Source organism: Apteryx mantelli, chromosome 21, assembly GCF_036417845.1.
Source record: "Apteryx mantelli isolate bAptMan1 chromosome 21, bAptMan1.hap1, whole genome shotgun sequence".
NCBI classification, from domain to species: Eukaryota; Metazoa; Chordata; class Aves; order Apterygiformes; family Apterygidae; genus Apteryx; species Apteryx mantelli.
The window spans coordinates 3,320,288-3,392,376 of NC_089998.1; the positions used below are offsets into that span (position 1 = coordinate 3,320,288).

The 72,089-nt window shown below is 42.6% G+C and overlaps 2 protein-coding genes across 2 annotated transcripts; both read right to left on the minus strand.

Moving 5' to 3' along the window:
- Positions 1-5,777: 5,777 nt before the first annotated feature.
- Positions 5,778-12,794, minus strand: LHX3 (LIM homeobox 3). The gene is made up of 6 exons (XM_067309040.1): positions 12,725-12,794; positions 9,090-9,261; positions 8,691-8,893; positions 8,327-8,478; positions 8,011-8,182; positions 5,778-6,196 (listed from the first exon to the last, which is right to left on the minus strand). Exons 1-6 carry the CDS (start codon positions 12,792-12,794, stop codon positions 5,778-5,780), a joined length of 1,188 nt encoding a protein of 395 aa, XP_067165141.1.
- Positions 12,795-17,290: 4,496 nt separating this feature from the next.
- On the minus strand, positions 17,291-45,392 carry QSOX2 (quiescin sulfhydryl oxidase 2). The gene is made up of 12 exons (XM_067308914.1): positions 45,152-45,392; positions 40,476-40,576; positions 39,048-39,096; positions 37,751-37,859; positions 37,481-37,571; positions 34,860-35,005; positions 33,656-33,799; positions 31,278-31,407; positions 28,314-28,436; positions 26,568-26,718; positions 22,093-22,281; positions 17,291-19,469 (listed from the first exon to the last, which is right to left on the minus strand). The coding sequence occupies exons 1-12, from the start codon at positions 45,390-45,392 to the stop codon at positions 18,919-18,921; spliced, it is 2,025 nt and encodes a 674-aa protein (XP_067165015.1). The 3' UTR covers positions 17,291-18,918.
- Positions 45,393-72,089: the final 26,697 nt, after the last annotated feature.

A 72,089-nucleotide genomic window follows, 5' to 3' on the forward strand; every position in this document is an offset into this window, starting at 1 on the left:
GCCACACACGCACCAGGCAGCCCCGGAGAGAAGAATCAGCCCCGGTGTTTTTGCAAGTGAGAGGATGTTGTTTTGTGCTACAATTTCATTTAAGAGCAAGGAAAAAAAAAAAGGCACTGCATGATTTATTTTAAAGCATCCAAGCTGCTGCAAACTGCAATGCTTTGGGAGCATATTTATATATACGGGAAACAGAAGATTGTCTCCAAAGTCATTTGCATTCATCCCCCTCCCTCCCTCAGGCAGTTAAGTATCTTTTAAAGGACTTATCCTGGAGAAGGCTTGAGTACCCGCAACTTTCTGTGGAAATCAGAGACTTCTCGATGCACCTGACCGAGCTGGTTTTAACTCTCAAAACATATTGTTCTGCCCGCTCCCCCCTTCTCCCAACACCTCCAGCGTTGATTTATTTTCCCTATTCCCAGAAGATTTTTACTTTTTTTTGCAGGAACAGCGTCGATTCAGCATCTCCCCGACCTGCTCCAGGCCGAGCGCTCGCTGCGACCCGGCGCCGGCGCCGGCGGCCTCCCAGCTGGAGCGGGGGCGGCGGGTGCCGGGGCCTCGCCGGCCACATGGCAAGTCCCTCCGCCTCGCGAGCCGGCAGCTGACGGAGTCTCTGCCGTTGGGGTCCCCGCGGGAGTATAACACAACCGCAGCAGGTCCCGGCTATTCTCTGCAGCCCGGCGTGTTGTTGCTTCATTAAACGCCAAATTGTTACATTAATTCTAACTGCCCTGTAGAGATGTAGCTGTCAGGAATGATTTACTCGCCTCCAGCTGACTCGCCGGCTTTTCGCAGCCTCCTGCGGGAGAGCGGAGAGCGCGGGCGGCACGGCCCGGCACCCGCGGCCCGGCTGGGCGGCAGCGAGCGGCTCCCACCTCGCCGCGGACAAGGAGACGCTCTGCCGACCGCAGGGGAAAAACAACCAGGGAGCTAACAAAAAAAAAAATCGCGGCGGGGTGTTTTTAGCAGTTTACGCTTCAGGTGGCCAAAACTGCCTGTTAAAAGGCGGCATCGCTGCGGGAACGTCTAGTGAGCCGCGGCTGTGCCGACTCGCGGTGCTCCCGCGGGCAATGCGGCCGCCACCGCGGCAGAGCTCAGTGTCGGAAAACACCTCCGGTTCGCGGTGACCGAGGAGCCAGTTGCGACCTCTCCTCTGGGCGCAAAGCAGGAGTCTCGGTGCTTTGGGCACAGCGCATTGGCCGGGCCGTCAGCTGGGGGCAAAGGGCACCTGGGTCTTCCTCTCCATCGGACGCGCTTCCCGCGAGAGCGCCGCTGTCTCCGGGCCCCGAAGAGCAGCGAGGTGCCCGTCCCCCCCATGGCACCGGCAGCCCCGCGCTGGCCTGTGCCAGGCCTCTGCCACCCGTTTAGTAGCTACTCCCCAAATCTTCCTTCAAAACGCCAAGAGGACAAACCGTCTTGAGAGTCAACCGGCCATTTCTGCTTAAAAGCCAAGGACGGACCATTTGAACGGCGAGGACGCGGCTCGGGCTTTCTCTCCACAAAGCACATACTTTCCTGGCACTACGCTCACACAAGTACGTACCTACATGTGTCCCGTGAGAGAAATAACGTGCAGAAACTGATTTTGTCCTAGCACGAACAAGTTCATTTAAATCTCGAAACCTTGCATTTTTGGCTGTTAAATTGTTTTTCGTCCCGGGTTACGAGATGCCGAGCACAAAAGCAGTGCTTTCTGCATCCCGGACCGACGTCTTCCTCAGGCTCTGCTCCCCATCCACCGCACCCCGGTGCCAACAGGGTGCGACACGTGCACGTGTCCGGCCGGTGTGAAACGCACGCCTGCCTAGGCATGAAATAAAGCTGTCGGAAAGAAAAAAGCGAATTTGGACACCTTTGCTTTTCTCCAGCGTATTTTTGCTAGTTTGGTTTTCTTGTCAGGGCCCCATTTACTGCTGGCATTTACCCTGCCGGCACCTCGCTCCCCGCCGGCCGGGCTGCTCCCGCCCGGGTCCGCGGGCGTCGGGTTACCGCCGGCTCCCTGGACCGGCAGCCGGCTGCAGGGAACGGGGGGGAGAGCGACACCCCCGGAGAGGCCGCCACGCTCGCCTGCAAACCGAGCAGCGCAGCCCCCTCTTCCTCCCACTGTTTGGGTTCACGAGCTGCCGGTCAGCTGCAAACTAGTAGTTTTATTTGCTTCTATCAAATTGATTTGCTTCTTAACAGGAAGAAAGCATTTATATTAATGGAATCTCTGAGCCCGGGCTCTGAAGGGACGGGCTGAAACGCAATCCCTGCATCTTATATCAGGGCGTGCGGGGAGCTCTCCGCCCTCCGGACTGTGGCCCGCGCCGGGAACTTTCAGCCTGTTTTGCCTTTCAGAGCGAAACACAAAGGAGAAGGAAGAAATTTGCATTTCTCGCTTTCTTAAATTCAGTAATCCACCGGGAATTCCCAGGGGCAGTGGGACAAAAGTGACAGTTATTTTCTGTGAGGGAACTTATGCAAAAAAAAAAAATCTATAATATACTTATTCAGTAACTACAATTTCTAGACAGTGATTCTATAAAAACATTATTATCCTAAAGGAAGCTGCATTTCTTTATTTCTGTTTTTATTTCCTTCTTTTTCGGTCAGTCTCTTTCAGGAAAATATTATGTATGCTTGAACTGCCAAAATGTGTTGATGCAAAACAATCAGCCAGATTTGGTGTGTTTCTAGATCACAGAGCAGGAGGACGGAAAACGAAGAATTCCTCTCGCTTCCGTTTGGGTGATCTCTTGTGATCTCCTTTCTCAAGTCCCACAGTTGCTAAATTACTGCACAAAAACGCCCTCGCGCTGTGCCTGCGGGCCAGCAGCAACAGTTGGCTCTTTATTACTCAGCTCTGGAGCAGGAAGAAATTGCAGCTCGTCCAGAGCCGAGCGAGGCAAATCCCTGCCGCGGCTGCAGGGGACAGAATTGCACCGGCTGAAAAATCACCCTGGAGCAGAGGCATGGGGCTGGGGGGGGGGGGGGGGGGTCGCACGCGTCGCCCCCCGGCCCACGCTGGCACGGCATTTCTACACCGAAAGCCCTGTGATTTCATGCAGGAGGGTTTCTCTCTGCCCTGCTGTAGCTGTTTTCCTGGGTGTCCTGAGAAGATAAAGAGTTTCTCCGGTTAGTGGATACTGCAGCACTAAGGCTGCGTGTACGCACCCGTTTTGCTTCGGGGTTTATCCCTATATCCCGGGAACAGCCGTACACACAGAGAGCTGCGCCTGCTGGAAGCAGTTTTCCGAGGCTACAGCGGTGATGGGCATCTGCGGAGCTCGCGGGCGCCGCCGTCACCGCTCGGCCCAGGCGCTTTGCTGGCAGCCCACCGCGAGCAGCAGCTCGGCATGTTTTTCCTTTGCGAACGAAATGCACGTGGAACGGGAAGGGGCCGAGCTGGGGAGATGCTTGTGCGGCACTGGTGTTTAACACGCAACTTGAAAACCGAAATCCTCCTGCAAACATTGTCAGTACCTGCTCGAAATCCTCCTGCAAACATTGTCAGTACCTGCTCGCTTCTGGAGACGTTGCTGTCCCCCCCTCGCCGAGCAAAGGCCGGGTTCGGGCGCAGGGGCGCCGAACGGGCCCTAGCAGCGGTCACACGTCCCCCCGCAGCTGCAACGCAGCAACGGGCGTCACCCTGCGGACAAACCGCTGCGGTCGTTTAGAAAAGGTGCGGAACAAAAGCCTGGCTTTTCCAGGCATCGCCGCCTGACATCTGGTGCCCCCCGGGGCAGCAGGCGTCCCGCGGGGCGCTGGGAGCCTCCGGGGAAAGCACGGCCTTTCCCGCGGGATCCCCCGCCGTCGCCGGGCTCCCGCAGCTGCCTCCCCGTCCGAGGCTGCTGTGGGCTGAAATTCAAACGCTTTGGAGATGTTCAGCATGCTGAAGGCCCTGGTGCGAATCTTCCCCAGCTTCCCGGGGGAGTCAGAGGCTCAAATCCCATAGGCTTTTTTAAAAAAAAAAAAAAATCTCCCATCCAATTCTTAAACTGGAGACTTCGATAAGCAGTGATTGATTCTGCTCGGAGGAGCGTGAGCACAGATATTTGTATATGAGAATTATGTGTGGGTGTGCGCGCCTCTCGCCTGTGCGTGTGTACACACGCTAATGGGATGCATATGTCGGGTCAAGCTTAATCCCCTGAGGTTTTTTTATGATTTCTCTTTGAAATTTTCCAATATATGACTTCTACTGTTTCGTGTGCACACCTTTCAGTACAAAACCAGACAGTATCAGAATATGTTATTTTCGATTACTTTGTCACCACAAATTTCTCCCTTACGTATTTCTACCTTTGCAATGAATGCTGAAAAATAATCGTGACCCATCAAAAATAGCTCGTCTGTGATCAAAGATTGTGCACATGCCGCGCAGCGCTGCCTGGGTCTCCCAAGACTGCCAGCCTCCCGGGCTGTCGTTTTTTGCTTCTACTTATCAAAGCATTTCTACACCGGTGGGATTGCTCCTGTATTTAAAGGGCAGCGTGCACTCAACACTTTGTTGAATCACGGCTTTTTGAGGGCTTCTACTTTTCCTTTCAGGCATTGTATTTACCTATACCGATGCTTTTGGTGTGAATTTAGCAAAAGACTATTTAAAGTTTAGCTGACAAATTTATTTGTAGTCGCGAAGTATTTGATCATCAGAGAGAAAGCGAGAATATAAATAAAAGACACTGGACATTCACATAATCTACAGTTAATTCAATAGTTTTTACAGGTAACAGTATACACATTGCCTTGCCTTTCCTCACAATCAGCTCGCACCACGTCTGCAGAAATACACAAATGCCTCGAACAGAGAAGTGGCGTCGGAGAGCGTGCGTTCGCGCGGACACACTCCCGGCGGTGCGGGAAGAGCAGCGTGAAACCAGCCCAAACCACCTGCTGAGAGACCTTCCGAGAAGGTATTTGGCAACGAGACATCGGGGTGGTTTTGAGACGCTTTGCAGTAAAACTGTTGTGAGGGAATCAATAAAGAAAAGCAGAAGTTTCACAACCCAGAGCCACTAGTGTTCCTGGGTCAAGAAAAAGCACCCCTTGACCCTGTGAGAAAAGTGTGGTTATTTGGTAATAAATACATCTATTCACGGCTTAATGCTTATGTGGAAGAATAAAACTAGCAATCTACAAATTAAAAGATGAGAAGCAGAATTAACATGTCATCTTCACCTTACAAAGGAAAAGGGGTGTTGATAAATGATTGGCATATTAAAGAGATTCCATTTTAGAAAAGTTAATGTAAATTCAAAATAAAACAAAACATACCGCATCGGTGCACTTTTTAAAAAATCTGCTGGAAGAACAGAGAAGTTTTCTACCATGGATTTCTGAAGTGATTCACTATTAACATTTCTCCTATAGAAATATAGACATTGTCACACCTTTTACCGTGGATGAGGACTTTATTTTCTCTTAAAAAGGTTTCGGTGTGGATAAGTGATGAAGCAAGTCCTTGCTTTGAAGAATGCACTGACAACAGAAAGCAAAATACCTTATATCAAATCTGTAAAGCACAAGTCTTGGTGTTGAGTACAGACACAGTAATCAGTTCCCTTTGGACGCTCCTTCGGCTAATCAGTGTGACGCGGCTCCCTTTGCGCACCGTCCCTTGCCGGCCCGCCGCGGGGTCGCCCTCCGAACGCGCGTCCGCTCTCCCCGTGTCGTTGCGCTTTCCTTCCCCGCTTGGCAGTCGCAGGCTGTCCGTCCTTTATTTCCAAAGCAGATGGCGCTTAACAGCACCGAGTCCTTTCCCTTCGCATTGCACCGTGCCGGACCCTGTATCAAAACTGAGCATGGTCGACTTCGTCTAGCCAAGAGGCCGGGCTGGCGGGGAAATCCGGATACCCCCCGCTGCTGCCGGTGGAGAGGTCGGAGCTGGGTCCGTTCCCAGCCAGCACTCTCATGGACTGGGGCACCCCCTGTCCGCCCTGTCCCATGATGCCCAAGCCGGTGTCTGGGTAAACCAAGCTGGAGATTAAAGGCTGGTGGCCTGGCAGGGCCTGCAAGGAAGCTGGTGACTGGGGTATCCCGTAGGGGCTGTTGGACCGCAGGTCGTGGTACTGGTCCTGAGCCGGGAGGCCGCTGTGATCCAGAGTGAAGCTCCCGTTGCTCCCGGCCGGCCTCCCCAGAGCCGGGGACGCTTCGCTGAGGTTGCTGTAAATCCCGTTGGAATGGTTCATTTCTGACATAGACGGCTCGTCTGGAAGGGAAAGCGACTGGTTTTACTGGGAGAGCAAAGTGCCATGGCTGGCAGCGGCCGGAGGGGAGCTCCTGCGAGCTCTCAGCAGAAATAGGTTGGGTGGATAGGAGCCGAACGGCCACGCACTTGCCACTTGTAATTCCTTATTATTCCTGTTCTTGTTAACAGATCTTCATAGAAAGCCATGGGATTATTATTTTTCTGAGTAGGAATGTCTAATTCATTTTGGATTTTAAAAATGTGCATGAGAAGTAGATATTAAAATATAAGATTGTGATTTTAAAAAAGTCCTTTAAAGGGGAATGGGGTTTAAATTCTTTCCACCTTTTCTCTATATTTCTGTTTGGCTTTGAGGTTTATCTTGATTTTTGACATCATTTTTAGGAGCTACCTGAGTGCTCACTGATGCAAGAAAAACTCTCTATTGCTCAGAAAAAACTATTAAATCTCAGCATATTTGGCTGCTCAGAAACAGGCTAATGAAATATATTCATACAACTTAAAAACACTTTTGAAATAATGAAAAATATTTTTTAGTTACCAGCGAAAAATTGTTTGCATTCATTACGGGCTTTATGGAAACTGAGAGCCGTTCTGTTGCCTAGGATACAAACCTGTTTGTGGGATCAAGCTATCAATAATTGTTTAACATTTTTAGTTATTATTTATGGTATATTCATATTTAATGAGGCTGATGCCCAGTGTGTATAAACAGACTTGGAAATCAAATAGTTTTTAAGAATACAGGAGAGAAGCTGAAATGCAAAACTGTGTGTATATATACATATATGCACTCTATACACATATCTGTGTAAATATGTACACACTGTTTTGCATTTCAGCTTCTCTCTTGTATACCTAAAAATGATACAAACACTTGGACACACACCGAGCTGGACACTGCAGTAACACAGGCAGAAGCCGCCTGTCCCCGGGGAGCAGCTCCGGGCCGCCGCTGGGGCAGTGCAGGATGCAGCCCGGATGCTGCCGGCGCCCCGGGCCGAGCTGCAGGCACCGACCTCCCCGCGCAGAGCCGCGTCCTGCGCCTGCAGCAAGCCGGCCCCAGGTCTGCAGAGGGTGGGCAGAGGCTGAACAGCTGAGAGCTGGCACAGGGACTTTCCTGGGCTGCTCAGCAGACATCTCTGCTCCAAAAAACAGGAGTCCCCATTACAGAAACCTCCTAACACAAACCTCTCTCTCTTTTACAGAGAGGGAACGCTTTCCCACAAAGCTGGGAAGGGTGTCCTAACTAATAACTGTGCAAATAAAATCATCCCTAAATAGGGTGAAAATATTTTTTACATACTTTTTGCCATAGAAACATTCAGTGCAGTGATTCTGGACTCTCTGGGTTTTGTATTTTTACAAGTCCCTTGAAAAGACCGTATATGAGGTACTCCTTTAAGACCCACAGCGCGTGCCCAGCTAATTCCTAAGGGACTCTCTCCCTGCTTTTCCTTGGCTGTTTCGGACTCATCGCAGCCCTCGCTGAGGAAGATGGGAGCTTTCCTCTCCAGTTTCTCAGCACCAGCTGTCCCTCGCGGCCGTGGCTCGGTGACTCCCCCAACAGCCCCGTGGGGACCAGGCGGTTGAGCGCAGCCCAGACCCCTGAAATCCCACAGCTCTGCACGTCTCCTCCCACCCCATTCCTCCCAGGCTGGGCTCTTGTTTTCACTCATTATGTTATGGCTGGAAATCGTTAAAGTAGCACTAAGGGGGTGAAATGAGCCTAGACAGAGACCAGGGTGTTTGCATGGAACGTAAAGACCACACGCAGCAATACCCCACCTGGGATCAGGGCTCTGGGGACTGACCTGTGAAGGAGACCTCAGCGTCACTGTCAGGCCCTTCCTCCTGGATGCTGTCCTTGTCGGACTTGGAGGTCCCCCGGGATCGCTTCATGTTCCTGAAGTACTGGCCCCACCGCTGCCTCCCGGCATCTTTCTTCAACCTCTTCTCCTTGGCCCTCCGGTTCTGGAACCAGACCTGCAAGCAGGGCACATCGGGGAGCTCCCTCTCTGCGGGGCTGGCTCCTTCCCTTGGGGCTAGCACTTGCCACTTTATCCTACCAACTCTCCACCTCCCACCCTTGGGGCCCTGGGCTGCCCCCCGAAGGGAGCCCCGTCTCACCTGCACCACCCGCATGTCCAACCCAGTCTCTGAGGAGAGCTGCTCCCGGACGTGACGCGCCGGCTTGGGCGAGTTGTTGTAGGCATTTTTGAGGGTCTCCAGCTGCTTGGCGGTGATGGTGGTGCGGGGTCTCTTTGCCGTGGACTCTGCCTCTGCCAACACAGTGCGAGTTACCAGTGCAGGAGCTGTCTGCGAGCCAGTGTCCCCAGGGACGTGGGAGCTCCCTTTTCCCTCCCCAATGGCAGATGCTCCTTGCATCCCTCCCACCCTGCTGGACCAGACTGCTGGATGAGAAGGTCCTGGAGGGCGGGGGGCTCTCGCCTCTCTCCCAGGGCACCCTCAGTGAGGGACGGGGCAGGGGTACCTCTCTGCTTGGCCGTCTCGTAGTCCGCCTTGCAGACCAGCCTGCTGTCCTCCATGAGGTAGAACTCGTCGCCGGTGGCCAGCTGCCGCTTGCAGACGATGCAGGCGAAGCAGTGCAGGTGGTACACGAAGTCCTGGGCCCGGCGCACCACCTGGGTCGGGGGGATGCCCTGCTGGCAGGCGGCACACTTCGTCCCGAAGCGCCTGGGCGAGGACAAGCGGCGGCCGCTGAGCGGGCGCGCACCTTGCGCGGGGCCTCGGCGCGCAGCCCGCCCGCCCCCGGCCGCGGCTCGGCAGCTGTCCGTGGTGCTGAAGCGGCCCGGCCGCGCCCCCCCCCCCGGCGCTGTCCGCGGTGCTGAGACCCCGCCGCCCCGGCCCCGCCGCCCCCGGCCCCACGCACTTGAAGAAATCCTCCTTGCAGTACACGCCGTCCCCGCGGCTGAAGCACTTCTCGGCCAGCTGCGTCTGGCAGTCGGAGCATTTCAGGCACTTGCTGTGCCAGTGCCGGTCCAGGACCTTGAGGATGAACCTGTCCACGATGTGCTGGTTGCAGCCGGCGCACAGCGGGATCTCTGCGGGAAGGCAGCTCCGCGTCAGCCCGCCGCCCCGACGGCTCCGCTCTCGGCCCCGCTGCCTCCCCCGCGCTGCCCGGCCCCGGTCCGGCCTCCCGCGATTGCTGCCGCCCGATGGCGGGCAGAGCGGGGAGTAAAGAAACGGCACGAAAAAAATCGGATTCGTTCAAATTCGTTGCCGCCGCACCCTGCGAGCCGCCCGGCAGCGCCGCTCCCCGCCCCCGGGTGCAAGGATCCCCGCGGCCGCGCACTCCGGGGAGAGACGCCCGGGGACACCGGGGAGAACGGGAAGGGACACGAATGCAAGGAAAATAACCTCTGGGCCGAGCCGCCTGCAAAGTCGCATCACAGTTATTCCGGGCTCTTTTTGTTTTTCCCACACTTCCAAAATCCACACGCAAATAACGGCGGGGAAGGGCTGACGGGGTGGGGAAAAAATTGCCAGAAATAATTAGAATTGTACTGAGAATAAAAACCCGGTAGGCTTGCCCCGTCGCCCTGCAGATACCGATAGAGATAATATAGATACAGATACAGATATAAATAGATATAAAAATAGACAGATATGTAAATATAAAAATATACGAATACGTAGATATAAAAATATACAGATATATTGACATAGATATAAAAATACCGATATATAGGAATTGATATAGACAGGAAAAGATACAGATAGAGATAAATAAATATAGATATATCGGTATAGATATATAGATATAGATAGATGCAGCTATATGGATATCCATATATATAGATATCTATATAAAGACATACATAGAGAAGTATAGCTGTAGACAGCGGTAGAGGTAAAGATGATATCGTTTTAGGTATAACCGCTTCCTGAACAGTTAACCACCTTCAAACAGATAACAACAGCAACAGCAGCGGCAACCGCGGGAGCAGCGGTGACCCTCGGCCCTGCGCGGACGCGGCCCCGCGGGAGCGCTGGCCCCGGCTCGGTTCGGCTCGGCTCGGCTCGGCCCGGCCCGGCTGCCCCGGGCAAAGCCAGCCTGGCGCGGGGCTCCTAACTGCCGCCCTGGGACCGGCACCGGCACCGGCACCCGGCCCGACACGGTCCCGGCACGGTAACACGGCAAAGCACCAGGACACGGTAACACGGCAAAGCCTCAGGATGCGGTAACACGGCACGGTCCCGGCACGGTAACACGGCAAAGCACCGGGAGCGGTAATTCGACAAAAACCTGGGACACGGTGAAACTCTGGGACACGGTAACACGGTACAGTCCCGGCACGGTACCACGGCAAAGCACCGGGCACGGTACCGCGGCGCGGCTCCGGCACGGTACCACGGCGCTGGGCACGGTACCACGGCAAAGCACCGGGCACGGTACCGCGGCACGGCCCCGGGACACGGTAGCGCGACACGGCCCCGCGCTCCGCGGCTCTTACGCTGCATGGCGCCTCGGCGGGCCGCGGCTGCGGCTCTCCCTCAGGCGGGGCCCTGGGGCTGGCGCATCTTCCGCGGGGCGCGGGCACAGCCCCCGCCGCCCCCAGCCCCGCGCCGCCGCCCGGGCAGGCGCCGCCCGCCCGCCCCGTCGCTCCCGGGGCCGCGATTGGGGTGCGGAGCCGCGGCGCCCCCGCCCCGCCAGGCCTTCCCGGCGCCGGGGGCCCCCCCAGATCACGGCGGCGATAACCCCCCCGGCGCTGCCCCCCAGCAGCGCCAGGGATTTAATTCGCTCAAGCGGGATATTTTTAGCCCCCAGCCCTTGCCCGGTGTCGGCTGGAAGCGCCGGGCAGGGCATCGCGGCGCGCTGTATTTAATCCCCCCGCCCGGGGCCGGCGGCTGGGGGCACATCCCCTCCCGCCGCCCCTTGGCGACCGGCGACGGCGGGAGGGCGACGGCTCCGGGGCGCCCGGGAAACGAAAGCCGGGCGGGGCCGCGCCCCGACGGGGCTGGCGGCGGGCGGGGGGCCGGCCCGGCCCCCGGGGCTGCGCCGGGGGGGCGCCGGGAGGGGCAGCGGCCGCCGCTCCCGGGAACTCGTTGTGTGCTGCCCACCTCCTCGGGCCGCCGAGAAACAGGGATTCAGCCTCCCCGGGATAAAGCGCCCGGGCGGCTCGTACTCCCCCGCGGCCGACACGAACGAATTGCCGCCGCCGGGCCCCGGGGCTGCCGCCGCCGTGCTCCGGGGCCCCCTGCCACGGTGAGCCCCGCTGCGCCGTTTGCCGCCGACGGAGCTCGGCCCCGGGGGGACGCGGCGGCCGCGCAGGTGCCGGCGAGCGGCTGCGCCCCGGAGCCGCGGAGCTGTTTATGGGCGCCAGGTCCTGCGGGCGAACGGTCTTTCCACGTAGTTCCTTGCACCGCTAATTCGCTTCGGGCTGTTTTGCTTCCCCCTGCTCCAGCAAAACTCTCGCCTGATTTACGGCACCAAACGCGCAATTGCCCGCAGCTGCAGCAGCCGCACCGCGGGGAGCCGCCGGGGAACGGCGCAAAAAGACAAACCGGGCGCAAAGACCGGGCGGGAGCTGCGACACCGGCCCGACGGCGGCGGCTGCCGGGCTGCCCGGCCCGGGGGCTCGGGCCCGGCCGCTGAGCCCGCAGCACGTCGGCGTCGCCGCGCTCCCGCCCCGGCTCCTTCCCCGTCGGCTCCCGCCGCAAACGGGGCAGCGCGGGGCCCGGAGGGGGCGCGGAGCAGCGCGGCTGGGACCGCGGCCCCTCCGGCCTCGGCTCCTCTTTATTTTGTTTTTAAGACACCTGCCAGCCGCGGGCGAGCGCGGGCCCGACGGGGCGGCGGCAGGCGCCTGCGGAAAACCGGGCAATGCCCCGGGACGGCTCTGCTCCCCGCTCCGGCACCCAGCGGCCCGGCCCGACCCGCGGCGGCCCCGCACAGAGGCCGGGAACCGGCGGCCCCGGGGCGCGCAAAAGCCAGCGCGGTTCTCGCCCGCGCCGGCAGCGCCGGAGTTTTCTCCGTTTGTTAAACGGGGGAGAAAAGTCCGCTTAGCAAAGGAATTAACGGGAGCTTTTCTTGGGGCGGGGGAAACACGCCCGGAGCCGGAGGGGGTTGCGCAGGGGGTGCCCGCCATCGGGAAGGGACCGGCGGCTCGAAACGCCGCGTTTCGGTCTCGCCCTCGTTGCGCGGGGAGCGGCGGGGCGGAGAGGCCGAGTTCAAACCCGACGGCACTAAAGGGACCGAAACGGGCGCGGGGCCAGAGGCGCCGGGGGGGGGCGAGATTTGTCTCTTATTTCGGGGACGAGGCAGGATAAAGAGAGAGGGAGCGTGGGGCGGGCGGCAGGGAGCCGTCGGGCCGGAGCCCCGCACCGCGGCGTCGGGCCGCCCGCCTGCAGCCACCCCCAAGCGCGGCCCGACGGCGCCCCGGGGAGCGCGGCACGGGCACGGGCAGCTCCCGCGGGCCGCCCCGCTGCCGTCGGGGCTGGCAGAGCCGCCGCCGGTGCCTCCGCGGGGGGACGCGGTGATTTGCGCGCCCCCCCCACCCCCCTCACCTGGGCTCCGCGGGAAGGGGCAGAGCTCCGCGGCCTTCTCGGAGCCGGCGCGGACCCGCTCCAGCAGCATCGCGGCGCCGCGGGCGCCGGGCGCCGTCCGAGGTGCGCGGCGGGCTGCGGAGGAGTGGCGGAGCGGCGCGGAGGGGAGCGCAGGGCAGCGCGGCGGGGGCTGGCCGCCGCCCGGGGCGGAGCGGGGCCGGCGCGGGGGGGCGGGCCGGGGGCGGCACCGCGCCGTCGGGCCGGGCCGCAGCTGGCCGCGTTACACCGAGGGGCTCTTTAGCATCACAAAGGCGGCGGGAGGGGGGCCGGGGGGGGGGCGTCCCCGCAAGTCCCGCGGGTGCGCACCGGCCGCGGGGCCCGAGCTCCGTTCGTCCCCGCGGCCCGGCCGCCCCGACGCCGCCCGTGGGCGCGGGGAACCGCCCCCCTCCCCAGCAGCCCTAAGGCGGGGGTGAAGGGCTCCGAATGGCAACGGGGGGGACATGGGCACGGGTGTGTGTGTGTGTGCGTGTGTGTGCTCGTGCAGGCACGCAGGGCGCGTGTGTGCTTGCATGTGCACGCGGGTGTGCGTCCGTGCGGGCACAGGGCTGCGTGTGTGTACCCACGCGGGTGTGCACAGGCGTGCAGGGGGCACGTGTGTGCAGGCTTGCAGGGCCGCGGAGAGCTCTGAGCATGCAGGCGCGGGTGCATGTCGGCGTGCCTGCGTATGCACACACGGTTGTCTTTGCGTGGGTGTGCAGGGGTGTGCACGTTCGTGCAGAGGCGTGTGCGCGCGTACGCCTATGTCTTTGCGTGGGGGTGCGTGCAGGGGGTGCAGGTTCTGTGTTTGCACGTGTGTGTACAGGTGTGCGTGCTTTTGTGAGGATGCATCTGTGTCTGTGCGCTTGGGCCCTATTTTGTGGGTGCTTGTGCATCTGGGTGTGCAGGGGGGGGTGTGCTCACGCAGGGGTGTGTGTGTGTGTGTGTGTGTGTGTGTGTGTGTGTCAGGGTGCACATCTCTGTCCCCAGGCAGCCGGAGCTGGTAATTGTGGCTGTTACTGTGAGCCCGTTAATCCCCCGAATCCCTTTACCTCCCGCTCGCAGGGGATTACAAATTAATAAAAGCAGCTTAGGGGCGGGAGCCTCCAAACACACATATGCTCCTGCCGGGCGGCGGCGCGGGGACTTTCGCCTCCCCGCGAGGGGACACAGCTCCCGGGGGGCAGGTGATGGTTCACAGGGGCTCTTCTAAGCTCAATTTTATAAGTGGATTTTTTTGTCCGATCCTCTAAGGAAGCAGTTCAGGGCAGTGGGGGGGAAGCAGCCCGGGGGGGTCGCCGGCGGGTGCGGAGCCGGGAGGGGTCGGTCGGGGCAGTCGTGGTGGCTTCGCAGCCCGGGGCAGGCGGCTGATGCCTGCTGGGGTCCGGCTATAGGAGGCACCGGCGCTGCACAGCCGCCTGACCCCCCCCCCGGGCCTGGGGACCTCGGGGCCTGGGGCAGCTCCACAGCAGCTCTCCTCGGCCCCGGTGCAGGCCCTGGCGCCCACCCGGCCCCTCTCCGGTCCGGCCCGCAGGCCCCTGCAGAGCCGGCTGCAGGCCCCGGCCACCCGCGCTGGCTGCTCTCGGAGCCCTGGGCACCCCCGTCCCCGAGTGACCTGTCCCCGCGGCTCAGCAGGTCCCTTCCTGTGGCCTCAGTCCTGGCCCCTGGGCTGCCTCGCTGTGACTCTGCCACCACAAAAAAAATATGAAAAGACTTTGTCCCGTTTTCCTCCCCATCCCCCAGATCAGAAGTTCGTTTAACAGCCCCTGAAAATAACAAAAGCCTAAACATATTGTCACCCGGTTCCCTTCTGTCGGCTTTTTTGTGGGCAGACTCAAAGGTCCGGACCGCGAGGGGCAAATTCTTCCCTCGGAGGAGCTCGTGCTCGTTTCCCTCCTCCAGGAAGACGCCGCATTACAGCCATCTTCCCAACCGCCTTCTCTGCTGGCTTATCCGATGCTGCAGCGAGTTCCCTTAGCGTGTTTACAGATATGTATGCATATATAGATATAAAATACTGACAAATAATTGGTCAGAACGTGATTTTTTCCCATCACTCCTGCAAACATTCAGCAATGTGTCTTTACAGGGATGTTTTATAAAGTTACAGGAAACAGTGAAGGAAATGGAGTACAAGCTTACATGTTCCTGGTACTTCTAAAAATTATTTTAAGTTCCTTCACAAAATTATCTATATGGTTTGAAATTATTTGTATACAGGCTATCCTTGCCATATAGTTTAGCTAAAAAGATCTTGAACACAGATTAAAAAAACCCACAAATGCACCATTTTTGCCCAAATGTTTGCAATTTATTTTGAACAAGCACATTAGCTTACAGTTTAGTACAAAATGGTCACTTTTCCTTCCCAGAAAGAGATATGAGACTGAGTAAAAAACAAAAAAAGACATGAAAATGTCAAATTATTGAAATAAAATAAATAAAACATTTAAATTATTGAACTGTTACATTCACCATTTTTAACACCTCATATGCAATACAGAGACCTAGAAAATACATTTTGAACTTTTTGTTAAAAAGGCAGCTCACATCCAGTTCAGAGCAAGAATAGCAGGATGCATACACTATTTGAAATTAAAAATTACAGTTCTAAAGAATAATTTCATTAGGTTTCTTTAGCACTTGCAGCTTTTCTTTCTCTGACCTAGCATATTCCACAGTACTCTATTTTCTCTGCAGGTTTAGTATTTCCTCTTTAAAAACATCTGAATAGCAAAGAAGGCTCCATGAATTACAAGGGGCCAGAAATCCTTCTTGAAAAGTGACTCTCAGGAGTTTTTGTATGATCTATAAATGTTTACAAAAACTTTTGTGATACAATACGATACACAAATAAAAGTTCTGGGACTGAAGAGATGGTGGTTTGAGGAATTTTTAAAAAGGAAATACTTTCTGGTAACTCACCTACCTATAATGCACCATAGCAAAGCAGCATCACCCATTCCACGGTGGACTTAATATTAATATATCCTTACAGTCAGATGTGTAAAAGGATGTAACTTGTCATTATAAAGATACAAAATAAGAACAAATAAACCAAGATTTACATAACTGAATTCAAAGACAAGGAAATTCTTCCCAGTGCTAGTCACCACTAGCAATTAAAGTGAAAGCCTTGTGCCAACTAGCTGGCAACACTGAGTTATAGCACCAACACAGATAACCGATGTTCTACTTTCATGCTTTTAACACTCTCACGAAACAAACAAACAAACAAAAAACCACTGGAAGTCTGAATATCTGTTCATTTTGCCACATTTTGAACAGTGTCAAGGCAACATGAAGTTAACAGTATGTAGCAGAAGATTAACATATTTCCAAACACATAAGCTGCTGTTTTAATGTCAAAATAATTCCTACAAACCTGCAAAGCCTTTTGTTTTACTATGCAGATGAAAATAAGTTGAATGAGGGACAGTTACGCTCATGTCTAACTATTCAGTAAAGTTCAAAACAGCAGCAGTAATTACATATTTTCATATGCAATGCAATGTTACTGCTAGCATGAAATTCAGTCCTACATAAGCCGGCCAAATTTTCTGGATTCAATACCTATGTTGCCCAATTTATTTATTTATTTTAAGGACACTAAACTACTTTGATTTTTGGCTGATATCAAACCCCATTCCCCCCAGTTAGGTCACTTAAAAGTTGCCCAGTTTTCAAACCTAAATGTGAAATCTCTGGGCTGTCCTCTTAACTAACTTACCCCTGGGATCTCTCCGTGGATTCCAGTACAAAGCACAGGGGCACTGGGGAGCCAGTCCGGACTAACCACCACTGATGTTTCACTCTTTCTGTAGTTGCTTACAAGTAGCTTTAATATTCAAGCCCAGACCCCGTAAAGACAATTACAGGGATTCTGATGCATTCCTAAACGAAATGATGGCTCGTTGTGTCATAGCTCTTAAACAAGGAGGGTCATTAGAAAACACAGACTGACTTGATGTCATGATGACAACGTCGAGCGCACGTAGAGTTTTCACGTTAGGCCCTAAGCACAAGCCGACCTCCCATGCGGAAGGGGCGGCAGCGGTAGGAAGGTGCTGGCCTCTAGCTTTAAGGTACAAGGTGGAGTAAATTTTCTCACACTTCAACAAGGGCCATTGAGTCCGTACAATAAACTGTATTTCTGGTTCTCTTAAACCATCTTTAATGTGCTTCTTTACCTATGTTATATTATCAGTGTCATGCAAAGGGAGGTTTTTTCCTCCGATGAGTGTTTATAACAACTACAAGGATTATTACTTTACGTGAATTTGTAAGTTATTTTGTTACTTAAAGAAACAAGAGAGAGTAATCGTTGGCTCAATTTTGTTATTCCAGTTGGAAATGACACAAAACTGGAGATTTTTGACTCAAGTTTCTCAATGAACAAGATCTAATTATGAAAAAACATCCTTGTTGAGTTTTTGTGTTAAATTGTAGCCCATTTCTATTGCAGAGCTTCCAACTTTTCATACGAGGGCTGATGATGGAAATAAGAGAGGACACACTAATAGTATAATGAAGAATGATACAATACAAGAATGAATTGGCCAGGGACTATTTACTCCTTCTCGCGTAACAGAAGCGCTAGGGAACATTCAATTAAATTAAGAGTTACAAATGTAAAATTGAAAGGAAAAGCCTTTTATATAACATAATTAATCTGTAGAACTCACTGCCACAAGAAAACATTGAGGCCAAAACCTATTAGGATTAACTAAAGATTAGGTAATGGATAACTAGAACATGCTCAATTACAACGGATAGGATTATAAACTTCACTATCCAGGACGTGAATTATCCCCCGCAGCTAGGATCAGAAAGGAACTCCTATTCCAAACGGTAATTTTATAACTGTTTCCATGTTTTCTTCTGACCGCTGTCAGCCAGGATCCTGGACAGACTGATGGATACATAAATGCAACTCCCATATTCCCAATTGCTGCCACATCCCAGAACAGAGGAGCTCTCGGACTTTAACTACAGGTAAACCCTTTTTGACCCAAACAGTGGAGCACTCCAGCAGAAGGACAAGATAATGAGGCTGTTTTTTTAAAGCACTGTACAGGAGGCTTTGCAGCTAGCAGGTGATATTCCCGGTCAGCTCAGAACTGGTAACACCAATATGAAGTTCTTACACTGCCTCACCAGAAGAAAAAAAAGATTTCAGTGTAATGGATTTATACAATGTCACAAGAAACTTAGTATATCCAGATCTGTAAATTTGTTCTGGTACGCTGATGCCGCTGGAGTCTCATTTTCCTTCGTTAAAAATTGTGTTCACTTTTACAGGAGTTCATCAGAACTGGCTTCCCTCTGAATGACATAACAATAATTACTTAACTGCTTTTCTGAATCATAAATTAGCATATCAAGGTGAGTTATCTAATGCTCCATTAACGCATCCAATAGCAGAGCAGGAAAAACACTGCGTCTGATTCTGTTCTTGCTTACATCCAAACACCATTCAAATGAATGGTAGTATCAGCAAAATCATAATCAGGCTGCTTATAGATGCACTAACTGCCCCAGACCTCTCATCCTAGCAGAGTCATATACATACTTGGCTGGAACGTGCAAGGGAATGGAAGACTTATTTGAACACTTAATACTTTCTACTTTAAATATGTAATAGGAACAGAAGTTTAGAATTGATTTAATAAAAATAGAATTCTTGTTTTCAAAAAAAAAAAGAGAAAAAAAAATCAAAACTCTTGCTTCTCCAAATGGTAAAGCCAAAGTAACAGTATAATTGTTCAGTAATCTTGTAGGTAAAATCAGCTCTGGATAAATAAAAAAAAAATGACTTCAAGTACACAAAACAATATCCAATTTCTTTCCAAAACCAGGCACAGTTAATTGCATAATGTAATGTTTACTTTGCAAATGAGTAAAGGATGTAGGTGGCAAGTCATGGAAAATCTTAACCAGAAAATGCAATGCTTCCTTCAGTAGACATTTTATGATAGCACTACATGTCTGTGACAGTCAAAGATTAGGGTTCTTAACAGCAAGCTGTATATTGAGCTGGAACATTTGTGAAATGAATTGGGAAGAAAGGGTTTTGAAACAAGGAATACTGTATATAAAATCCCTGATCATAAATATTAAAGCTGCATCTGGAACTGAACAGCCACTTACAATGAAAACTTTGTTTCTGATTTAAAGTTCTATACAGATGAACGATAATACTTCACTTTCCACCGTTTGGATCTCATTCTGAAAAAAAAGTACATTATCATTAAAAATAAGGATGATGCTACATAAAGTACGACGCACAGACTCATGTCTATGTTTGAAAATCCAATCCCTAAGAAAGATACAGACTGCTTGGTCTCTTTATGATCAGCTGATTCAACTGCACTTTTACCTCTATCTTTGACAGGGGAGTGATTTGCTATTAGCTTATCTAACACCCTAGATTCAGAATCTAGTACGTTTTCTTGGTCCAGGATCTTATTTTCTCTGTTTCCACTTGGCTTCTTCAGTAGGCTTTTGTCTTTCGTCTCCCTTCTATCTCCGTGCTCAACTTCACTGGAGTCAGTCTGGCCGTCAGTGTATTTATATAAAATATTTCCATTGTTATAGTGATACTTCATGAACTGTAGAACTTGGTCTTCATTCCAGCTGTGCAATCCTTTAATTTCTTCATGACATGCAGGACAAAGATCTGGAGTTGGCCACTGAACTTTGGGAAATTTTGGATCTTCACTCAAATCACCTAATTGGGAGGGAAAAAAAACAAACAAAAAACAAAACAGGAAAAGTGAATGAACTAAGAAAGCTGAAACATCAGTCACTTCACTGGAGACTACAGAGAGTATTTTCTACTTAAAAATAGTATGTTTGCAAAAAAAAAAAAAAAAAAGCCCCCAGCATAACAGTATGTTTGTATTAATCTAAAGATGATCATGAACGAATTTGAAAATTTCTAAGTTTCCTTATGGAAGCATCAATTATGTTCTGAAGTATTGCTTCCTCTTTCACAATACGAACACTAGATCATAATCATTCTCCTTTTCTCTAAGGAAAAGCTGTAGCATTCAAATTCTAGAATGACAGCACGCCACAACTGCTACGCTTTTACAAGGGATTAAACACACCACCACCAGGGCTTTCAGGGTTAATTTGAGTTACAGTTCAAACCAAACTGCTCTTTTGCACTCAATACTCTTTAATCCTGAAGCTTGGTTTGCCACAAGCCATTTCAAGGCAAAATACTTGCAGACAACTTCATGTTTCTGTCCTGCGAACTACTCCAGCCTTACCTTGCTTTTTTCCCCCAACTTGTTTTATTACTACAACAGATTATTTTCAATTCTTTACCATTACCATATTTAAGATGTATTTGTCAGTTTGCATTTTAGCATTTGAATGTATAATGCCGTCTTGAGCTAGATGCAATTTTAACATTTCAATCGCTCATAGCTGTGGACACCTTTCTGACTTAACAGCAAAGAGCTGTCCACTGTAGCATTATACTTTGCTCTAAAAATAATATTGTAAAGCTTGGACGGTGATCACCAGAATAAAAATCTCTGTTTAAAAATTTTATTTATTTGATTTTTATTAGTACATTAATCTTTAGAAGATTTTACAAATACATACAGATTGGTACCAAAAGTGAGCAATTCATTTTTAGTATCTCCTCTAGCTTTTAAAAGGCAGAGAAGTTTCCCTGGGTATTTACAAGGCAGACTGCAAGCTTGCCTTCGAGACGTCTTGCATTTAAAAAGCAAAACAAAACACAAAAACCTGCACTCAGTAATTGATTTGTTTTCAGCAGAGAAAGTAGAAACAAAATATCTTACAGTAAGATTACAAACAGAAAACTTAGCGTACTCTGTATTTTCCTGCCAAAAAGAATGCAGTAAATTTTGCACGTTTTAAAGCTATAGTAAGGAATCAAATTGAGTGGAGTCATATACCACAACCTCATGGCTCACTTCTGAAGGCTGTGCCAAGGTATTTTTGTTGACCGATCAGTCAAACATTATTTCATATTGAAAGCTATATATTACCAGAAACACAGACACAGCTTTTAAAGATTAAAATAAATCACCGTCCCCCCCAAAAAATTTAGCAAATTTATAATGCATAATTTGACATTATCATTCATTCCAATATGTTTATACTTCTTACTAAATTGGTATTTTAGCCAGCTGTTGCATCACTTAAATCAATATCCATGTGAGTTTTCCAATAACTTAATGCTCTAAATAAGTATATTGCTCCACCACTTAGCAACTTCAAGTCAACAAGACGACTTTTTTTCCGTGTTCAGTCTGGCAATAGTAACAAACATCAGGGGATGTTTTTATTTAATACCTCATCGTTTACTTTTTTCTTCCTTGGAGAAAAGAGACAAACCGTTTATATTCACAACAATATTTAATGCTTCATAAATCTTGGGAATTCAGCTTAACCACAATATAAACACAATATAGCATATTTAAATTGTAACTAATGCTACATTACACAGATCCATAACAGCAGACAGGGATTAAGTGCAAAGAGAAACCAATTTTCTTTAGTGCTTTAGTTATTTGATATCCCCATAACAAAACGGATTAACTACAACCCAGTATTTTAACTGTATTTTCAGCCTAACTGAAAACATAGCAATCTAGAGGGAAAATAAGATTTCTTTGAACAGTAATTTTATTTTTTTCGGTTGTTGATCTGCTAATAGTTTAGGCTCTTTTCTCCTGAGAAAGTCTCCTGTTCAATTATCATCATTTTCTACACAACATTTCTCCAGAACCAAATGAAGACAGGTTTTAACATCTGTTTAAACTGTTTTAGAAGAAAATTTAATTATTTTTATCCACCAATAAGTAGCTGAACTGTATTGCTCCTTTTTAAAAAGGCTTTGATTTGTACTCTGGAAAGATAATCTCATCAAGCCGCAGGTGAAATCTCAAAAGAAATGGTATCTTTGAGAACTATGAAGTTTTTTCATTATATATCATGAGAGATGAACTATGTTACTGGAGGATGGTTATGTCTCTAGAGTAAACTTCTCACTCATTCATGCAAGAGTTATTATCTTGTTGGTATTTAAAGCTATAGCTGATTGGGATGCACTAAGTTTTGCTCTATATGCAAACATTCTTAAAGATGTTAGCCTTGTATACCAATGTAAGCGTGGAATTAGTCCTCTGAAGTCAGCATTTAACAGAGGAAAGGCAGGCTGGAACAATAATTGTTGCTGTTTTAAACTCGTGCTACAGAATTTGCAGAGTTATTTGTTCAAATACAAATTATATTGTATGAAATGCCATAGCCTTGTCTTTCAGACACAGCTACCTTTGCTGGGCTTTCCAAAGCAAGGTCTTCCCTACCTGCAAGTCTATTATTCACTACGTTGTGTTTCTCCCAGAGCCAGAGAACAGCCTTGTCTAAGGTCTTAACAGAATCCATGGATTCTTTAGCCATTTCTTCAAAGTGCTGAGCACAAGCCTTGCATCCAAAAAAGTGGTGAATGTATCTCCGCATGATCTGAAGTACTATTTGTGGATTGTCTTCGAGACCTAAAAAGACAGACGGTGGATACATTTAGCACCATCTAGACAAACGTAGCTTTAATGTACGCAATTTAACGTACCTAAAAGTGAATCATGGGAAAAGAAAAGCAAATGCTGCTACCATCTCATTCCATACAAAGTTATATCTGCACTTTAAATATAGGAAACTAGCTACTTTCATAATTTGTTTAAAGATATCCATAGCGCATGTGCTGTCGTACAGAACCTATACTTCAGTAAGTCACAGAGAGATTAAAGGGATTAAAAGCTTCACACATTTCTTAGAAGAAATACTACCCCCCCAACAAAATATATTTATAATACTGTCCCTAAGTAGTTCAGGTGAGACATTGCGAAATAATTTTGTTTCTAATGTAGAAGTTAAAATGACCTCAAAGAGTGTGTTTCAAAACATACTGTTTTGAAAGACTGCCTGGGAAATCAGACACAACTACAAGGGAATTATTTCAAACACACTGAGGTTAAAAAAATGTTGAGAGCAACAGTGCTGTTAAAATTGCTGTATATAAATTTTACTACCTAAGAAAAATAGCTATTTATACCAGTATGTTACTAACATATTTAGTCCATACAGTTGCGTTCAAAGTTAGTCTGAATAACGCATCAAGTGTAACAGTTACAGGTTTAGTGTTCTTTATTGTTAAATTTCTCCCTTTAAAGAATATTTTACAAGGCGGGTGGTGGTGGGGAAACAAACTCAACTAAATGAAAACAAGACAGTAAAACATTTCTCAGAAGAACATTATGGGAGTACATTTTGACACTTAAAACATGCAAAGCCCATGCTATATTCTATACAATTCTTTCAGAAATGGAGATTTTCTCTAATATCTTGCCCAGTAATTAAATGGACGTATTTGTTATGCATTCACCATTACATTTATGCTCAGGCATTAAATTACAGTGATCTTGCTACTGAAAAACAAGGGTAAAAAACCCTCTGATAGCTATTTCAAAAGATATCTGTGATATCTGTCTGTCCCTCCATAACTTCGAGATATTACAGAATACCAGAATTTCATTACAGTTATTAATAGCACAGCTTTTTTTTGGGGGGGGGGGCAACTGAATGCATGCACATGAAGGTTACTTAGGAATATTTGAACTTTTAAAAATAACTCATGATTTCCTCCTAAAATAAATCCAAACACATGATTCTTCCCATAACATTCAGACCCTTATGATGAAGATACTGAAAAAGAATCATTATTTCAATCAGAAGTAGGCTAAGGTCTTTACAGACTGAGGACTTTGCCCTCTGCCTTTATTGCTACTGCTGGTAGTCCCTACTTCTGTAAGTGCCTGGGAAACCTGATATTATTCATTAAAATCCTAATGGCTTCATTGCTGTCTCAGAGATTTTCTGATTCATACTTAATTGATCTTGTAAATTGTGCTAAAATGTATTTACGAATGTACTATATTTTACCACAAACACACACTCGTCAAACAAAACACATTTTATGACGCAGTGTCCTAGATTGATCAAATTACCAGCCACTGCAGTCGAACACCTCTACACGAGAGTCATTTGCAATGCAGGTTTTGTAGGTTCTGTGGTAATGGTTACGGTGCTTAGCTGCCTATCCTATTCTAGTAGTGAATAACAAACAGTTCAGTAGCACCTATTCCCTCCCTATGTACATTGTTTCTTGGAGAAAAAAAGTCCTTCAAAACATCTATTCAAAGCTATTGGAGTATTTAGCTGTTACATACATGGGAAACATGTGAGGACTGTCATACAACACCTTCATTTAGAACAGCATCACTATACTCTTCAACATGGGGAAAAATGTCTTCAAAACCAAAAATCATAAAAAGCAGACAATCTCTACTCAGACATTCAATATCTGTGATTGAATATGCATGTAGAAATAAAAAAAGCTATGAGATTAAAGCAGATTAAATAACAGTATTAAAAGAAAGGCTGAAAAATAATTTGGGAAAGTTGAAATGAATTTCAGGCAAAACAGTTTTACCAAGCATACTAAAATACGTATGTAACCCCCCCCCCCCCCCCCAGGCACAACAAAGGTAACTACCAGCAAACAATCTCTTTATGGAGGAACAGAGATTCATACACCAATTTAATTATATCTGTTCTCCTGTGTAATTTTACAATCTTGAAAACTGAGGCAAAATTCATTTTGTGGGGAGGTCTTTCAAGTTTAGCAATAGATTAAGAAGAATTCAGATATATTTTTCTGTTAAAAAAAAAAAAAAATCCTCAAGCTTGTTCTATTCACACAAATAGATCCCATTACCTGAAGACACTGTTCACATAACTAAGCATGCTTAGGACTACAATGATTTTATAGACCCTCTGATGTGAACAGTTCTACTCGGAGCTCCTTTGGATTCCCTTATGCTGATCCCACTGCAGGTTCAGATTACACAGTTCAATATTAAAACATGTCAAATATAAACCAATAAAAACATTACATCAGGAAAGCCCTAGCGAGTTCACACAGGCTGTCAGACTCCACAAGTAGAGCAAACTATCAAGAAAAATATATCTGCTTTAAAAAGAAAACAAACAATTGCAAAACGGCTCATTTTGTTTGTTTTTCCTTTATCAGTCCAGAGATGAATCTTCTATTAACATCTGCCATGTATCATCGTGTAATCCTCCTTTTTCTCTTTCCTCCCAAACTACTGCAATTCAGGGTAACCCTAATCTTTAAAGTGGACAAGAACCATAAAACCCTACCTGTGGTGGGAAGGATTAGGGAGTACATCATGCTTTTTAGTAGATGGGATTTAAACAAGCAATAAGGAGAGGAAAACCTCCCAAGACATAATCCGACAGTCTCAGACTGACCCAATTCTTTTGCCATAAGAAGTGATCATCACATATCTGTCCCGATTTAAATTGATGGTTAAGTGTGCCAAAGAGTTTTCAGATTCTACAGTGTATTTTTAACTTCAAGCTGACTAGAGCTGACTTCAAGCTGACACTTGAAACATCGGACAATTTAACATGCAGTTTTGTACAGTTAAATATTAAGAACGTTTAATCAGAACACTTGTAGCAATTGAGACAAATCAGTAAAGAAAAAAAATCAGGAAATTCAACTTATGCACGATGATCCTGGTGAAAAGCTAATATATCACCCAGTACAAAAAGCAAAATTCACCAGGCAGAGCATGGTACTAAAAGGATTCAACCTACCTTCCCACAGATGAGAGAGGGAGAGGGAAAGGGAGAGGGAGAGAAAACAAAACAAAACAAAACCAACCACAGGATGATTAACTACTCAAAAATCCCAATTTTGCAGGAGATTCAATTTTAAGATTGAGAGATTTTAATTGAGATTGCAAGTAATGCTGGGAAAATATATGTAGCCACAATTGAAATAAACACTCAAAATATATATATTTTCCCTTACAAACAGCAGCTGAGAAATTGCAAATTTTTGATCCATAAACTTTTGACCGGGTTTTCTTAATTTCTTGCAAAAAAAAATTTTTAAAGGTCTTAAATTAAAAAAAAGAAAACAAAATAGAACTGTAATCAAAAAAAGCACTGTCTGAAAAGAATAAAATCATATGGAAACCAGTATTTTAGCATTAGCGATTCTACTTCCATTTTTCTTGGAAGACAGAGCATATATCTAGCATTTTTCTTGCATACAAATCAGCACCAGAATATTAACATTGTTTCACAAGATGCTACAAGTCTAAAAAATAAGCAACTTCGCAGAATGTCTGCAAGGAAGTTAGAATATCACTTATAACAGATTAATAGTCGCTATGAAAATTTAAGTAGGAAAAAAGATCAGCCATAACATTCAGTATTTATGAAATTAAATTAAAGAAAGATTGGCTAATGGTTGTTATGCTTTTATAGCTACTAGGCTGTATTGTTAAATCTCATTCTTTTCCAATTAAATTCACAATGCAACCTTGGATAACCTGAACAACCTTCACTCCTCTCTGGAAAAGATAAGTTCAGACTTTCTGTTTGAAATTCCCTCCTTTTTCTGCTTTATTGTTCACATACCTTATTTACCACTTTTCTAGGCGAGGACAAACCGAGCCAGTCGCTGTCGATGCCTGCCAGCTGGAAGCCTTGCTGCAGGAAAGCTATGCTGTGACCCCTGCTGGTACAGACCCGAAAACCGAGCCTCGAAAGCCGCTGTCCTCCATGAAGGGTAGTCGCGTGCTTATATACAAAGATTTGCTCTAATCCTTTATTTTTTCTACCACACAGCAAAACTGCTACATACATTTCTCTCCTCCTTCAAGTGTTTTGCGTAACTGCTGCTTACCTGTATTTATCAATGCTTTTGGTTGCAGTGCAGCTTGAACAGTTAAGGTATGAAACAGCTTCCAAAGGGAACAGGTATAACCTCTCAGTTCTGGTCTGCTGCCCTGACATCCGACCCACTGAATTCGCTTAGTGAGAAATATCCCAGAAATCTGAAAAGAATAGGTATTTAAGATCTATGCAGCTCTGGGACCTAAATTAACTTAATAAACAATTCTGGAAATGATACTTAGCTACTGAACATAGCAAGCATGTTAAATAGCTTCAAAGCTCTTGAAACGTTTTGGGTTTTTGCAGTTCTTTTCATGTATATACCTGTAAGCTAGTTTGCCATTGAACACACAAGCTCTTATACATGTTGGAAATAGCAAAGAACTTGAGACAAGCAAACTCATATAACCAAACACATACAAGTAATCCTGTATAATGCCAAAGTGACAGGCTGAAGCAAAACATTTTCTACTTGAAAAAAGATCTGTGGTAAATAAGCTTATAAAAAAAGCACTTCTTGCTAATAAACTCATGTTTAAGGCAAAGACATTCAGAACTTGGAACAATCCTGAAGTAAAATCTCTGAGATATTCTGATGAACTCTTGTTAAATTCATCCTTCTTGCAAACATATTACATGACATGTAACACAGTCACTGATGCTAAATCTACCAAGATGCAGATCATGAATGTCTGATTAGTGTGATGGAATACATGCAATAGCTTAACTTGTAACTTTTTTTAGGCACAGTATTAAAAAAAAAAGACACACACACACATATTCATTTATGCATATAACATATTATTGTAGACTCAGGCTCAGTTACAATTTCACTAGGCACAATAAAAATACCTTATTACTCAGTAAGAGCTACATGACTTATAGTAGTAATGTATTAACTATACAGTTCATTATTATTTCTTCTAAATACAAAAACTATTTATTCAACATATCTAAAAATCTAGTGTAAGATTTTAGATTTAGTGAACTTATCTCTCTGTTTCCTATAACACACAAGTTTCCAGAATTCAGATAGCAATCTCACTTCATGGGAGGAAAGATTCATATTAATTCCTGCACAAAGATGGGCCTATCATATCGCTTTGCATTATCAGACTGAGATGGGATTCCTAGCAAGGTCTATATAGTGGCAGGAAATTAAAGTGCTTTCTAAAAACTCTTCAGAAATAATGCTCACTTCAGTGGGTAAATATCTCCTCTTTTAAATGCTGACCTTAAGAGAATCCTGGTGATAAAATAATTGGTTGCATTCAAAACCTTGAAAACCAATCAGAGAAAGAAAACAAAAGGCGCATCCCAAGAGCCCCAACACATGACTAGTATATGGAATGAACACACACAGGAGAGGCTCTCATTCGGCTCAGTTAAAGAGAACAGTGTCAGTGACAATATACACCATACACACGTTCATGCCTGTTTTGGAAAGGGATGGAGAGCAACAGCAACTCAAAAATTTCCACCGAGAATCTCAAATCTTTTGAAGGTGACACAAGGAACATCTATATGTTAGTGATTGCTTGTTCATTATAAAACCGAGACAGGATTGTGTATTTCAATGCTCTCATTTCAATTCCTTCATGAGAATTTTTTTTCCTGGTAATGATTTCACTTCATTTTAACCTTCTTATAACTCCATTATGACTGAGGGACTATCAGTAAGTGATGTCTTAGATTTATATAGAATCTTATCCTTTACTAATGCTGTATTTTATGCTGGAAACTAGTAACAGCTTACCCGCATTTTGTTGTTGACCAGATCTAGGATAGCATCATAAGGGATTTTGTCTAATGGAAGGCTCACCAGCCACTCTTGCAAGGTCTCTAACAACTTTACCACAGGCTGACGGCCAGGAAAAAGCTGAGTAGAGGGGAAAAAAAAAAAAAAATTACTGAAATTTTAAAGCTCAAATCTCATTAGCACCAAGACAGTTCTATATTTATCTAAACATATTTTTTTTTGTCTTAACAGCTTCAGTTAACCTTAACAAACCATTTTTTTGTTACATGCAAATTAATCATTTGTTCTGTTTCTTAATAAAAAGATATCATATGCTAACATTTGTTTATGAAATTTAAAAAGTTGCATGCACGTAATGTTAACCGGCAAAATGCAGCTATTCAATAGCATGCAGAAATGCTACAGAACAACTTTTGACAGATTATGTAGAATTTTGCACTGAGATAATTCAGCTCAGTATACAGCTCAAGAGGGAATTTTGGCAGAGACCTCTAGGGAATTTTTAAACAGTCAGCATGCTGGTTTCACATCTATTCTAACAGTACTGATATCAAAGGAAGCATCATACACTTCAAATAATACCTAGTCCTTTGGATCAAAAATTCAAATGGAAACGAAGACGTACCAGATTACAAATTGAGATTGCCAATTCATCTTTCAACAGTGAATTTATCTAAATGACTGGAATGCTTCTATATGCACTTATGATCCTAATTTTTCAAGTTACTAAACAAAATAACTAACATCACTATACAATAGTAAAATAGAAGCCTATTTAAAAAGTTGCATATGGATTATTAATATCTTAACTTTTATGGGCATAAGAACCAAGTAAATCAGAGAGGCATACGTCCCTTCTCACTCTTAGAAGATTAATCTCAAAAATTAGTTCTTATAAATCTTTTGTTCAGATTTTTGTAAATGTTGATGATGTTGGTTTTCTAGAAAGGTATTTTCTTTTTCATACGTGTAACAGTGATTTCCAAACACTTGCAAGTTAAAGAACTCAGGGTCTGGCAGATAAGTATGAGGAACTGTAAAACACAGCTGTAATGTCATTATTTTACACTAGAAATGGTACTCTGCATTACTGATGTTTCTAATTAGTACAGAATTCACTAGAGTATGCACAACATCTTCTAAGTATGCTTCCAGAGAGAGCAGTATTTCAATAGATTAGGAAACAGTCCCTGTATCTGCTACATTAAATATATATAGTAATTTATGACAGAAGATGCTATACTTCTGCTAGTTCATTCTGTAGTAGTTGTCCAACTATTCATAACCTCCCTCACTGGCTCAAAGTCCATTTACTTGATACTGTGCCAGCCGCATGGGCGAGAACTCCCTTTCGCTAACTGTCTGTACAGGATCTAAAAGGAGGGGCCTCCTGCATTGTTTGGGTTCAAAGACAGCTTTTAAATAGTCAATAATAAAAACTACACCTCTGAACTACTGACTGATAATTATGTTAACTCCTGTAGGATCCCCAAAATATCGTGCATTACCATCTGAAAGACAACACTTGCTGGGTATCTCAGGTAGATATCAGTCTCACAGAGGATTCAAAAGAATGGGCTTCTGCACTAAGAGCCAAAAGACCTAATTCTACAACAAATACAGTTCCCGAGTAGGAGACTGGATTGGTGTGACACATGAGTTAACATCACCATAAATGCTGCTAAACAGGAGGACAGTATACAAAGTCTTGAAGTCCAGATTCACAGAGCTGTTTTTATTAATTGATTGCTAAATATTTAGTTAAAAAAAAAAAAAAGGGGGGTGATGTAGAGAGTTAAGCTTTTAAAACCAAAGCTTATAGCCTGCAAAAGATGCATACAGTTATGGTACCAACACTGCACACTTTGGCATGCTGACAGTCTCAAATCTAAAGGTTCCTAATGGAAACACATGAGAACTATGAATGAGAACTATGAGAAAAGTGTTACACAACAAGAAAATGCAAATAAAGGACAGCATTCCCCATTTATCCAATCGCAGTCTGGAGATGAGAATGCAACTAAAAGAGAGCATTCCCCATTTATGCACTAATAGCCAGGAAAGTAAATTACATCAGCTGGCCACGAGCCATCAGGAAGAACAGAGGATGTTTTAGGGATAATACGATGGAAAGATTAGCACTACACTTTCTTAAAGAAATGAGGCCAGCTAGAGATTTCTGACCTCTATGGCCATAGGGGGGCAAGAAACTGTCTGATTTTCAGATAAATCCAGATACTTGCAAATATTTCATACAACCCTTATTATTCCCTTAAATAGCTATGGATTTGCCTTGTTTAAAATAAAATAATATGTTTATTATTCAGCAAGTAAAGAGACATTGGTTATTTCAGCTGAGATTACAAAGTTAATTATTTTAATTTTTTCAAGTCATATCAAGTTACATTACTTATAGTGTCCTTTACTCAGTGTAATATGAGCATCTTTATTTTTGAAATACTGTACCTCAATTATACTCAAAATTTAGATTGAAGTTAGCAATATCTTTAAATGTTCAACCATTTTATGAACACTATGTTTGTCAAATAATAATATGCATATGCACTACCAAAATCTAAACGTCGAGAATGAAAAACAAGATTCCCCCCCCCACTCAAACACAGTGGCTGCTCATCATGAAAATCTGGTAAATGGGCTAAATTTTTAGTGTTTGTTCTATATGCTGCAGACCACAGTCTTTATTTAATTTTGAACCTTCTAAGATGACGTTAAAATGCATTTCAAGTCCTACATGTATTTCAGAACTGCACACAATAGCTCAAAAATAACATTTAAAGAAACTCACAAAAGTTTCATATCTTAAGCTAGTGAGGAAACATATATTTAAACATATTTTGAAAGACATTTTGAGAGGCATATGTCACATAAGAATTTATTTTATTAAATTTTATGTTAGAGTCACTTTACTCTCACAAATAATCAAAGACTAGAAGTGTATACCTTGGCAGAGACGGTAACAAAATCCTTGAAGGTCTTTAGCTCTGCCCCCTCGAGTGTCTTGTGCGTAGCGAGCTCTACTCTGAGCAGGTAATGCAATCCTGATTCAAGGTCAGCCATGTACAGCTTAGATCTGAAACACACATATATAATGTTATAAAGTGGCAGGTTTCTTTCGCTCATTTTCTCACCAGTCATGAAGGTAAAATTGATATATAGTAGGTGTCATTAAAACCTCAACATTTGCCACTCCACAGTGATTGCAGTATATCCTACACCATGTATGGGAAGATACAGTAGTAACTATAGCTGTTTGGTATGGTGAATGTCAAGCTCAATGAGTTTCACTGTACTCCTCTTAACAGAGTCGTTTTACATTGTTTTATGCAGCAATTAGACAAATGAAGTATAAGCATACACAAGAAGTTCTTTTGTATTTGAATAAACTTTTTGCCTCCTAGCCTGCTTTACCATGTAATGAAGTTATAACCTGACATTGTCAGCAAGGAAATAGCTGGCGTAAAGAAATTATAGCTTCTCTTCAGAATCCAAACAAATCAGAAATTATACCCTGTGAAAAAGGGAGCCTTTTGTTTAACAAAAGTAGATTATTACACAGAACAGGAATGTAAACAAGACTGAAAAAAATCTATGTTAAAAAGGACTGAATCTAGAAATCCTCTCTAAAATGTAGTAGTTTTACTGCAGGTTATCTGCATACAAGTTTAATAGTCAAATTAAATCACATCAGTCTTGAGACATAATTAAGTACCTTATGACAGGTACAAGTAAAACATCTAAAGCAAATCGAAAGATTTTAACAGTTCTTCACATTTGGAACTATCACAGCAACAAAAAAACATTCACAACACAAAGCACTTTACAAAATACAAATGCATTAAGTTAAACACCCTCTCTTTCAATACTTTCAGATTATAACCTTGAGTCAGTATGATGCAGAGCAACATAGCAGTACAAGCAGAAGTTCATATAATTAATAGAGCTAAACATTTTATATAAGAGTTCAAAAGCACTACCACTTCTAAAAGCAAGCAGAATTAAAAAGAAACAACTAGTCAAAAAACTATCTGTCCCCACCCCAAAATAACAAGCATTAAAATATATTTATTTTTATATATACATATATATATAAAAGCAGAATATTCTACATTCTTAATGACTCAAACTACAGACTTATTCTGACATTCACCTCCTTAGTCAATAATGTACTCACTTATATTAAAAACAGTAAAATTCTGTTGAATTCAAGTTTCTTAAAGAGACATCCATATGCATGCATGAGATTCGCAAAAAACCCTGTCTGGAAGATGCTTAGACTGGAGATCCATATCAACAAGATTTTGTTCTGCTGGAAAGCAGCTCAATTTAACTAGGCTGTTTTGATAACAATGTTCTACATAAAATATTTTCTTATTATTGTTGTTGAAAGAAAATGACACTAATAGCCTTCATGAAATGAAAATAAGTATGACATGAAAGCACTCAGTCCTACATCTTTTCCATCTAAAGACCTGAGGGATTACCTCTCTGCAAAGCCCTTGTATCCTTCTCTCCAAGAGAGAAAGAGGGTAAAGATAAACCTTACTGGATTTGGTATGATAAATGTCTTTTCTGGTGACTTGAGGGTTTTCTATTACATTAGCATTTTCCATGCGCTTTCTAGTGGACACTGCCTCACTACCATACACACATAGAATTCTTGTTTTCTGTAGAAATGAGTTACAGTTCATTGTTATTTTACTATTTACTTTTTTCTGGGACACTGATTTACTTGCTGAAGTTTTCCAACAATTTAAGTCAGTGATCTATATATTTCAGGTACTGGTTGATGAGTCCTTGGTATTTTTACATCAATTAAGTAGTTAAAAATACTTTCTAAAAAAACTTTCCTTCCATAGCAGTGCAGATATTTGCTGTCAAAAACCAAATACTAAAATGCCCCAATCATGCCACCTCTGAAACATTCGGAACACCAGTCATGATTGCTAGGTTACCTTCAGTTAGTAGAAGCTGTCTCCTTGCTTCTTGCTTGGAACTGAATTAATTCACCAGTGTTACCTGAATACACTGAGAAATGGATAAGTTGAAGCAACAGCTGAAAGCAATGCTTTCTGCTTGATGTCATCATTTCTCCAATATTAAACATGAAAGTATTTAATTTTGCTGAGCGGAAGATTGCAGATCATTAGGTCGTGACCAACCTATTCCATCCCAAGTGATGTATCTTGAGTTGAATGAAGTTTTCAACTACACTAAGATTTTGTAACATATTATGGTACAGCTTCCCACATGGCAAGAATAAAGTGCAAGCAAATTTTAATAAACAAGCATTAATCTGAAAATCAAGGGTATCAACTTACTTATCAAACTCTTTCCACACCTTGATTTCTGTGTTCTCTTCTTTGTTTTCCTTTATAGGTAGCTGAAGTGGCAAAAGAAGTTTTCTTCTTACACCTGGCAGTGACTTTAAATATGAAGAAAAGAAAGACCGTAGAGGCTTCAAACTGCATATAAAGCGACAAAGTAAAGATTATTTCAAGATTATCTCAAACTAACTGAACAGTCAAAGTAAATTAGTACATTTTTGAAATAAAAATCTTTGCTTTGTTTTCTGTTTTACAATTCTGGTAAAAGGTGTTATATTTTGATACAAAGTGAAATGAAACACTCCTCAGTTTAGGAACAGCAATAATAAAAAATAATTTGGATTCGTGGCTTGAAATTCCATTCAAAATAAGAAAAACATGTCACATTCACAAAAATTCAGATCATGTCAGTTCACCCTATGCAGGCAATGTTCACATGGAACAAATATTTTGACCTGGGAGCAGGTTTTGGGGTTTTTTTAGAGCTTTGATAATTCATTAGTTTTTTCACTTTTATTCTGAAGTATTTTCTTTTCAGAACTACCACAGTAATAGGTTAAAGCTACGAACTGGCAATAGTGGTAAACAAAAGTAATATTGGGTCTCTTATTAAAAAAAGATAAGAATATTAAATGGTTCATTAAAAACTACCAGCACATTGCTAACAGCATATCGCAACTCTGAATATCAACATTGGCCTTGAGCTTCTTTTTCTACTTAGAAAACCTTCAAAATTGCCTCTATCACAAAAGAATTTTGTCAGAAGTATAAACTTGTTTCTGCAGACAAACATCACAAGGGTTATAATTAACTGCCCATGCCATTTTGGCTGGCCTTTCCTCCCATATGGTAAAATCTAACTTCCACTGGCTTACTCCGTATCGGTGTATTATAAGCAGCCACAAACAGCAAACTGTGTAACAAAACCATTAAATACGATTATTGTCCATAGAGCCAATGGGAGAAATGTCTAAATAGTGCTCAGGATGGACAATTTTCAAAGACAAAGAAAGGGAGCAGACAACTTCAATCAGTACAATGTATCAGTTACATGCTAAGATACAATGTCATTATATAAATATAAACAAAAAGGTTATAAAATAGCTTCCTTTCATACAAAGTAAGTTACAGCAACTGTTATAGCTTAAGTGAACCCCTTAAAGCAGCACACATCTCTCAGGGACAGATAACTACTTACATGTTAATTAATCCATGGGATCCATTTGGATGCAACAGATAGCATGAAGGGACAGAGGTAATACCAAGTTTCTCTAGAAAAGGCTTATCAGAATTCAATGCTCTCTTTACCACAATGTTTTCATACTGAATCAAGTCTAAGATAACCTGGGTAATGAAAAAACATGAATTATACATTGCACAAGGAATATCCAATCTTGTAGAACAAGACAGGTAAATAGGTGAAGTGCATCATCCTTTAAGAGTATCATTAAACTGTTCACCAAGAAAGTGCATTTATTAGCATTCTCTGGACACTAACAATTTCTGTTGAAGATTTACTCTTCTCTGGAAATGATTTATTCCCGCCTTCTATCTTTTTCTTGTTCTACCCTGATCTTTTCCCTTTTAAGTCTAACATCTGAAGAAAACATGAGAATGAATGAATGATAAAATGTCCTCATAAACTTCAAAATAGCCCAGAGGATATTTCACAGGAACCAACAGGTGTATGTTTCATGTTATATATATAAAGTGTTTAAAGGTAAATTTTCAGGTAGTGAAGAAACATTTATTTGGTCCCACTGCTTATGGCATTCTGATGTCGAAGTCCATGACTTAGAGACAATCAAGGGCTTACATAAGTTAAGGCTTTGCCTGACAAGCCCTGTCAGATCATTCGGTGTAATCAGTGGTGTCACAGCACCTAGCTGTTCATCCAGCTCTTTTTGTTTACCAACCCCACAGCAGAGACTGCCGATTGGAATATAGTGCCCATACCTCAAAAGTTCCAGTCCATAGTCCAGCATCTTAGCTCAAACCAATCTTCCTCAGCTGTTTAAACCTGATGCTGGGCTTTTGCACTGGAGCAGCTGGAGTGGGCACACATTCTTTGCAAGGTGTAAACTCCAGCAAAGGGTGTAGGAGGCAGAAGAGAGTGGTAACATGAAGATGCCTCCAAGATTTGCCAGGATTCAACTATCAAAGTTCTTTGCCAACTACAAAGTTGCACCTATGAATATGATGACTCAGTTAAAGCAGTGAAGATTTGTTCAAACCCCTCCCCAAACAAACAAAAAAACCCCAAGAAACCACACTAAACTCTCATTCCTTCCCTTCTTAAATCCTTGAAGATCCCACTGCTAAAGGCAATACTCTTTTGCTGTTTTAATAACTGCACTCCTCAGATCCGTACATTAGTTTATGCTCTTCCATTACCAGGTCAAATGCTCCATTCTTACCTACAGAACCTTCCAGGTTTCAGACTCTTCTTACGTTTCTACTTGTCCTTCTTTTACTTTTACCCCTCTTCTCCCTCTTCTATATTTTTTTACTGTTCCTAGTTTCAAAGTTTCCACTATGCTTCTCCCTTTTGGGTGAATATTATCTTTGCTATGCTTTCCCTCACTTTCAAACTTGTATTTTAAAAGCCTCTTCTTTCTTCCCATCAATGTTAAACACATGGCTTTTCTTTCTTCAGCTGCTGAGACTTCTACTAAGTTTGTCCACATTGCCTTACATATACTGTAAACTTGAAAACCTGATGTTCTTTTCTATTTCCCCAAGATGTCCTATAAAGCTAAAATACTACATAACATTAGCAAATATTTCTCTGCCTGAAAGCAAATTCTATTTTCTGTTATTCAGATGACACTGAGCTTTCCGCATAGCAGAGGGTAATAAAATTAAAGAGAGCGTGATAAAATACTGAAGACTTACGTTCATCACCTTTCTTCTTTTCAGTAAGGCCCACTTGTATCAACACAGCAGTTTCCAGAAACAAATGTCTGGAAGCAGTCTGCTTCTCAAAGTGATTTCCAGTTTTGGCAGTACACCCTCCTCCACTTATACAACTGGGCCATCTCAGCATCAAATCTAATTAGAAGCATTTCACAGACGCTCGATGTTTCTACACAGATTATGCCTAGATAATTATGCAATTTATTTTCTTTACTTATCCTAAATTTTGGCAGCAAGAGAAAAGTAACAGGTGCCCAAGCTAACAGCAGGCTCATTAGGTGCTGATATAATGCCAAATCGAATATTTTACTGGGGGGGGGGGGGGAGGAAGGAGTCAAAAAAAACAAAGACTTTCACTTCCTCAGTGCCTCAGATCCGTGAAAATATTTATTCTCTAAATTAGGATGACAGCATAACATTTCTTAAGACCTGTAGGCAAAGAATAGGAACCAGATATTTTAGATTATTATAAAGAGTTGAAATCACAAAAGCTGCCCAGAAGAACAAGTATTATGAATAGTTCTCTAGCAGTAAAAAAAGAATAAGTCATGTATAATCTGACAATATTTTTCTTGTGATCTTCCAAACCTTGAGACTCAAAAGAATTGCTCTAACAATGAAATTGATTAACTATTTTTCCAGTAATGCATGAAAGGAAGAAGTTAACATGACATCATGCTCAATTTTAAGCAAGTTTCTTTGTGTGACTGAATGCAACTTTAAAGCCTTATGTCATTACTTGACTTCCTGATATCTCAAATGTGCATGATCTTCTTTTCATCTCCTCTTTAATCTGGTCCTATAATCACAAATATTCTTGCTGGGCTAAATAATATAAAACTCAGCCATGTTATTGATAATATTCATTTACATTAATTTTGTCATTCGTAAGTCATATATTACCTCTCGTCCAACATAGGAGCTATTACTTTCAAACACGATGGCAGTATAATGAGGGCTACTCTTGTCAAAAAGAGAAGTAATATCACTGGACCTTTTAAGAAGAGAAAAGCCATTTAGCACAGTAGAATGTAATAATCTCATTGTTACTGATGCAATTTCCTTTAATCATCTTGTAGCAGAACTAATAATCGTATAAAACCGTACTTTTACAAGTCTTTTTACATTTTATTTAATTAGCGTAACCAGTTGTGTTTTAAACAAGGAACTTACGAAACTGGATCCAAGGGCGGGCAAGCAGGTGGTCTCAACTCTTGAGAATGGTTCTGTAAGAAGTCAATCATCATCTGGCGAACTGTTTGCAGCTCACGATCTGCTCCTGCTGAATACAGGTTACAAAAAAAGAAAAAAAACAAAATAATCCCCCCCAAACCACCCATAACACTATTCAGAAAACAGGGAAAAACAGACTCATATGCAGATCCTCACACATTTGCATGCTTTTGTGGGTTAGGTTTTTATTTTCAATTTTGGTTTAAAAAAACCAGGCAATACTATTTGGCTTAAGAACAGGGAGTAAGAATTTAATCTTAGGATTCCATTTTAATGTGGAGGCAAGATGGTATTTAAGAGCTGCCATCCTACCCCAAAATTAAAAACACCTCAAGACTTTTCCAAGCCTAACCATCTGCCTGCCTTGCTGATTTTCTCTTCAAACAATGCTTCATTCTAAGTCTGTGTTTATTTTTGCAATACTTGTAGTGGGAGACTTCAGCAGCTTTTTTGCCATAAAGACATTTATCATGCATTAAAAACTGCACAGGTGTACCATTCTTACCAAATCGGCCAGGTGAGGTTACTAAGCCACACAGCAATAAAAGCAAATAAGTGAAGTGTGAGGATATTTTAAGTTATTTCTTTTAAAGCAAATAAAATGTAGAAGCTCTCACAAATGCCAAAAGTAACAGGTACAATTATAGTCTAATTCTACATGAAGCGCTAATGGTGCAGGTGGTCTCTCTTCTGACCTCTGGCCTTTTAAATGTTAATCCATTGGAAAAGACAACATTACTTTTGTTCACAGACAAACCACTTCAAGCTGTGATCCTGTCAGACACACAGGATAAGCCTGTTTTCAGTTAGTCAGCATCTGAATAGAGGTTTTCCCAATGAGATTCAGGATGCCTGGAAAGTGGCTAATGGATCAAAAAAGCATCAGGGTCAGGACTCAGCAAATGGAATATCATGCTGGTGAGATGCATTTTGTTTAAATGAATTACAAAAAACGATCTAACCATTTGTAAAAATTAAAAACTACATTTCTGAACATGAGGAGTGTGAGGCCTAAGTTCTTGAACAAATGTCTATGCTTTATCTGCCTAAAAATCTGCCTGACATTTCATTTTCATACAGCACTTGTAATGTCACATCCTAAAGAGCTATTCAGTGTCCATTCTATCTCTAGATGTTTAAATTAATTGACAGGTAAAGGGATTTTGCTTATTGTATGACATATTCCTGAGCGATGGGATACATGCTTCGGAGATTTCTTAGAGCAGGATATTCTTACCTTTATAATTTTCTCCAGTTGTAAACTGCTTTGTAAATGCTTTGAAGTACTATGCAGGAGAAAAAAAAAAAAAGTATTCCTTTGAAAACAACTCACTGCACGAGACAATAGCTCAGTTTAGGGGCAAAAATGGCTTTCAAGAGCTTTTACTTGTTACAGCTCTAATTACACAACATTTCTATCTAGCTATCTGTACAGAAGACAGGTTTCTTTTAGCCTATGAGTTCAAAGACCCACTTCACAACCAACATGTATGAGGATAGCTCATACATACCCGTAGAAATGCTAATTCAACAATCAAACCAACTTTTAGAGGAAAAAACTCCTATCATTATATAAGTTCCTTATAGATCTTTTTCTAAAAATATTTCAGAAGCATTTTGAAAAAAACATAGTATTCAACACCATATACTGATTTGTGACTGCAAACATTAACCTGAACTAATGATTACCAGATCAGTACCACCAACTATGGATATGCTTAGAACACTATTCACATATTTCTCAACTCCCTCCAGTGGTTAAAACATGGCATATAATGGAGCATGACTGCCCTCTGCTATAAAAAATAAAATAGAAAACATTCAGTGTCTAATAAAGAGTACATTACAATTTACCCCCACAGCTTTAAAGGGGGAAAAAAAGAAAACCAAAACCCAAACCCACCATTGCTTTCTCTATCTGGGTAGAACTTCATAGCTTCTACAGTAAAACTTCTACCATTTCCTTTCCTATTATAACAAAACTTACTGAGTTCCATCCATCCATCACTTTCTTTTAACTCTTACAGATAATAATTATACAGATCGGCAAAGATAGAGAAGTTAAAAATTGCACTTAGACCTGAAAATGAACAATTCTAGATTCTTTTGGCAAACACTAGATCACTTTCAAAAGTCAGTTTAAGTGAATTTTGAAATTAGTAAGAAAAATAGTGAAGGATTAATCCAGGCTACGTTTTTTAATGGAACACATGTTCATGAAATTGGGCGATTCCATGATGCAGTTTCAATCTACTATATTTACTTTCATATATCACAACTGAAAACATTATTAAAAGCATGAACATTTGCATCTAAGATGGTTATTTACACAAATTGTTATCTAACAAATATGTTACAACTGGTTGTTATGTACATGTAACAATATACTGCTTTCTAGAACGATATCTTCTTTCAATAAAAAGTTTTCAGATTCAGATCTGAGGACTGCATTACTATTCTAGACGACTGCATCAGCTATTTCACTCAGCAAAAAGAACCTGAAATCAGCTTTTATCAACTCTGCAGTTTTGTCTGCAAATCCAAAGAAAAATCCCAGCTGAAGAACAACAGTTACATGTAATGCTCTGGGTGAATATATTTGTTATGGTTCTAATTACTATAAAACACGTATCATTTACATAATGCAATATATCATGCCACTTACCCTAAAAGTTGGATAATAGTGAATACCATATTCTTTACATGTCTCGTAGTTCTCTTCTTCCCCACAATCCAGCACACCAATTCTGATTGCAGATTCCCAATCTGAAAAGAAAGATATCATTCCATTTTCAGCAGAAGTGATCGTGGATCTTAGCTGATAGATTAAACTGGTTCCCATGGAAATCAACAACAGAACTCCCATAGATTTCAATGATATTAAAAAAAGAAGCACTTTGGTTTGATCCTCACTCATTATTCATTTCTATCCTCAACAGTAATATGATCTACTGATTTTTAACATAACTAAAACCTCTCCATTTTTCTTAGTTGCCTCAGCATTTTCAATAAATTAAATAAAAAAAAAATCCCAACACACAATGCAACATTTTCTGGACTTAAGACATTTTATAGAATCCAAGCAGATGAAATAGGGGCCAATCCAACACTTGCAAGGTACAGTGTTGTATTCTCCAGCTTCCTGCATCAGTCAAGCTTATTCAGTTAAATTCACTCTGCATGCTTATTTTACAAGATGAATCCAACAGTTATCCATCCATATGGCTGTCAATTACATAACTATAAATTTCACACATCTTGTATCATAGTTGATTTTAACACAGACTTGCTTTTAATGAGCTTGCAATTTTCTCAGAGGCCTTCAGAATCACACAGTCCCCAATCAGGCACTCCAAGGCTCACATGCTGTCTCTTGAAAGCTGTCTAATTTTTTTTGTACAGTTCAAGAATACATGAGATGTATTTAAAAATATCCGAGTTTTAACTGAAGGGCTACATATTTTATATGGGACATCACTGAATGTTTCCTTTTTAAATGTTTCATAGCAATAGCCACAGAGTTTAAGTATTTCTGCTTTTGAAATTTAGCTTGACCTTTATTTGTCTTTGAAGAAGGATGGAGCAGCTGATTGAGAATTTCAGTTGTACTGAACATGCCAGCAGCTGAACAGGCACCAGTGGTAACTACAAGCATTCTAGCAGATGGGCATGTATTCACATGAACACAAAAGATACAACAGTATTTTATCAAATAAAATGCAAAATAAAAAGAAAGTTTGGCTTCTCAGTATTTATCTCATTCAACTTACACCACTCCTCCTCCCTTTTCCACCTGTCTTGATCCTCCTCCACACAATGAATAGAAGCACTATAAACCTAATGCAAATAGCCTGCTCTACAACAATGCAAACCCATCGCTAGCTAAATACGTGGGTTAAAGAGCACCAGCTGGGATATGCGTTGCTTAGCATCCCCTTCTGCTTAAAAAGGAGCTTTTCGTTTCTAAAGGATATGTCAGTCCTACTTCTGCAGTGCACAGCCTAGAGCGTATACATTTATAGTGGCACTGTAGCCTATTTTTTTTTAAAAATGCTGCTGACCATTCTATTTTAAAATAGCATTAGTATTTCTGAAGTGTCCTGTAACATGGCCTAGATTTTAATGATTGCAGGCTGAAAACAGGGGGCAAAAAAAAAAAAACAAAAAAAACACCCCACTATATGGATTTTGTTACACTGCATTACAACAGAGCAAAACAAGCAGCATAGCATTCTTCACAGGAAAAAATTTGTCAAATTTGAGCAAAAAGTTTAAACATACTGGAGGTTCATAACATATGTAAACTAAGGATAAAGTTTCTGAGAGAGGTTATGCTAGAGACTCAAAATAATTTCAATAACTCATAAACTACATGAAAGAGGTAGACCAGTGACATTATTTTAACCAGAACTACTTCTGCTTATGCTAAAGAAGTTCCAACACATCACACAAACATATTGGAAAAACTGGAAATGCAGCAAGTTAGTCAAATCTACTATTTAAAAATGCTACAGAATACCAACATAACAGGCGCAATGTATTTCTAGGAAGACATTTTTCTCTGCATAAACCTGGTATATTCCCTCCAACAGGTATATGCACTGTGATGTATTATTTTCCATTATGAAGCTTCAGTAAGGGAGGTAAGAGATACAGCACAAGGAATCTCCCCGAGTGCTACCTGAGTTACATATGAACTGTATTAACGCAAGTCTTCTATTTGTACAAAGGACTTGCATCACTGTAACTGAATTCCTAGATCACTGTAGTTAAACTTGCAAATTTGGTATCATTTTCTAATATAGATGAGCCTGCATACTCAAACATCTTACCACATGAGTAAAATATTTATGAAAAATAAATGTTGAGACAGTCTGAATAAGTGGGTGAAATGTTCTTCTGATGAAGCTACCAATAAAAAGTGTGACTATTCTCAGTTTCCTACTAAAATCCATTCATCCCGATTTTAAAACGGAAACATTTTGCGGGCAAATGACACTACACAAATCAACTGCATTTGCTGGTAGTGCAAATGTCCACAAACATAAAATCAACTTTTTAAATGCAAGCCTTCATAAAAACTTAATAACTAAGGAGTATATGGTATTACTGAAACCAGTTCAAGGCCAAGTGCATAATATCATTCACAGTTAGCTTGACTGCAGATGAAAGTTTACTACCCTTAGGATTGGATTGGTTCTAACTGCAGATGAACAAGAATAAAAATATATATATTTGAAGAAGTCATTGTAAGTTATGAAAAATATTGTCTACAAAGGTATTATGCTGCTGTAGAAACATGTCCCTTTCTTATCTGACGAAACTTCTGTTGAGTTCAGGCTTTTCATGTTCTTCACTGCCATATTCAAACATCTTTTTCTTACGTTTCTTCAAAACAAAACAAAAAAAGGGGAGCTAAAATGTAATAGTCTTTTGGCCACAAGCAAATCAAATCAAAAAGTGAAAATGTTACACAAGCTTATTCAAAGAAACCAAAAATAAAGCTTCTGCTATGACAAACAAAAACCATGCAAGTAACGAGTGTCTGAAATGCTTGGAAACCACTATGGTTCTGTGTTTATAGGTTTTTGAATTTTTGCTCATCAGTCAGCATTCTTCAGCGCGTGACAAACACGTCAGGTTCTATTTTGGGTGAGGCCTGGATTTTGCCTCCATTTCCACATATACAAAAATACGTATACCTGAAACTGCACCCGCATTTTGTAAGCATTAAGCGAGGTTGATACTTTTTCACATGTAAGAGTGTCAGAGCCTTCACTCTGTCAGACAAACCGAAAAATCTCTCTCGAGTTAAACGCTAGATGAAGAGTAGTTTAAAAAGCATTTCATGCCACCATATTAACCATAACATTTCCTGTACAAATTCAACCTCAAGTCTTCTCCGCACCATAGTTACTCAATTTAACTGATACCAGAAGGGCCAGTTTTTTCCCTTGCACTAGATCTACAAATACAGTAAAACACTTCAGCATCTGAAAAAAGAACTGAGCAGAGTTAGGCACAGCAACACAAGTCTCCCTCAGTATAAACCAAGAGTATACACTTTTTAAGCAACTTTTTGCCAAACCTGAAAATCTGATCACCAGTTAGCTTTGATGTTTCTCTTGTTTCCTGCCAGCACTTTTCCCCCTTCTGTCTAGAGGTCGCTTTGAGCATTCATGCGATATTGTATTTGCAAGATATAAACCAAGCACACAGATGGCCTCTCCAGTGCCACAATCTTTATTATACTTGGTTTAGCCTTTAAAATAGGTTAGTCTCTTTACAAAACATTCAAAAGACAAAATAACATTGCCTCAAAGAGTTTACAGTCTAAACACACCCCCTGGGCCTTAGTGCATCCACTTGCACTCTGCAACGCGTATGGAGACTTTTGCATGCAGTTCTACGGCTGACCTCTGCGTACGTTTCCGCCTACGTTTGTGGGGTAGTGATATTTTATTCCTGGATGCTTCCGAAACCTTTAACTTGGAGCCCTGCCGCTATCTTCCATGCCTTGCTTCACCCTGCGTACTATTCTGGCAGGGTGGCAAGGCCTTGCCCATCACGGGGGAAGTAAAAAGAGGGTGACCCACACATGACGAAGCACTCTCATGACTCGTGTGTGACAGGGTACCACAGTGGAGCTTTGTCACGCATGGTATGTGACAAGGCTGTGCCATGACGTGTGTGATAAGGCACCGCCATGCATGACCCATGTGTGACAAGGTACCGCCACACGTGACGAGGCCATGCCACAACCTGCGGGTGATGAAGCACTGCAACACGTGACCCACGTGTGACGAGGTCATGCCACAACCCAGGCATGACCCACATGCAATGAGGCTCCACTACATGTGATGAGGCAATGCCGTGACCCGTGCGTGACAAGGCACCACCGTGTGTAACAAGGCACCACCGTGCACGATGAGGCCATGCCGTGACCTGCACACAAGGCACCGCAACACGTGACCCATATGTGATGAGGCACTGCCATAACACACGTGTGAGGAGGCACATCACGTGTGACGGGGCCATGCCGTGACCCCCAGCGAGGCACCGCCGCACCCCACACACGACAAGGCGCTGCCACATGTGACGGGGCCATGCCGTGACCCCCAGCGAGGCACCGCCGTGCCCCACGCGTGACGAGGTGCCGCCGCGCAGGGCCCACGCTACCCCTCCACCCGGGTCCTGGTGCCAGCACCGCCGCGGGGACAAACGGCCTCGCCGCGGGGGCGCCCCGGGGCCGAAGGGCCGTTAGCGGGGCCGGGGGACGGCGGCGCCCCTTCACCGGGGACGGGACGGGACAGGACGGGACGGGACGGGACGGGGACTCACCTTTGACGTCCCCCGCCAGGGCCCGCCAGGTGGGGGCGAAGGCGACGCAGTGGCCGCACGACGAGCTGTAGAACTGCACCACCCAGGCGGCCGAGGAGTTGAGCAGCGCCCGCCGCACCGTGCCCGCCGCCAGCACGCTCAGCGGGTCCTCCCCGGCGCGGTACAGCCGCGCCGCCGCCCCCGCCGCCGCCGCCAGCAGCAGCAGCAGCGCCAGCGACCCGCAGCCGCCCGCCGCCGCCATGTTGGGACGCCAGCGGCGCGCGGCGCGGCGGGGCGGGGCGGGGCGGCGCTCCCTAGCAACGCGGCGCCCTAGCAACGCGCCCGCCCTGGAGACGCGGCCTAGCGCGGCCCGCGCCCTCCGCGCCGCCTTTCCCAAACGAATATCCGCACTTACTTACCGTTATCCCCCCAAAATCTCCCCTCGGGTTCTTTCGACAGTCGTCGTGTCCCCGCGCTGCCTTCGCCAGCCTTCTCCAAAGGCCGCAGCAGTTTGTGAGGCCGTTGCCTCCTTCCCCCCTTTTACAGCCTCAAGCGTGTCACGAGAGCTGGATGAAGAGCTCATGGCTTTTTACCGCCGTATTTACATCCATTTTTCTCTTATTTGGACTCTCAACATTAATGAGGTTGTTAGGAAAATTGAAGAGAACCTCAGTTAGAGATATTCTGGTCGTTAGTCTTTAACATGCGTGCAACCTCTGCTAGAAACACAAGTTTCAACTCCATGAAGCTTTTTATTGAGCAGAGATTAAAACAGTGCAGCCTTTGGCTCGAGAACTGTTTTATCTCCACATACACATCTCCGCAGGGGAGAGACAGCCCTTTTCACAACTAAAGAAAAGATAAAAAGCCTGCACGTAGGGTGTTGTGAGTTTTGAAAGGGGATGTATGAAACACAGTGCTTTCAGATCGGTTTTGAGCTAGTAATACGTTTAACACCTTTCACAACTGTAGCAACTGTTTGAGTCTCCTTTCGTCCGTAGATACAGGCTTAAAATTTTTCATTACATTAGTAGAGGCAGAGAAAAAACAACACAGAGACTGTCCCCAGAGGGAGAATTCAAAGGATTTCACGAACGCCGAGATAATGGGAGATTGAAGGGCCCGAAAAGCTAATTCTTGCTCCTGTCGCCCACAAACGCCCCTTTTAATCCTCCAAGAAAAAACAGGAAACAAATGGATCCAGACTCTGACTTCAGGCACGCTGGTGTGAATTCAGAGATTCGAATCCAGTTTATGCTCATTTACCTTGGCTTTGCTCTGAAATGTGTGTCCAGTAATGCACTGGCAGCACAAGGGTGAGACTCGCACACGGTAAAAATCAAGAGATAAACCTCTCATCTGAGAGCTGAATACCAGATTCTGCCACTTGACCTGTTCTTTTCCTGGTACTCACTTCTTTCCTGACCATTAATATCTACAGTGGCTCAGTCTTACACATCTTTTACATCCGTACTCACAGCTATAATTTCCATGGCTCCTTCTATTACATCCAAGTTTAATTTTTTTCTATTTTTCCTGCATGCTATAAGCAAAAAAAGGAGATGGTTACAACAGTGGAGTCCAAATGCATCAAAGAATTGAAAATCTTATGGCAGCTGCTAATTAGAAATTTAAAATCTGCAGTGCCCAAGATATTTTAGAGTGTATTTTATTCAGAAGAAGAATTGTTAAACGTGTGAGGATGAAAGAGATGGATTACAGGAAAATTAAATGTAGGATTTAACTGAGAAATAATCATTTTCTATGAAAGATAATGACTCCTCTTGAGGCTAGTATCAAGATTTATTGACCCAGGAGGTTAATATTGATCAAAACCAAGGCAAACAAAATATTAGACCTTGAAGTAGAGTAATCTTGATATTGAAGTCTTGCCACTGACTGAACAGGTCAATATATCTGCGTGCCAGAATCTAAGGTTTTGAACACATAATGGTGGAGGATATTAAATATGTCTGACACGTTCTGTGTATACACTTTTTATTCTCATCAGCAATAGTTACTTTATAGCTATGTCCTTCTGTATATAGCCATCTTGCAAAGATTCAGGCTCCACTCACAAACCTGATTGCAAACATAATGGTTATCTTTCTCAAGTGTAACACACAGTTCAACATAAGGCACCACTCTGAAATAAGGCAAGTCCTTCATCTACTCATTCACACGTATAAATGGTATTTTTAATAGCTCTCATTCTGAACACACAAGAAGGATCCTGATGATGCTGGTATGAAACTATACTGACAGCAAACTGTGAAAAACTGTAGTGCTTCAATATATAGATTTGTCTCTGTATCCAACAATTTGTCTATAAGTCTGGGACGAAAAAATTTATTGAATTAAATTCTACCATAAGGTGACAACAAGAAAACATTTATCTTGGAACAAATAACTTATCTGGACTAATTAATCAATGAGGATAAAGGTGTGTGTGTGGGGGGGGGAGATAATTCTCACCCAAGAAGGAAGAGTTCATCTAACGCGGCATCTCAGAAGTATCATCATCTGCAGGGCCCACACGTAGGAATGCACCACTAAGGACATGAAAATAGTGTACAGGATGAGATTTAATCTTCTTAGGGTAGAATTTGTCTTTTAATTTCAATTCATACGGTACACACAATGGGGCTTTTAGTGTCCCTAGGAGTTACTGCAAAACAGTAAGAATTCATTAACGGTAGTAGAAGTGTATACACTATAGTCTGAAATCAATGAGAATTTCAGTAAAAATAAATAAAGAATAAAAGATACATGTTTTTTCTTTTGTTTATTCAGAAAACAAACAATTCCATATGAAAACAGTTATCTGAGCCCTCAGTATTTAAAAATAGAAACCTAAAATGCATTTACATTCTGTTTTTTTCACCAAAACCAGACTATATATTGTGATTTTAAATATAAATTTATATTTAGTTTATATGTAATTACCCTGTTTTTATGTTGATTTGGAAGATGCCCTGAATGAACAGGATTTGAATAAACTGAATCTACTTAAATGTAATTATTCAGTAATATACAGTTTCTGAATACCAGCAAGAGAAATAAATGTTTGCATAGTATTAGAACACTAACAAATAAAAATTTATCATTAGTCTTCTCTTAATGTGAAATAGGTGGGAGCACAGGGGCACACACAATGAAAAATTAGCATGATCAGAGAACATTCATATTTCCTTGCTAAATCTTGATTTCTCCAATTTTCCAATACAAAATAAAATAGAATTCTTGATTTCCTTGTTTTTTCCAATAAAAATACATCCCCAGCAACCTTATGTTTAGATGTTGTAAGAATTCAAGGACTCGTGTGAACTGCATGTTAAAGAACTTATTTGTTATATATTTGTATATAAATATATATACACATTTAGTATTCAGAAATTCAGAAACTGGAGTTACTGATAGGAAATTATTCCATTTAAAGTGCATTATATCAGTAAGTGTCTTCTGTTTAGAACAGAAACTCTGGCTCTGGATCCTGCCAGGGCAGGATCATTCCATATGCCCATCTCTGAAATTGTCTCCAGGCTAATTTTAACCAGTTCAAGAAATTCAGTGGTTTAATATAGCCAACAGGGGGTTCTAAGGAAGTTGTTGATGCAGAAAATAGGCTAAACATGAGAGAAATACATTCTACCTGCGCAAAGCCTTCTTTCATTGTAAACACTGGCATATAACTTAGCCCAAGGCCACACTGGTATTGGGAATATGTATTGGGGATACAGTTCAAAATTAAAATTCTTAATTGTGCATATTTTGCCTTAAAAATCACAGAGATTAAAATTCCACCATTAGGGCCTTTTAGCGAATACTTCTAATCACAGGCTCGTCTCAGACAGATCTTATTAAGAACTCTGATTGTGTCAAGGATCAAGCTATCAAAAATGTCTTCAGTTATTCTCATCTTCACAGTTAATTCATCATCATCATAGTAAGTCCACTGAGATTCTTCTTTGTGGAGCTCCTGAATCTAAAATATAATATGGATATGAACGTTTACTTCAAGAACAAGAGTGTGATCAGTTCTGCAAGGTACAAGAAGCTGTAGCCCAATCCAACAGCTTCATATATGCATCATTAATTTAATGCCAAAACTAAGAAATTTTTAGCTACCTCCATTTTCTAATAAAGTCCACTTAAACCACTCACAAGAACTGACAATAGTGGGCTATTATTGCAAACATACTGAAAAGGAAAGCAATAACTTGATTCTGAAGTTATTTTAAGTAAATGTGGTTCTCAGCATGAGAATTGTTAGTTTAAACTTAAACTTTTACATTACTTTTATTTGACTTTTACATTAAAAAGTAAACAAAGCTCCACTTGGATGTCTGCTTACCAGAATAAGGTCCACTCTGTCTCTCTTACAGTTTCCATACTTGGTCATATTAAGGAATTTTCTTTTCATTTCTAAGTCGTTCTTTTCCAAGTTCATTATTTTAATAATTTCACCCTGAACAAATGTCTACAAAATAAAACAGGCTGAAAAGAATTTTTCTCATAGGAGATCTGTCTCTGTCAAGGTTGCAAATGAGAGACATAGGAGCCAGTTGAAGATCCAGCTTCAAATCTAGAGATGCCCCAAAGTTTAGGGAACTGATCTAGAAGTAGCGGGTTTATTGTGATCAACACATTTTAAACATAAGATTACTAAGTCCTAAGATTTCCATAGCCTGGAAAATTTAGAAGCCCAATTCCCACTCCCCTACAGAATTCCATGCACTTGGAGTATTTAGACTAGCTAATCACCTCAGTCTATATTTATTCAAATATTTCAGAACAATGCTGTTTTCTTCTCTCATCACCTCAGTTGTACTGCCATAACCCTCCCAATTTTCGCATGTCTTTGCCATTTCGCCACTGCAGTCTCTTCATTGACTCTCATTATTGTGCACTTTATATTTCCAGAATGTACCTTGACCTCATTGACATCTGTTCTTCTGCAAAGACTCCTGGAACAGCCAGACCCCAAATTTTCTTTCAGCTGTGGAAATGTATTTGGATTTACAGTTACATGATATTCTGCACATAGCAACTCATGGGTCAAATCAAATATAATCTGTAACAACAAGAAAACACAGTACCAACATAAACTGAATCCCTCACTGATACCCTTTCAAAAGTTTTCTTAGTGCTTGCGAAAGAACTCAGACTGGTGACAATAGAGATTTGCAAAATTTCCTAGCATCACCTATGTCACTGATGTTTCTATAACTGATATCATGGTGGCCATTACTTAAAAGAACATGTGAACCAGTGCAGTAGTAGATTTTGGGCAGTGATGTGTGAACACTCACTAAGTGTGGATGGTTTATGCAGGAGGCCCTGATGGGGCCCCTTAATCTCCTTGTGCAGACAGAGGTCCCCAAAACTCAGTAATCCCACAATGCTGAGGAACATGAAGATATTTCCAAACATACCACCTAAAGGACACACAATTATGACAGCAAAGAAACAGGGAATGCAGGGGCAGCTGGTGTGGGAGCAGGAGACGGAGGAAGGAGGGGAGGTGTGTTGCTTGGCAGGTCTCCAGTAGTTCTGCTTGGAGCTGTCTGACTGCTCACCCTGACTCGGTCCCGCACCTGGGAGCGGTGTAACCCAACGGAGCAGGACAGCTGAGGCAGGAGACTTGAACTCTTCAGACTGCAGCTTTCTGACAAGCTTGGCTTTTTGTGATTGGACCCAGACAGAGACTGGACTAGGTCTCCAGGGTCTTATAACAGGGGAGCTCTAGCAAAATGCTTGTATTAGAGCAAGGACACCTATATTTTGTTTTGCAGAAGATTAACAGACACAATGTATTTTGCAATACCTGTTTCAGTGTTCCTTTGTTATATTTAGTGTTACTAGTTAGAATAATGTTAAGTACTAGCTGATATGATTCAGCCTACAAAACACCAGAAAAAGTTAATAACAGTTAGTGCTCTAAAAATACCTGATTATACATTCTCTTGCTTTCTGTTTCCAGATCGTTCTCTGAGAAGTCACTACATTCAAAATGCTTTGGCACACTGATTCTCCTGCAATTTGAGTGCCTGTTTTCTGGAGCCCATAATTCTTCTACAGCACGTGCAGACAATTTCTTAACATATGAACTGTAATGTGGTACCACAAGAGGAACCTCTGCAGTTTTCTTCCAGGGAGCTGAGTGCCATCGATCTAATTTGTACGAGTACTGCTTTTGTGTTTGTCTCTCCAGAGTATGTGGGTCAGAATTAAGCTGATCAAAATCTTCAGAGCTTCCAAAAACACCAGCATCAAGGATTTTTGTAAGGAACTTGAGTAGGGAGAAAAAGAAAAGCCAGATAACATAATATTCCATATTTTACACAATTTGTGGAGGTACTGAAATGCTTAGCAACTGATTTACGGTTGCACTTAAAACGAAGGAATAAGAATCCTTTACTCGTGGGTCTCAAAGAAAGGCCTACTGATGAGTCACGAAAATGCTATTTTAACTGTATTTGGCAGAATTCAGAATTAGACAGAATTCCAAATTTGAGTTCCATTACAATTTTTGACATTTTCAAATGTTTTTGTTCTGAATTGGGAAAACTCTCCCCCCTGCCAAAAGCAAAACTTTTTTTTTTTTTTTTGCTTTATTTGGTAGTACTTCCTGATGGACTATTTAGGAAGTAAAAGTTGGACATCCTGTGAATTCTGTATGTGAGGAGTGAGTCAGATTAAGTGAGCAATCTGTTTTCAAATGTTGACATGATGTCTTTATTGATGATGAAAAACAACTGGACAGCACAAATGCTTGCCTGTGTAGACACAATTGCAGGTCTGACACCTAAGTATACAAAAACTTCCTGACTCTACTTACTGGCAAAGTGGTTGGAGAAGTATCTGAAGATGAATGAAATATCTTGTCTGCTTTTGCTCCTTGTTTTCTTTTAATCTTCTTATATTCTTTAACTGCATCATCTACAAATTTAGTTACAATTCTTTCTGCTACTGTGTGACAACCATGAATGCTAAGCATATCAAAATCACACAGTAAAACATCAGAAACCTTTGCTGATTGTTCAGATAAGCTATCAGCTGGATTTTTTTTGAAGAGAAACAGTTTCTGATTGTCTTCTTGTTGTGGGCCTTTGCCATAATTCATCACTTCTTTTTCAAAGGCACTTTTATGTTTATGTTGAGCTGCTTCAGAAAATGCAATTAAAGTGTCAAACAGAATTTTTTTACTGAGCTCAATTGCGATATCATCAGCAAGTTTGTTTCTTCTTTGATCTTCTACCAAGCAACAAATATTTTTGCTTGTGTTTCCCTCAACTGTGTTGCTGGTCTTATTTTCCATTGGAAGCACATCTGCAAGTATCCTTTGTTTTTTTTGTGTCAGTTCTGTTTTTTCTTTATCTGATTGCAAGCACATTAGATTATTTTGACAAAGAAATTCATTACTCTTGCACTGACCAGAATTTGGAAACTTTTGCCCTTTTCCAGACAGCAAGGCAACATGTAACCTAGACTGTTTTTCTTTCACTTCTGAACCTCCCACACTGTTTGTGTCTTCAGCTTTCTGCTCTGTAAACCCTGCTCCCTGCTTATCATCTTCAGTGTATTTGCCGTCTCCTTGGAAGGATTCATCATCGTAGAAGGAGTCCGAGTCTTCATCCTCAGTGTAATGGGAACCATTTTCATTATCCTGCAACAGGTGTGAAATTTGATCAGGTCTGACAAAGATGCCACAATGCTGAGCACACTCAAAATACTTCACCCCTTGGTAAGTTCCAGCATTATCACCTTCTGCTTTGTCAAGTGCAACACCAGCCCAATAGCCACTATCAAAACAAGTCCGTCCTTTGAACATTAAAGTCCCAGGTTGTGTCTTTTTTACTAACACTCTGTCTCCAATTTCAAATGATAATAATGGGTCATCGCTGTCCTCCTCAGCTTTGGGAAGTGTTAAGTGTGTTTTGCATAGTTTCTTCATGGACTCAATATTTTTACTGGTTTCACCAGAAGAAATAGGATTTGGCACATTCAGAAACTCCGAACATTGCAAAGACATCTCATACTCTCCTTGCTGGTGTTCTGATAAGTCCTTCTTTGCACTGGAAATATCTTCTTTAACTAAAGATTGTTCTGAGAGATTACCATCCTGAGTTGAAAAAGCATCAGTTGGCTCTGGATTGAGCAGAGGAAATTCTTCAGGCACAATGTTATCAGGTAATGGGTGTAATGCATCCATTTTCAGTGATATATCTTCATCCATACACTGTCTAGTCTCTGAGAATATCATTTGTTCTGGTGGAGATGGGAAATCATCCGTACTGAAGCTAGAATCATCATTTTTCATTGCATCTACACCCAAAGGAAAAGGAGGAGGATCTTCACTTGGAAATGACAAATCCTTTTTACTAGAGGATGGCAAGTCAGCACTTCCATAGGACAGCACTTCATCAACAGGAGACAGTATTTCTGACAAGGTATCCTCATCAGCTGGAAGGACACCCTCATCACTAATAAAAATTGTATCATCTTCACCCTTGGAGGAGCAGTTCTCAGCTTGAAACAATTGCTCTTTTGAGGAGTCAGAAGAAAGCAGTCCCCTCCCCATTTCCTTAATGGCTTGCCTTTCAGTTGTTGAGTTATTTTGATTTTGTGTGGCCACCCTTTGCAAAGATTCATATGAACTGATTTCAGTTTCTGTATGGTCTTCCTCAGAAATTCCTGGCATGGAGTTAGGCAGAGATACAATTTTACTGAGCTTGCTGGAAGTAAGTTTCTCATTCAAAAGCTGTGTATGATTATTTTCACCTTCTGAAACTGATAAATCTCTGGAGGATAGACATTCTACTAATTTATCATTTGTAATACCTTTCTCAGGTGGAAAAGAGACAGTGTTACTAAATTGGTCAGTAACCAAATCTAGACATTTCAAAGGATCTGTCAGCAGAAACCCCATTAACTCTGTATTTTGATCCACAGATATACTGTTAATTTCACCATCCTTTTTCACTCTGCTAGTTGTAAAACTGGAATCCTGCTGTGCACAGATCTTCTTAGTTGAGTAAATATCATCACTGTACCAAGAGCTGGTATCTGCATCTTTATCCTGCTCAGAGATCTCTTGAGAAGAGGTGTCATTTCTACCATAGTCTTCTGAGGCTTCCAAATGTGGTTCATCCATGCCCTTGGCAGGGTCATCAGACTGAAAGGAATGTGGTGGCTTTGTTTTGGAGGCATTTTCTTTGTCTGACAGGATGAAATAAAGCAAATGATCAGTGCACCCATGATCTGGAACATCTCCAGGATATTTCTGAGAGCTCTGACAGCGTGATGAAATCTCAGGACTGCAGTCAGCTTTGGGCACTTGTTCATCATGTTTGTCACCAGATAACACTTCCTTTCCATCATTTATTGCTATTAGTGTCTCTGTTGAAATGTTAGGAAACACATCACCATTATCATAGGCAAACTCTTCTGGGATACTGACATCTGTGTCCTCTCCATTCTTCACCTCTAATTCAGAATCTGAAATGGAGCTTTCTGAGATGTCAATCCAAACTGCAGACACTTTCTGAAATTCTGGGAGTGAAGAGTCTGATTTGGAACTCCCACCTGTCAGAGAGAAGTTGTGTGATTTGGAGGATGACTCTGTGGAAGCTAATCCCTTGGAAAAAGCTTGTAAATCAAGTTCTTCATCAGAAGTTTCATGAGAAATAGGGTCCAAATGTTTCAGCCACTGACTGCCATCGACCTGACTGATCTCACAAGTGACAGGCACTTCCACTTCTTTAACTGGAACATCTAGAAAAAAATCAGCATTGCAGAAAAATCTTTATTTTATTGAAAAGGTTGCTGATAGGTAACTTAAGATTCAGATCCAGCAATTTTCAACTGCAAATTGCATTCAAAGGTCAGTAGCATTAGCTGCACAATCAAGATGAGAACTATCTTTAGTATCATATTGTACAAAAATTAAGATTTATCAAATAAAGTTGAAGAACTCAATAACATAGCAAGCAAGCAACTACAACAGTGTCTCATGTAGTTGATCAGAAGGGTTTGAATCCAGAATCTTCACATCTCTATTATTTGAGCCCACTTAAGAACTTCATTACCTGGTACAAGAAGTAGGCTATTGTCTTCCATGGACAAACTTTGAGGAAAAGCTACTACTCAAACTGTATATTACATAACCATAGAAGCCCTACTGGGAAAAGGCATTTCTTACCTTGCGACAATGAGATTTCAAAAGGTGATTTTTCATCTATATGTGTGGCTTCTGATTTTCTCTCAGAGTCTGTGCTAATCCTGAAAATACAACATTATAATTGGAGTAAAACTGAAATTATGAAGTGAATGGTACTGGCATTCCAGTCTGTAGTAGGCAGAATGCTGGACTAGAACATTAAATTTCTGTTGGTGTATTTATTTGCTACATACAAACAGCATTATACAAAATACTATCACTTATTTCTTAACTGTGACTTCAGACACTTTCTGTCTAGCCCAAAACCTTCAGAAGACAAAATTTTTTTTTCAAACTGGCTTCAACAGACCTTCAGCTGACTCTGAGGAATCAGATCTCCCAGGACAAACTAGAAGCCAATAATGTTTGGTTAGTGTGAAAAATATTATGTCAAACTCTTAAAAGGAGTCTGCACTTTTTAAAATCATATAAGACAAACAAAAACCCAAGCTAAGGTCCTAATGGCCTACCTCTCCTTTCCACAACAGAACCAACCATAGGCATTGTACCCAACCCCTGCATTGCTTCTGAAAACGAAGCAGGCAAGGTCTGACACTTTTATAAGAGAAGCAGAAGATAGGCCAGAAGACCTTAGCCTTGACAGATATAGTACTTATGCTCTTCTGACGACCTTTCTTTTCTTAACTGGGTTTTCACTACTGTGGCTCCATCTGAAATTAGCAGTGATCCTCTTTCACCATCTTCTTCACTATCAGAAGAAAGATGTTTCTTACTTCTTCCAGCCTGCAAGAAACCAAAAGAATACCAATGAATTGCTACTGTACTTCCCCCACACTTAAGGGCAATACTTTAACACTGTACAACAAAACTTGAAGGCAACTTTGGCTTCTCCACCTACAAGCTGAGTTCCAAGCATAATATCTCCATGCCTGCTGATACTGCTGATTTCTTTTTTGAACATTTACATGAAGAAAAACAGTTCATATAAAATTATAAGCTTTCCACATGCCTGAAATGGACTACTGGAGTCCTGCTCTTTTCGAGTTTCATGACTTCTCTGCTCCTTGTGCAGTTTCTCCACTGTCAGAGAATCATTCTCTAGATCCTCCACTATGAGTGATGTGCTATCACCTGAAATACACAGATTATTCAGCACAGAAGGCAAATCCAGGCTTCTCCTTTCTCTAAGTTGCACAAAGTAGCCATGACCAGAAGAATCTAAAGCTTGCTACTAGAATTTATGGCAATGCCTATGCACTGACACGCTAGTTTATGAAACAGCACAAGACTTCTGCCAAATATAAAAAGCCAAACACTAACAGTGAAATCCTGGTCCACCAAAGTCAATGGAAAAATTTCTCTGTACCTGAGGGACAGGATTTATTTCAGACAACTTGCTGTCCACATGCTCAAAGTTAGGCTTGAGAATCTAGTTAATATGCAGCCTCTACCATACCTCTATCATTAAAACCATTGTTATTAAATCTTAATTACACAATAAAAATCTATAGTCTCCCTCACTATAGTATCAAGGAGTAAATGTAGACAGGTAGTGCATTAGAAAAATGGCACAAATATGAACTGTTGCCACCATATATAAATATTTATAATACACAGATTATGCATACATGGAGCTATATAAATGACATAACTGGCTCATATATAAACAACCAGTTTTATTTTTTATAAGTTGTACTGAGTACAAGAAATATGAACTGAAGATAAAACCTGGAAACAAAAATAACTCCAGCATGTCCTGTCGAAATCTATCTTCAGCTGATCTATGGTCTTTTAAAATGAACACCCTTAAATTATTTTTAAAATGCCTCAAAAGAAAGTAAATTGTTAATGACACAATCAGAATAAGTTATGATTTTGTTCTGAAGAAGCAGCATAATCATATCTCATAATAAACCTTTGAGAGATCTCCACCATCTTGCCTAGCAGTGATTTATACATTGGATATAGTGAGCAAGACACTTAGGTAATAAATGAGAAGATTTTCTCTCTTTCTGTCTGGATTAAAGTTTGATTGAAGTGGTTGAAACAGATTGGACATAATAGCATTAAATATGATTTACCAGTTTCTTGAAGAGTATTTTCTGCCTGAACCAGGCATAAGTTACGCAATGTAGAAAGCATCCCCAAGCCTTTCACTGTAAACTTGCTGTCACATGGATTAATATCTTCATTGTTTTTAAGATCTAGCTTTGGGCTTGAAGTAAATGCTTTTTCCTCCAGCACAGATTCCTAGAATGTAAGTATTCAAGAGACAGAGTTAGTGTCTTAAGGGAAAAGGACTTTGCTGTTGACAGACTGCCACAAAGAATAGTTAAGAGATCAATAGAGATTAACTCTACATGTTCACACTAAGATTTATACATGTATGTGGACTCCTGCACATATATACCCATTTTATATCTCTGATGGAGGAAATAGGAAGGGGACTAGTCTCTGCAACCGCTATGGACAAGTATAGTTTACTGCTCCCAGGACAGGAGGTTTAGCTGCTCCTGGTGCAGCACCACACTTGTCCAAGGGAGATGGTTTAAACACATTGTCACCAGTTAACAACATAGAGAAAATGGAAGGGGCAGGAATGTTGTGGTAAACCAGCCCATGTCAAAATTCAGTCTTCAGCTTTGTGCCAGTGCACGAAGTCAACACACGGATTAATTAATTTCAATTGATGTTCATAAGTGCCAAAAGAGCCTTGTTCTGGTCTTGTCTTAATATGAATATAACCTGAGGAACATTTCTTTAGGCACAAATAGAATTCCAGAGATGATTTTCTTACCGGAAATGCATACTTTTTGCCTTCTCTTGGAATGGGTGTGGATATAGCTTCATCTATTCTAGCTGAATTTGCATGTTCCAGATGTAAGAAAACATGATCCTGAGCATTAAGCTCTGAAAGGTACAACGTTAAGTTACAATGTTTACAATGCTGCATTTTTATTTATGAGTAAGTTGACTATAGCCTTTTGTTTAGCTCAATCATAAATGGTCAATTAAAAATATTTATAGTTTGAGTAACTTTTAATTTTGTCCCGCACATTCCTTGTTACCCCAACAGAAGCTTAAAGGACCAATGACCTTATTTATCCAATCATTAACTAACTTATCATCCAATTACATTGTAGCAACTGTAACGCCCGCTTCCAAATATTACTGCACTCTCTCTCTTCACCTATAACAAAACAACTTCCACCTTGGTTAGACCTTCTTCTTGCTAGTCCTGAATAGATCCTTGTGCCAAAACCCAGGCTGGAGGTTGCCAAGGAACAGACCAGCACCAGAAGTTGTCTATCAGAGGTTAAACAACCTAGCAGTCCTCTTCTGAAAGATCATTTAAACTGCTCCAAAGAACAGCTGAGATTTCAACTTTTGCCATAAGTCATTCATTTTGACTAAGCGGTCACAAACATGGTTTGCCACAGAAGCTTTCTATACTGGATACCTGTGTTTTTGTGATCTTTAACCATAAAGCCTGTGTTTTGACCAGTGGCGTCACACAGTTTTTTGTCCACTGTTTCGGACACATCAGGAGCTTGTACACCGAGAGACTGCTCCAAACCTGGGGACTCCTCTGCCTGTTTCTGGTATTGTACCAATGGTTTCTTGTTCTCAGTAGAAAGGCTGTAAACAATTAGACAAGAAATTAATGATTTGGAGTTGTTTTCATGTTCACTAATTAATCACGACAAATCTCTGTGAAGTCAATAAAGATAGGAATTAAATGCTTCTGGTAGTCCTTGATAGTACCTATAAAGTGCTCATATGCACATATGTTTGTAAAACTGCAATTTAGCAAAGTGGGAAACTCTCTCTGAATAGAATATTTATTTCTCCATTCTCCTCCCTTGCACTTAATACTGTATTTTATACAGTCAGGTTTCATACCTTTTTATACAAGATAGGAGGAGACTAAAGAAATCATCGACACTCAAAAAGCAAAAACAGGGTCATATTCTGAACTTATATGCCTCCTCCTGCTCCAATCAATGATCCTATGTCAGATTCCAATAGATCACATTGAATTTTCCATTTTAAACACAACACCACAAATTTGTGGACATTTGGGACATCAAATATTGGTTGTGACAGTGTTTTGAATTTTCTAAAAACAGAAGATGAAACTGTCATCTCCTTACTGCAAAAGCACAAGGCATCACAGTTTGTACTCATGGACTTTTCCATTAGTGGTACAGGGGCTATGATACACAGCTGAGTAAGTAATTCTGTCCAGAAAAAACAATGACCCACATTGCCTTTTTTAATACAGTAACGATTTTTAAAAATTAAATATATTCTTGAATAGATTAAAAATAACAATATCATAGTTTCCAGGATCTAAATCACTATTAATTTTTTAATGTGAAAAAACCAAGCACGTATTGAATTCAACACCACTAATCTTTAAGGAAGTTAAAATAAGAATCCCAATTCAGAAGACGTATTTCAATTAGCTAAAAAATTGTTCATTTCTAATAATTTATAATTACAAGTTTCTGTATTCCTTATTCCTGGTATTTAATATTAATATTTAATATTTAATCCTGTGGTGTATGTATATTAACATCAGCATACAGAAACAGCTTAAAAATAGGCTTCTTCAGAATGGAAAAGAAAAAGCCGTAGTCGTTAGGAACTGGTTTAAATTTGCTGAAATCTACAGCAATAGCCATTCCTTGTCTTCACAAGCAATGCAGCTTCTGTCAACAGGAGTCACTCAGCTACTGCACTGGGTTTTGGATCAGCCTCAGCTTTCACAGGGGAAAGCTGCAAAATTGACACTGGATTTCACCTGCCATTAAGCTTTTCCTCAGGTACAGCTATTTTTCATTTGGATAATAATTTAAGTATAGTTTTAAGGAATGTCTGCTTTTTCGTAAATGAATAAATATTGCATTATATTGCATTTTGCAGTAACCTAGCCCACAATTCTGTGGTTATGCAGTCAGCTAATGCAGAGTCCTCTTTACAGGCAGTAAAATGCAGCACTTAAATACCAGTCTGATCCATTAATAGAATCCGAAACCAGCAGCCTTTTCTGCATGTTGGCAATTTGTTTATTATTTCACTTTGCTTTAATTTTCAAAAGTATTTCCCAACCCTTTCCATCCCCTTACAGCCCTGCATAATAACTATTTCCCTGATCAGTATAAAATATTAACATACCTGCGCTGGTGGATAGATAGCATAATTACCACCCTGTACTCTTACACAGGAAACAGATCTATACACAATAACGCAGCAGCCAGAGTTTGGGTGCATTGTGAGTTCCACCAGGCCCTGTGTGCTATAGACATTTGCTAATATTCACTGTTCTCCTATGAGCAGACTCGTCAGTAGTAAGAAGTGAAAGCACAGCCAAGAAACCTTTTAAAGATTCCTGTGACTTGTAATCAATAACACCATGAATTATAGATCAGCTTCATGCAGAGATTTATTTGAAAGCCTTTCCCTGAGGGGACTTAAGTAAATGCGCAACCCTGACTCACCAGTCTGCCAAAGAAGGTCTGGGTAACACTGAATGAAGGGTCTTTTATTCATATAGATATATATTTGTGTTTAATTGTGCTTATTTTTCTCTAAAGCAAAGTAGATGTTTGTTCATCTGAGTCTGTTTTGGGAGACTGGTGTTGTGAGCAGTGTGCATGCTGCTGGGTCCTCACCTGCGCTGCCCAGCACCTCCTGCTCAGTGTGAAGTGAGTGAGGGATGTTGGGGACACAGCGTCTAGGGAGACCAGAACAGGAGACTGCTGCTTTCTCAGAACAGAGTCTGAACTCCTGAACTGCTTCTGACTTTGGGCATTTTACATGACCCCTCTATGCTTAAGTGCAAAATAGTTTAAGCATAAGATTAAGCAAACAACCTGTTCTGTGGGGTTAAGTGATACATAGGCTTAGAGCCAGCAGATGACAAATGAGTGAATTTCACCAATTAAATCAATACATCTCTACTCATTTCATATGGGTATTTTGAAGTTTAATTAATAGATAGTTGCAAAGTGTTTTGAGTTTGTAGTTAAAAGCCATCATGAAAATGTGAGTTTTCATTAGCAGTTGTATGGCATCATTAAAAAATATCCAGGTTATTAATGCTATGTAAATTAACATACCTATGTCCGGCAACATCAATCAAAGCTATGTTTTTTCCTAATACTGCAATGTTAGGGCCCAATCCCACAGACGTATATATACTGCTTAACGTTTTATAGTCTGGATAATCCCGAATGAAATATGTCATACTTGCCTGCACAAAAATGCAGATTTTAAAATGAATGTATAAAGCCTGCAAGCACTGGCTTTCTTAATGCATGGAAGATTGTGATCCTAAATGCAAGAATATAGAACCATTCTAACAAAAGCACAACTGCCTGGGGAACAAATATTGCTCTACCTTTTGCTCTCAGGATTAAAGAATTTGTTACCCAATGCAGACCTTGGTTTTCCTTCCATGTGCAATAAGCTTATGATGGCAAATTATCATGGCTTTTCTGTGTATGAAACAGACTTGCCTGACTTGTAATAAAAAATGCAAATCACAGAACTACATTATATATATATGTATACTTACTCCCTGGATTTCATGATTATGGCTCAGATTCAGCTTGTTCTATTGAAGGAGTTGGTACTTGTGATACAAAAAAAACCCTTTGATCACAATGCACCTTCTCCTGTAACCTCAAGGAGTATTTTTTCAGACATCAGACGGAGTCCCTGATAAACAGTAGAGCTGGTCTACATACTGACCCAAACAGCTTTCAGGTAAAATTCAGGATTTCAATTAGAACACTTTTTTTTTCCCACAGAAAAGGACTTCATCTTTTTAAAGAATGGAAGAATCTGAAATAAATACATTGCTTCTTATAGATATATTGAAATGATGAATATATTCAATCTGAAGAACTTAGTGAGTAGTATGTAAAGGGTCTCCAGCTATGGATTCAGACCTTAATTTACTTGATGCTGTTCACATACCTTGCAACAAGCTGGTTCCTGCCCTGAGGCGCTTAGAGTTGTAGACATGGAACAATAGGTTGGACAGATGGAGGCAACATTGGTCACCATGATAAGCAGTGATCTTGATGCACCAACTGCTTGACCAAACAGGTTTTCAAAACTTACCATTGTAAAACTCCCTCTTGAGAACATTTAAAGCTCACAAAATTATGTAGGATATAACTGCTTTTATCTTCTCCACGGGATTGCTTTTTATCTTCGGCTATCACCATGGAAAGGGTTTTACTTACCCCTCATATTTCTTGCTTTGTTTATTCTTTAGCTGGACACAACTCTCTCTGTTCCCTGACAGACCAGGTCTTTCTGACTGTGCTGTAGATTCTGCTGAGATGGAATATAATGTTGGGCTGGAAACCAGTCTTGTTGTCTTCTGCTCTATTGCTTCTTCAGCTGCTGGGCTCTTTGTAAACTAAAAAGAAAAGGGTAGTGCATAAGGTTTTACCTGTGTTCCTGCAGTTGTAGTGCCAGCTCTGATTTCAGTTATTATCCACTTCAAAAAAACAGAGACTTCTAGTGATAGTCTCATTAGGACTGCAAAAATAACCAAAAAACTCTGGTTGACTTTAATAAAAATAATGTTATATGAGAATTGAATGCTTTGAAAATGTCCCACTATAGAGCAAGGTAACAAGTCACGTTAGTCATCGCTCGTATCCTCACAGTGAATGGCTTGTATACTGCCCCTTTTCTTATCTTGTTTTTCTGCATGACTGGTATGAACTGAAGAACATTTTCACTATATCTTGCCGTTTCACCATCAGATAAATTATTTCCACAATGTTGAGGCAACATTTAACCCAAACTTGCAGAACTGTATTTACTAGCTTGCTTGAGACAAGTAACTTTGAATGCATTAGTGTGTGTGTATGTAGTGTGGGATGCTTAGGAAAGATTATTTTATCCTCTTTACAAGCAGTGATCATTCAAACACTTGCAAATTAAGTTATCTTTTGGTATCTGAAAATTCAATTTGAAGGACTGCCTTTGAAGGAATGCTTACATACCCAAAAAAGCATTTGCATATATATCTTTCAGTATATCAAACCTACCTTGGAATCTGGACTGGGCTGAATTTCACCTAGCAGGATTATGTAAATGTATAGGTTTGAACAAAATTATTCTAGGGTAGAATGTGGCCATACTGCACAGCTGACAGTTTCTCTAACATTATTTTTTAATCTGTTACATGAGAATCATTATCTTAAATTTAATAATCCAATGTTTTTCTTCATTATTACAACTAATAGGAGAAGAAACCATTCCTCACACTGTGGCACACTAAAGTCTAAACCTAATGTTACATACAACTGTAAAACTAAAAGCTATTATTAAGAAATGACTTAATAACCTCTTGCTTCCCAGTCAAGTTATTCAGCTCTTCCTGGAGCTGTGCTGTTGAACGCTGCATCATTAAGATTTCTCTTTGGTGCTTTAATAAAAGCTTCCTTTCTTGATGGGCTGCCTTGTAGATATTTTGCAGGTGCTGGATTTCTGCCTACATGGAGTAGAAGAGGAGAGCAACATAAGAGAGAGTTAAAATATAAAAACAGGGAAAAAAAACCTATGTAAAAATGTATGTAGTATTTATTAACATAAGTCAATACTATTAAATACTATTATATACTATAATACTATTAAAGCATCTGGAGAATTCAATATGCAGTTGTTTTTATTCCTTTTTTGTAAAAGATTTTTGCAGTTTTTCTTTTCACCAATGCTGACTAGGGATTATCTGTGAAAACTGATGACAGGTAAGGGGATATTTCACTGCCTGAGAGACAGGAGTAGCTCTCAGTGGTGAGACCTTTGGAATCGAAGTATCTTCAGGTCATTCAAAACTATACGATGCTTGTGATACCCTGTTTGCATAGGAATTTCTCAAAGTAAAACAGAGGCTTGTAGTACATAAGGAACAGAACTCACATCTTCGGATTGTCAAGTCTAATTATAAGCCCATCATTCCTCACAGTATCAGGAAAACTGAGACTATAAAATTACTTGTCAGATTAATTTAATATATTTCAACATCAGAAGCATAAATCTGCATAAATCAGTGTAAATCTAAATCATATGACCTGTTCTTTATGGCACAAACAGAAAAATCAGCAACAACATTGGAGTAGCAGAGAAAAATGTTTTCTCCTCTCTCTAAAATTTACAGATTGCAGGCTTTGGCACAAAAATTACCTAACTGAATGTAGGAAACACAGAACAGAATAATGCATGTGAAATAAAACCACTGACTTTTTTTTACACATGCTGCAGCAATTCCAGCCATCTGCTAGTGTTGCATCCTCCCACTGTTTATAAGATGAAAGCCAGCTCCTGTTGCTGCAATATTACCTGCTCCTGTTTCAGCTCAGCTAGGATTCTGCGCTGCTTCTCAGCCACGGCAAAGGCTCCCTCGCTGTCTTGCAGGTTTTCCAGGCAGCTGAACACCAGAGAAGCATGGGGATCACAGTTAGAAAGATATTTGGATGGTATGAATTTAATGCTCTTTAAAACATTGCCAGGGATAACAGTAAAGCCGCAAGGGGCCATCTCGCCCGGACCGCTCCCGACGTAGCTGGACCTCCCTGAGTGCTCAGTATGCAGCAGCTCCTGCTGAGAGCCAGGGACACTCCTTCCTTTCCAGGATTTTGGAAATCCGTGTGCTTCATATAGGGGTTTATATGGAAGTTTGCACAGCCTGCTTCAATGCATAGCCCTTACTGCTGGCTTATTACGAGGCAGGCGGAGACCTATGGACCGTGCGCCACGGATAGCCAGCTTGGACCCAGAGCGGGGTGCAAGAAGTAGGGTTTTACTAGTCCTGAGGAGCGCTGTCCCTCGGCAGCCTCACCTCGCGTATCGTGCACGGTCCCTGCCAGTTTTAAGTCAATAAGCCGCGTACAGGCCCAAGTATAGGAATAAACCACCGGGCCTGGCACCGCACTGGGTTGACAACATGGCCAGAGGAGGCGGGCTCATCCCGCCAGCCTGCGCTTGGCTCTGGGGGAGGAAGGGCTCCAGAGAGGGCAACCTGGCCAGGAACAGCCCCAGACCGTGGCGAAACCCCTGCAGGGAGCGGGGGCCAAAGCGAACCGTCCCCCGGGACTGGGGAAAGCCTGGGGGCCGCGATGGCACGCCGAGGGAGGCCGCGCACCGGGGCATCCCGGCCCGGTCAGCGCCGAGGGACCCGCGCTCGTCTGCGGGAGACGATGCTTATATTTACGTCAGGGGACAGTGTTGATATTTGCTCCCGAGCTCACCCACCGCGTGCGGAGGCGCAGCCAGGCCAGGCGCGCGGCGGCCCTCTCCCGGAGCGCCTGGCCGCGGAGCCGGAGCAGGGCGGCCTGGTGGCGCGCTCGGGCCTCCTCTGCCCGCAGGCACTGCTCCGCCACGGCCAGCCCGAAGCGGCTGGGGACGGCGACGGCGACGGCGCCTCCGTAGTGCCGGCCGGCCTCGCCGCGCTGAGGGCACAGGGGGGGAAAACGGCGTTTATTCGTGAAGCGCCACCGTTTCGGCATGGCGAAGGGGGTGGGAGGGGGGCGGGAAGCGAAGGCGTTACCTGGCTGCCGGAGCCGGAGCCTGGCGCCACGTGCCGGGTGCGAGGAGCAGGAGCGCGCGGCGGCTCGGCCCGCTCTGCGGACGACGGGCGGCCGGAGCAGAGGGAAGATTTGAAGCCACCGTGAGTAAAACACGTCTCAGTAAGGGCAGGGGAAAAAAAAAAAAATTGCTTCTGAACAGTGCAGCTCGGGCGTGAAAAATAAAGATTAAAGCTAAGAGGTTTAGCTTTCTAACGTGCTGCCCCGCAAAAAAAAAAAACCCCAAACCCGCTATGATCCGTTCAATTATGGGGCTGAATTACAGGCTCTCACCCAACTTTCAACTGAAATCACGGTAAACAGCTAAGAGGAAAAAGGGGCCTGCAAACAGGGTAAATAATTCTTCCTTAACTCCCGAGATTATATTCTGCAGAACGATCAGAAGTATGCAGGGAGATTGCTACGATTAAAATACACGTGACGAACGCAATATTTAGGTCAAAATCTTCCCGGCTCGTTCAGCAAATTAATGAAACTTGTGATCTGGGCCCTGCACGCTGCACCGTCGCTCGGGCCCTGCTGGAAAGCGTGCGGCGGGCTGCGCGGCGCCGCTGGACCCCTTAGCGCCGTGCTGACCTCCTCGAAGCGTCGAACCCCCTGCTCCGGGAGCCTGGCTGTGTCCCGCCATCCGGGGATCCATCGGGCTGGGATCGCGTCCTGTTTGCAGTGCCGCTTGTTTCCCGGTATGTGCCTCCGCGCTGCTGAAAGCAGGGAGGAAAGGAAATACTTTCTTACTGCAGCCTCAGGTACCGTTTCAACCCCTAGCTTTTACAGAGAAGTTCTCCACGGAGGCTGAATCTTTCTCAAACTCGCGTGGTGGCAATACTTGTACAATAGTGGAAGTTTTACTTGTGCAAAGTTCCCTTCCGGCAATTGTATCCATAGGAGTTTAAAAGTAATTCTCGGGTCTCTAGTCTATGCCACTTTAAATGAACATAAAAAACGTGCGCTTACAATATTCTCATTCATGCCAAGGTATATGGCGAAAAAGCAGAATGGGGAAAAGGATACTCTTTTTTTCACAAAAATAATATATGAGAGCTTCTACCTTTAGACACATGCAAATTTCCCTGCAAGGTATTTCTGCTATGATCTGTGCATAAATCAGAGCAGAAAAAGATTGCAAAGGTGGATACTTTAGCGCAGAGCGCTGAATGAACGAAAGGATTAGGCCACAGTCTTGGAGACATTGTAACTGCCGTGTAAACCATTCTCTAGTGATGCAAAACAAACACCCATTTCAGAAATGATGCACTGTGCCAACGCTCTAGAGCCCTAAGCCATTCGCCCAGCCAAACCACAGGCCAAACCACCTAACCGCCCCAGTGTATGCCGCCTTCTGTACCTCTCGCCTTCCGACTGATATCCTCTCTGCTTTCGCTTTGCATGGTCCCGTCTTGGCACAGAAGAATAATCAGCTTTGGAGCTACTGCACTCCTGCAAAAACAGAGCTTGTCCTCCATAAACATGAGTGATCTATTTGAAAGGCAAACCTTTTAAGCCTGCTTCCCTCATCCTCTTGGGAAAGCCCTTCACTGTAGATAGTGCCAATAATTCCTAGAATTGAATTAACTGATGAGCTGGATACTACTAACAGTGAAATAACTGTGTGGGCATGTGGAAATAAGGTAGAATAACAGCTCACAAACTGCTGCTTATTTAGAGCTGCTTTCATAAGAGTCCGGGTACTGTGTTCATCCTAAGGGCTTTAAAAAAACAGAGATCACTTCTGCCTGAGCTGTCCAAACATGTGGAGAGAATTCACTGAGCCAAAGTATCTCCCAAAGCAAACATTCACACTGATGTAAAGAGAACCTGGAACTGCACATGAGGTCTGAGCTTGCATTTATGCATCTGGGGCTAAATTCTTATTCTTGTAGTCACTGAAGTCCATCAATTTCTAGCTGACTTCAGAATCTGAGGCTGGAAGGCAAAAAACCCCAAATAAACAGCATACTAAAATCTTTTTCTTTCTTTTTCTCTTTCTTTCTTTCTTTTTCTTTCTTTCTTTCTTTGAAAGGAGACTTCTTGGTTATGATTAGCATCTCACTAGTAGGCTTTCATATCTGAACAGAAGTGTCACAGTAATTATCCCCTGAAAACCTAAAAACTCTTCTCTCTGACTTTACAGCAAAAAAAGGCTGTAGAGGGCAAAAGCTGCAGCAGAGTGATTTGAGTATAGTGATAGTATAAGTGCTTTCAGATCCACAATCCAAATGACAGTCTATAGGACTCTGTCACCTGAGAGATGTGGACACTTCTGCAAAAGTTATCCTGATCTACATTCTTTACCAGTTAAAAAACCTTTTGATTAAGGGATTCTGAGTGAGAAAAAACAGTGGGGACTAGAGGAGTATTTTGGTAGGTCCAGAAATGGTACTACAGGGCCTGGAATGATAACTTACCTCTAAATTGTGCTGAAGCAGGTCATTCAAAGACCTCTGGCTTTCTTGAACTTCTAGCTTTGCTTTCTCACTCAGCACTGCCAGTTGTTGTTTCTGCTGCAGCTGATGGGCCTGCATTGGGAAATAATATGCTATAAACAGTATTTTTAACTGAATCACATGATTCCCCTGAGCTGGATGCCAAAGTGCAACAAACTCCAGGAGAAAGCAATCCAGGTATTGGGCAGCCAGCTGCCGTCACACCCCACGGCCTTCGGAAGGCCGCCCGAATGCTCCCCTCAGCTTCGGCTGCAGCAGAGCAACGTGTTCTTGCCCACCAGTGCTAAAATGGGATTTACAAATAGGAAATTAAGGTTGGCATCTCTCCCCTGCAGCTACTTTGGGTGTATAAACCTGATGCACAGTCAGCTGCTGCCAACTGATTATAACCTGCATACACTTGTACCCAGAGATAGCCAGTAGCTTTTTACGCAGGATAGCGGAAGGGGAATTGCTCTTTGCTTAGGCTGCTTGCTCTACCTTCAGTTTGTGAGCCAGCTGGAGGGAGATTTGCCTCAAATTGCCCAGATGGCTCCCGTATTTCTCTTCCAGTTCTGTGCAGCTAAGGTCTCCCTCACCTGCAAAAGATGAGAAAATAAATGCTAACAGTCACCATTAGTTAAAAAAAATTTGTGCTCCATTTAGTAAGTGCCAGCTAAAGGAAGTATCAGGGTTTAGCAGAGGAGGGCAGTGGGAGCAGTACTAGCTGCAGACTCCAGCTGGATGCTACCCTGAGAACGTGTCTCTACACTGCCCAAGTCCATGGGGATTTTAAGCATTTGCTAAGCGTTTGGCCAGAAAGAGATGGCTTGCTGGATCACAACTGAGGTCAGTACACCTTGTAAATAATCTAACAGCATCATTTTACTTTCAGCAGGGTCCCAGGGCATCTGCTTAGCTCTGCTGCCTTCCAGGCCTGGCTGCACTACTCAAAACATGCCTGAGTCATAATACATAGATTTAAACAGGGGATTGCCACAAGGAGAAAAGGGGATGGGTACGTTGTTCCTGGCTGCATTTTCCTTTTGAATCCTCCCTGGGCCTATTTTTGGGAGCCTCCCAAATCTCATGGCTGACTTTATTCCTGGAATAAGTTCTCTGCGTGCATCTACATCTCCTACCATGTCTGAGGAAGTAAAATGTCACTACCTCCATCCTGTCAAGAAATCTGTTAGCATAAACGCCTGCAAGTCCTGGGCAAAAGGGAAGAGGTAGGACTTAAGAGGACACATGCCAGGAGTGAGAAGGACTGGGGAGCAGTTCCCCTTTCTAAGCCACGCTGTGGTTATTGCTGCTCTTGTTCCTGTTTTTCCTTGGCTGCACCAACAGGATCAGACCCACTAGTTAAAGAAGAACAAAAGCTTCCCAACCTTGTCACCTCCTGGACAACTCGAGCAGCATCACATGCCCCTCCATCCTGAAGCTTCTCCCTGTTCTGGGGTGCAGATTTGGTTTCCCTCTTTTGTCAGACGGAAGACAAGCTCATGAGAAAAGCTTTTGCTTCCAAGTGGGGAAAACAACTCTTGCTCCAGGTGCACCTATTTCACTGCCGCTTCCTCATTATAACTCTCCTGTCCGTCTTCTGCAGTATAGGTGATGTAATGTTTACCAGTGATATACCCTTGCCTGTTTTGAGCTTCTCAGATAAATTGCTAAGCTTATTCAAACAGGTTGTGTGTGTACTCTGAGTTGTGTGACTGCCACAGCAACCAGGGTCATAAATGAATTGAAATGTGTGTCATAAATAGAAATAGGCTTGACTTGGAAACTTCAGATAAAATCTGCATCCCTATCCAGTTTGTCTGAATTCAAATTACCTCATATCACAGTACAAGCCCACAACATGCAGGGTTTGTTTCTGCTTGAAATACTAAGAGATCCTTAACACAGAAGCTGTGTCAGAGACTTGGGCTTCTTTGCCTGCCAGGATGCTTTTACTGTTTACAAAGATGCGAGGGAAATAAAATGTTAATGCTTCAAGCCTGATGCAGATTTTCTGTTTGAACGTTGCTGCTTTTTTTTTGTAAATGGCTTGACTGCAAATTTCACTTACCTCTTGGAGTGTTCCCAGTTATCATGATTTTTTAAAATATAGGAGGCTTTTCTTAACCCCCTGCTTTCCAGAATCAAGAGACTGGATGAAAATCTCATCTTTCATTCAAGGAATGAATATTTCCAACCTTCCTGGTTCTGGTGGGTTGTTTGAAAAGGCAAAATCAAACTGAATGACTTAGAAATCATATGGCCAATAAAGAGCTCATCCTTCAAAAAGATTTTTGTTTTTACCCCAATCTTTGCAATTTGAGGCCTGATTCAGACTCTTCAATGCTTGTAGTTACCAGTGATGATTTCAGCTGTGGGTTAAAGAGGTATTGTTTCTATAGGGTAGTTTTTTTACTTGTTTTAAACATGTAATAGAAAAGAGGCAAGTGAACAGTTCTTTAACAGGTACACAGATAGCTCATCACTTTCAAAAGCCAGGATGTCTCCTTAAATATTAACAAATAAGGTCATTTTGCACAAACAATTTACAAGCTAGATTTCTTGATGGCAAGTTGTCTGAATAGCTTTTAATATCAATAGCTGGGCCATTCTGAAGTATGGGAAGCTCTTAAGATAGCGTTTAAAACTGGGAAGTATTTTGAACTTGTGCCTCAAACTGAATGATGCTACTGCTGTTCACCTCAGAGACATCTAATGGTATTGATCTCAAGGTGAATAAAAAGTTTGTTGTGCTCTGTTTTCACCGCTCTTGAACATAATTTTCCTAATTGTGGCTATTGCCACATGTATTCGTTGTGTTGCAACATCCCGCATTAAAGAAAATACCATCTGGCTAAACTTCATGTCCTCTTACATTGTGATGAATGGCATTTTACTGCATACCCAGATAGCTTCAGTGTTCATACACTCAGCCACGTTAAAAAAATGCTATTTATTAAATCACTTTCCGCTGCACCTGCAGAATCTCAGTAAAACCCTGTAGAATCTCTGTGACATATAATTAAAAAACCTGGGCTAAAAGTCTCATTTTTCTAATCACTTGAAGTTAGACAGAAGCACTTACTGCTGCTTTATTCAAGGACAGCTTTTCCTCTTTCTGCCCATGTCAGCAATCAGTCCAAACCAGTTATTACAAAAATACATACTTGCAACTTTAAATATAAGCACAACTTTGACTACGTTATTGCCTGGGAGTATATGAAGATGGAGTGAAAAGGGCCCTGAAAGGCTGCTGTGGAATGGAGCAACGGATCCAGAAGGAACCGATCAGCTGGCACCTGGGTCAAGGCAATCCTTCCCCTCTCCAACACTGCTGTGCTGGCTCTATTCCTTTATTATTTTATGATACTCTTCAGATAAGGGAGGGAATGGGTGAAATGCCACCCACACATTTCAGTGCTGTGTTAGCATGCAAGCACTGAGCTGTAGCGATGACAAGCTAATGGCGATACAAAAAGAGGTTGCCTAACCCCTGATAGCAGCTGAGATATGCAGCACAAGTGAATGGGATGGCTGAAATTCCCATCTTTGGCCCTTCTTTAGCAAAAGCTATAAGCCAAGCACGATCCCTAAGGAAGAGACTCCAAACCTGAAGGCTATGCTTGTGAACCCCAGAAAACCGATGGGCTCATCTGCGTTCCTGAGTACCTCCGTGAATCAGCATTTCCATGCCCACCGAATCCGTTTCTTCTCTATAAATCCATCTGGTATCT

Excerpts from the sequence above, each read along its gene's own strand:
- QSOX2 (XM_067308914.1), bottom strand. The coding sequence starts at position 45,392 with ATGGCGGCGGCGGGCGGCTGCGGGTCGCTGGCGCTGCTGCTGCTGCTG. Across the intron at positions 37,572-37,750 it reads CCGCCCTTGGATCCAGTTTC|GTCCAGTGATATTACTTCTC; the intron begins GTAAGTTCCTTG and ends TCTTCTTAAAAG. Across the intron at positions 22,282-26,567 it reads AAAAGCATTGATAAATACAG|GTCTCGAAGACAATCCACAA; the intron begins GTAAGCAGCAGT and ends CTGTCTTTTTAG.
- LHX3 (XM_067309040.1), bottom strand. The coding sequence starts at position 12,794 with ATGCTGCTGGAGCGGGTCCGCGCCGGCTCCGAGAAGGCCGCGGAGCTC. Across the intron at positions 8,894-9,089 it reads TGCAAGGAGGATTTCTTCAA|GCGCTTCGGGACGAAGTGTG; the intron begins GTGCGTGGGGCC and ends GTCCTCGCCCAG. Across the intron at positions 8,479-8,690 it reads CGAGACGGCCAAGCAGAGAG|AGGCAGAGTCCACGGCAAAG; the intron begins GTACCCCTGCCC and ends CTGTGTTGGCAG.